This window comes from Eubalaena glacialis, chromosome 4, assembly GCF_028564815.1.
Source record: "Eubalaena glacialis isolate mEubGla1 chromosome 4, mEubGla1.1.hap2.+ XY, whole genome shotgun sequence".
Taxonomy (NCBI): domain Eukaryota; kingdom Metazoa; phylum Chordata; class Mammalia; order Artiodactyla; family Balaenidae; genus Eubalaena; species Eubalaena glacialis.
The window spans coordinates 44,208,494-44,280,582 of NC_083719.1; the positions used below are offsets into that span (position 1 = coordinate 44,208,494).

The following is a 72,089-nucleotide window of genomic DNA, read 5'->3' on the forward strand; positions in this document are numbered from 1 at the left end:
TGTATCTGAAGGAAACCAAATCACTGTCTTGAAAAGATTATCTGCACCCTCACGTTCATTGCAGCATTATTTACAATAGCCAAGACATGGAAATAACCTAAGTGCCCATCAATAAATGAATGGATAAAGAAGATGCAGTGTATATATATATATATATATATATATATATATATATATATACACACACACACACACAATGAATACTACTCAGCCATAAAAAAACACGTTAGCTTGCTATTTGCAACAACATGGATGGTCCCTGAGGGCATTATTAAGTGAAATAAGACAGAGACAGACAAACAGCGTATAATCTCACTTATATGTGGAATCAAAACAAAAAACAAAAAAACAGGTTCATAGAAACAGAGAACAGACTGGTGGTTGCCAGGAGTTGGGGGGTGGAGGAAATGCATGACGGGGTCAAAAGGTACAAACTTCCTTTCATAAAATAGTAAGTCATGGGGATGTAATGTACAGCATGGTAACTATAGTTAACAAAATTGTATTGTACATTTGAAAGTCACTGAGAGTACATCTTAGAAGTTCTCATGACAAGAAGAAAATTTTCTATATATGGTGACAGATGTTAACTAGATTATTGTGATCATTTTGCAATATATACAAATATCGCATCATTATGTTGCACACTTGAAACTAGTATTATGTTATATGTCAATTATACCTCAAAAAAGTAAAGAAATAAGTAAATAAGTAAGGTCTGGGCAAAACGGTCCTTTGTACCAGAGGTACATTGTAGATGATTAAACTATATGGTAAAAATTTTAAAAGCACTGGAAATATATACAAAAACTACTTTTTTGTTTTTAAAGATAAGTATATTACTATAGGTAAGAAGTCAACTAGTTCCTTTTAGTTCCTTTTAAGTTTGGAGACCTTAAAGTTACTCTTTGAACGCCGTTTGTTACACATCCTGGAACTGAATTGCCCCCATTTAGCAAATCAGGTAAATCTGGAGGATGTCAATTTACCAAACACAACACCTGACAGCACAGCCTCTAGAGTTTGCCAACTATCCTATATAGTAGAGTGAAATAGAAACTTTGACAGATATTTTTTTCTTTCTTTTTATTCCTTTTTGGAATAGAACAAATTAGTCCTAAGGCTACTTGAATTTGCCTGAATTTTCACTAGATCTGACTAGTTCAATTTAGACTTTTAGGTTAGGATTTACCCTCACTCTCAGGCAAAGAACAGGAAAGCAGACTTTCCAGACTGAGGAAACGGCATCAACACATTTATTTTTTAATAAACACCTGCTGATTTGAAGATGGTTGAGTTATTCTAGTAGTTTACCCCTCCTGCAACTAAGCGTGGTCTAATTAATCCTCTCCTAAACGTGCGCGGGTGTGTGTGAAAATACACGAGCGAATGGAGAAAGGAAAAGGGAATAAGGAGCCCTCCTACAGCTCTACGCACCTCTGTTTCAGCGAGCTGGGGTCAATAAAGCAGAGGCACGGAGACACGGCGGCAGGAGGCCAGGGGGTAGCAGGACCGCCGAGCGCGGCACTGAGTGCTGAGACCTCGAAGGGGAGGGACGGCGCGGCCTCTGCTCCTCCTCGGGTCGGGGCGGGCCCGAGAAAACCCGCCTCCCCCGTGCCGTCCTCGTCACGGCGCCACAGGACAGCCATGCCGGGCCGCCTGCTGCGGGGCCTCTGGCAGCGATGGCGCCGTTACAAGTACCGCTTCGTACCCTGGATCGCGCTGAACCTAAGCCACAACCCGAGGTGAGAGGGCGGGGCGGCTCGACCAGGGCCGTTTTCCTCTAACCCAGCGACGCCATCTAGGCCGCTGGAACTTAGGCTAGAGGGCCGAGGTGGGCGGAGCTTCCGGTGGGCGGAGCCTCGAGCAGGCGGAGCCTAAGACGACACGGGGACCTGAGTGGGCGGGGCCTGAGGTGGGCAGGGCCCGAGGAGGCCGAGGCGGAGGCTGATGGAGTCCCAGTTGGGCTGGGGGTCTGAAGAGGGCGCGGGGCTATTAGGTGGGCGGGGCCTAAGGCCTATTTCCCGTCGTCCCCGGCGCGGCGGGGTCCGCCAGGACCCGATCGTCCGCGGGCTTTGGTTCGAGTTCTCGGTTTTGCTTCTGCAGGGGCTGGGGTGCCTGGGTTTGGGGAAAAAATAGGAACTTTTGAAAAAGAAAAGAACTTGTACAGCGTGAGGGTGCGTGGCCTTCTCTCCGCCAAGGCAGTTAGGAGCTTGAAGTTCCTTAGAAAAGCCAAACCGTGGTTTATTTTCACAGCTCCGTAGTTTTGGTATGGAGAAAACAGCGCAGCTCGGCTGTGAGGATAACAGCTTGGAGTAGCTGATGTATAAAAACGAGCAAAAAGTCACTAAAAGCATGTCGGAATATTGGATTTAGAATACGGATTCAGCGCTTGAAGAAGGGGATCTAGCTGAGTGGGTGGCCGTAGGATCATTGTTATTGCCGGCTTTAGTAAGTGGCCTGCTTGTGGTCTGGAAGAAGTCAACGTAATGCTCGCTTAAATAGGCAAACGAGCTCCGTTGAAGGCTGGTTAATAACCAAAGAGCTTTCCCAGAGTTTCATACTACGGAAACGTGAATTCAGCTGCATCATTAGTATCGAATTGTGAGGCGGAAATTGGTTCCTTTAAGTAAACCAAGAAGTAAAAGTAATACTTAAAAATTATTTACGGAAATAAAAAGTGATCATTAAAGAAGTAATTACTGTGGTGGTGTGATGAATTGGGAGATTGGGATTGACATATATACACTAATATGTATAAAATAGATAACTAATAAGAACCTGCTGGATAAAAAAATACATAAAATTAAATTAAAAACAAAAAAGAAGTAATTACTCCTGGGAGAGAATGTGACAAAATATATAATGTTAACTTAAATTTGTCTTTGAAACTACACGCGTGTGAAAAGAGCCATTGCAATATGAGGATTCTCATTATGTAATAACATTCACATAATGGCTTTGGGTGTAGTGGGGAACTAGCCCTGTTTCCGTTTCTGGCTCTCCCATTTACCCGCTTTCGGACCATGGGCAAGTTCCCTAACATCTCCAAGCTTGAGTTTCCTTGTCTGCAAAAATGGGGTAATGAATGTAAGGACCCAACAGAATTTGGTATGTAATGGGCCTTTCATAAGCATTAGCTGTTGTTGACTTGTGTAGGTATTGTTGGGAGTCAGGTAACTAGAACTAAACCTAAAAAACTCTTTTCTGAACTTCTTAGTTTTATGCCCTTCAAACACATGAGAATAATCTTCATACAGGCCAGTAACCCAGAAGACATCAAGACAGTCTGGCTTTTATCAGTTGAGGGTAGTGAATAGAAACTTTTCCCATTTTCAGGACCCTCCGATATGTTCCAGAGGAATCCAAAGACAAAGTTATCTCAGATGAAGAGGTCCTAGGAACATTACTGAAAGTTTTCCAGGCTTTATTCGTAAATGATTTCAATAAACAATCAGATATCTTGACTGTGCTTCCAGAACCTGTTAAATCAAAATATCAAGACCTACTGTCAGTTCAGCATCCAGGGGTGAAACAGCTTGAATACAGACATCAACAGCAAAATACCTTTACACCAGAAGAAATTCTTTATAAGACATTGGGTTTCAGTGTCACCCGAGCACCTAGCACATTGATTTCGGCTGGAAAAGGTGTCTTCGTTAACAAAGGATTGGTACCAAAAGGCGCGGTTGTATCTATGTATCCTGGTAATGACATAATTAGTACTTGGCCAAGAGTTTCTTATAAAAAAATATAAGTTCAACAAAATGCCTATCCCTGTAATCCTTAGAGTAAGGGGTTGTATTGGAAACTCTGATTTCCACAGATTTTTCTTTTTTCCACAGATTTTTAAACCCTGATTTGGAAATTAACTGTTTGTAAATTATCTCATGTATTAGAAAGTATCCTGGAGTATTTGTTGGGATAAATGCATTTTTCTTTTAAGGAAATTTTTCTAATCAATGTTTAAATTTAGGAGATTATAGTATGGCCTACTTTGTTAAGACTGATTACTTAGAAATCACTAGAGAATAAGTCAGTTTGGCTTAGCTAATTAATTAAAGGTAAAAAATGATATGGGTTAAAACATGAAAGATAAAATTTAAACCTATAAATCACTGAATAAAGATCTTCCTGCCATTTCTAAACTTGAAAAGTAAAGAAGCTTCTTTTCAGAAGATCATTGACTAGAATGCTAAGTAGAATGTTACTTGTTAAACATATTATTTGGTGTAGTGGAAAGTATACGTGAATGTTTGTCAGATAGACCTATGTTTTTAAAAAGTCATTCTACTATTTTTTAATTCTGTGTCCCTAAGCAAGTGAGTCAGTTTCCTCCTACACAACTATCCTAACTCCGTAAAGACTAAATAGGACAAGCCAGCAACAAACAAATTAATAGTAAAGTAAATAGATTAACATGCCTGGAACATAGGAAGCGCCCTGTAAATATTAATTTTCTCCTTTCCTTCATTGCCAATGAAAGGAAAAACAACCTGAATGTCAGACTCATCTATTCCCGTATATATCTACATCATTTAATTGATTATTAATAAAATACTTTTCTTAAAAGGCTCTTGAATAGATGACAAATCACACTCTACTTTAAAAAATAAAAATACAAACAAAAACACAACTTTGTAAAACTGAACCTAAATTGTGGTGTTGACATTTTTTTAACCAAAATAGTCATATTTTATTTGGCTGTGTGGGCAAGTTGGTTCTGTGCTCTTTCTGCTATTGGTCACTCTTTAATGAGGGAAAGTAGCCAAAGAGAATCTGATGGTCCAGACTGGAGGTGAAACTTTAGAAAAAGGCAGAGAAATTAAAACAAATTCTTCCACGTTATGTTTATGTTCCAGAGAAAGGTCCTTATCATGATGTTTATGATTTTTATAGGTTGCTATAATAATGTCTTTGTCTTGTATACTAGGTACAGTATATCAAAAGTACGAGCCAATCTTTTTCCAGTCCATTGGAAATCCATTTATTTTTAGATGCCTGGATGGGATACTCATTGATGGAAATGACAAAGGAATATCAAAAGTCGTGTATGGGTAAGTTGGTGCTGCCATGTTCAAATTTAATTATAGGAGGTAGAACCACACCACAATGACTCTGACCACTAGCGTTTGTACTTTAAAGAAAAATCATTTAGGCAGCTGCCCTATTGATTAGACAAAAGTTTTTTAAGAAAAATTTCACTGTTCAATTCTAGGGTTAACTTTCAATTTTAAGATACAGAGGAGCAATCTCTTAGCTAATGCTTTCACCTGTTTCAGATCTTGCAATGGGAGGGATCAGCTTGGCCCTTTAAAAATGAGTGATAGTACATGGCTAACGTCAGAAATTCATAATCCACTGGCTGTAGGACAGTACGTCAACAATTGTTCAAATGGTAAGTTGGCACCTTGGGGCTGTGAGATATAAATACAGCAGGGGTAATGCTCCTCCTTTGCCATATGACTGAGTGCCAGAGGTAGTTGAGTTAACATTTCAGCTATTCTAAGCCCTTGAGTAAACTCTAACTTTATAATAGCTGATATCAAAGAGAGAATTCGGGGAGATAATGATATACATTAACTGGAATTCTTTAACTTACTATTTTTATTCTGATTTTTCAGTAAATATAGCCAATTGATAACTGCCCTTTTGATCATTATTGTTTTAATATTTTTTAATAGTTAACTTAGAGATTATTTTGTCAGTGCCTCAACATAGCGTTATAGATTAATCACTAGACACTAGACTGGTATCCCCTTTCTGTTGCTAAGTTTGTGAGTTACCTACCTTCGCTAGGACTTAACTTTCCTACAAGTTTGATCATCTGACTACATTTAACATAGACTTTGGTATTAGGGAGACATGAATTTGAAGCCTGATTCTTCTACTTAACCTTTACCCTTTCTGAACCTGTTTCCTGATCTTCAAAAAGTAAATAAAACATCCAAACATATGTATATAGATATATAATCTAGCAGTGCCTGGAACATAATAGTGATTATTAATTTGAACATTTTCTGATAATTTAGAAAACCATATATCAAGTGCCACAATTCAGTACTGTTTTCCATGACCTTATAAAATGTCTCTGTTTCTAAAAATTTTGTACTTGTTCCTAGACAGAGCAGCTAATGTCTGTTATCAGGAATTTGATGTGCCTGCAGTTTTCCCTATAGAACTGAAGCAATATCTTCCAAACATTGCGTACAGCTATGACAAACAAAGGTTAGTCTTCTGGAAGAGCTTTTCCTATCTTCTGTCTTATGCTGTACCCAAAAAAAATATATTTTCTATGAAAAAACTATATAGAGATCGGGGTAAGTTTTGTTTAGTGAAAAATTATAACTTAGATTTTTATGTGCATCACACTTTAATGTGTTAATGTAGGTTATTTGAAATTTAAAATTTTCCATTAACTTAGCTCATTCTGCTTATTATTACCCACTTTTATTCTGTGTGCTATTTTATAAGTTATCAACCTTAAAGTTTGTTTCAGGTGACTCTGTTGTTTTTCCTACCTACAAAATCTTCAAATAAATTTTACTTTATTTTAAGGATCCTGTTCTCCATTTTACGTGGAAGCACCCAGTTGAAGAAAGGGACCAAATTAGACTATTACTTCTTTTGCCTACTTCACTATTAGGTTCAGAAACTTAGTCAAAAAAAGGGAAATATTCAGAAGATATGTATTTTTTTATTTGCTTTTGTTTTTACCATAATTTATTTTTTATACAATTGTTAAAGGTTACTTTCCATTTACAGTTATTACAAAATATTGGCTATATTCCCCATGTTGTACAGTACACCCTTGTGGCCTTACACCCAGAAGTTTGTACCTCTCATTCCCCCACCCCTATATTGCCCCTAGTAACCACTAGTTTGTTCTCTGTATCTCTAAGTCTGCTTCTTTTTTGTTATATTCACTGGTTTGTTGTATTTTTTAGATTCCACATATAAGTGATAAGAATATATGTGTTTTTTAAAATAATGTTATTTATTTTTGGCTGCGTTGGGTCTTCGTTGCTGCGCACGGGCTTTCTCTAGTTGTGGCGAGCGGGGGCTACTCTTCGTTGCGGTGTGCGGGCTTCTCATTGCGGTGGCTTCTCGTTGCAGAGCATGGGCTCTAGGCGCGCGGGCTTCAGTAGTTGCAGCACGTGGGCTCAGTAGTTGTGGCATGCGGGCCCTAGAGCACACAGGCTTCAGTAGTTGTGGCACGCAGGCTCAGCAGTTGTGGCTCGCGGGCTCTAGAGCACAGGCTCAGTAGTTGTGGTGCACGGGCTTAGTTGCTCCGTAGCATGTGGGATCTTCCCGGACCAGGGATTGAACCCATGTCCCCTGCATTAGCAGGAAGATTCTTAACCACTGTGCCACCAGGGAAGTCCCTGTATTTTTACTGTAACATTTCTTCTGTGATCAATCATTAAGTGGAAAGTCTACCGAGAATACTCAAGTAACAATTTTTAAATATAAGTAATTCTGTAGAGCTAAGAGTTCTTTATTAACAATGCTATAGGAAGATATTGTCTTTATATCATTTCACTGAGCTGCCAATTGCTGGCAAACTTTATTTTGTACAGGTCCTATTAAATTGTCTTTTGAAGATGAATGATATTTAAAACTTAGACTATTCCCTGTACTTAAACCTTGATAACTTTCATGTCTATGTGTGTGTGTATTTAACAATGAGGTTTTTTTAGCCTTATACTCTGGGGCATAATATTATTACTGTTCAACAAGTACAGGAAAAGTTAAATGAGTAGGAACATTGAAGGTGTGCATTATGTCTTGTTGTGTCCATAAAAAGTATTTTTTAAAATTCCCATAAATTATAATGTTTCCAGCTTTGCAGAATACAAAGATACAAATTAATTTTTTTTAAGTGTTGAATTATAATAAATGTCATTTTAAAATGCTTTTTGTGATACCAGTTTTGAGGGCTTGAACATAGAAACAACATTTTCAAAAGAAGTAGTCAGTTGTATAAACTTAATTGATTTGTGGTCTTTTTAAATAATACAAAATAAACATAGTCTAAAATGCCTTCATCTGTGATAAGAACTATTTCCTCATGGAAATCAAATACATGAAGTAAGATGATAGTAAGGAATCTGAATAAAATTCTCTCTCTAAAATCCATATTGGTTGTATTAAAACATGAGCTTGTATCTGTTAATACTCCTAATTTTGTCTATGTTTCTTTTTGTTTTCAGTCCACTTCGATGTGTCATTCTTGTCGCACTCAGGGACATCAAACAAGGAGAAGAGCTTTTTTCAAACTACTATACAATTGTCAGCTAACTGTATGAAATTAGGTTTTCTATTCAGCTATTGAGTTAATTCTAAATGTTTTTGTTGTTTCTCTGAGTTCCACCTGCAGAGCAAATATTTTGAAACCTAATTGGAGTGGGAACTTTTTTGTTTTTATTGATATTTGTGTTTCAATTCCATCGTAAAAGCTATTTGCTTCATTACAATTTCAAATTTGTAATGCAATTCCAGTGTTAATTGGTTTTCACCTAAGTACACAGTAGTTTACTAAATTAAAACCCACTGTCTGAACTTACAGTTTCAACTTTTCTTTTGCATATTTTGATTATCTCTGTGGTGGTTTATCAAATTTTAGCCAAGTCATCAGCAATTCTTGTACTATTGATGTGTACTAACTTCCATAAAGACTTAATTTTTCCAGACTATTCTAAAACCAAAAATATTTGTTGTGTTGTCATGAGTTAATTGGGGTGTGTTTGTGTGTGTGTGATTTAAAGATTGTTTTAGGGACTTCTCTGGTGGCACAGTGGTTAAGAATCTGCCTGCCAGTGCAGGGGACATGGGTTCGAGCCCTGGTCCGGGAAGATCCCACATGCCGTGGAGCAACTAAGCCCGTGAGCCACAACTACTGAGCCTGTGCTCTAGAACCCGCGAGCCACAACTACTGAGCCTGCATGCCACAACTACTGAAGCCCACGCACCTAGAGCCTATGCTCCACAACAAGAGAAGCCACCACAATGAGACGCCCATGCACCGCAACAAAGAGTAGCCCCAGCTCGCTGCAACTAGAGAAAGCCCATGCGCAGCAACAAAGACCCAACGCAGCCAAAAATAAATAAATTTATTTTTTAAAAAAATTTAACAGAAACAAAAAATAAGATTGTTTTAGCTGGTTAAGGGAAAAATGGGGGGTCCTCATACTATTTACTTTATGTGAACATTTACACACACACACACAGTTTGTGTAAGAGAGATTGTTTTGGCATGGAATTAATTATAGTTAAAAGATGGTGGTGGGAGGAACACCTATCCCCTATTCCACATTTCTCATATTTGGACGGCTTCCATTAGTAATTCTCCTGCCTCTTTCTCCACCCACTGGAGAAAGAGTGATTTTCTGAGATTATCTTTAGAGAAGAACTAGGCACCCATGGCCCAAACCCCTCTAGTTCCTTCTCTGTGGACTCTCCCAGCTGAGTCTGTGCTGGGCTGCTCTCTGCCCTGTGCAGGGAGCAACCTGTAATCAGCCCAGCCGGTGAAGGAGTGAGTCTAGTTCAGAGGTGGAGTATTAGTGAGGTGACCTAGCCTCAGCTCTGAAGCCACATTCTCCAGTTTTATTAGTAAGAGTTACTTTGATCTCCATTGACCTGACTCCTGCATCCAACCCTCAGTTCCAAACTTGGATAGGAAGGAGGGTGTTATTTATTGGGCCCCTCAAATCCTAACACGGCACCTATACAACCAGATTCTGACCATCTTCACTGCTGCACCAACAGCTTTTCTCAGTTTATTGCTATTTCAGTGGCCTCCTAATTGCCTTCCGTTTCCATTCCTGCCGCCTTTACAGAATAGACCACCGAGAGGGATTCTTTCAAACACAAATCAGATCCTAACCCGCCTCTGCTCATAACTCTTTGACTACTCCTGCTTTGGAGTAAATGCCGGTCTTTCATTACCTCTGATCTCACGTCTTGCTCACTCCACCCAGCCACACCTGCCTCCTTGCCACTCCTTGAGCTTGCCAGGCACACTCCCACCTCAGGGCTTTTGCACTAGTTCTCTCTGCCTCCAAAAACCTCCCCCAGATAGCCATACAGCTCATTCCCTGTCACCTTGCCTAACCAACCTATGGAAATGTACAATCCCCAACCGCCAACCCCTAAAATCCCCATTCCATTTCTTCTCTGTAGCATTTATCATGTATGTCCATGTAAATCCATGGAAGCATCTCTTTTTCTCAGGCTCATTTGTTTTTTATTTGTGCCGCCAAGATTCTGAGAGGCCAGGGGGACTCATATTGTTAAATAAGCCAAGCCACTTGATCAAGAAGATCCTATTACTCAGAACTTTATGTAAAATACAGAAACTTACCTCCTGTGGCCATATTAGGTATTTAGGAGTGAAGTATTGCAATGTCAAAGACTTTCAAAAAATAAGTCAGAAAAAAATGCATATTATATAGAAAGAGAACAAATACGGTAAAAAGTTAATTGTTCAATCTGGATTGTTCTTTATACTGTTATTTTAACTTTTGTCTTAAAAGTTTTATTAAGTTGGGAGAAAAGTCACCATCAGCTTAAGAGTCATCGAACATTTAGTGAATGCCTACTATGTGAAGGGTCCTGGAAGATTCAAAGAATAAAACATAGTTCCTGCTGATAAAATGCTTACAATGGGACTATAAAGCTTGCCCAGTACCATGACTTGGTCTGGACTGGAGAGGTGAAGTTATTTTAAAAAAAATAAAACATTGATTTTTTTTTTTTAAAGAACCACTTTTTCCTTACTAGAATTTTTTAAGGTTTATAAATGGCATATCATTTCTGACATGCTTATGAAATGCTTTTATTAATTCTACACCAGGAAACAACTTTGTGGCAGTATTGGCTCTACCTGTGTAAAAACAATCTCATCAAAATCGAGGTACACTATAGAGCATGTGTCTCTCTAAAGTGAATATGCCAGCTATAGTATATTAAACCTTGAAAAATGTGAGCATTTCTGGTCTAGGACTATGACTTCAGTGCCCTGTGCACTGTTTTGTCAGAGAACCCAGATAGCCACAGAAAAGAGAATAAAGATCAGAGATCACTTACCTGGGTAGGAAATTGTAAACAGTGCTATATCCCAGGGACTAATTTAAATTAAAAATGAAAGTGTGTATAATGAAATACCCAATTTACAGATGACATGAAATCTTTGAGAAGTCAGAGAAGCAGCTGGCTCAAAAAGCATACCATTGATGGAAATTATGGCCAAAATGGGTAAGGTCTACAAGAGACTATTCTGCTCCCACAAGGCTCTCCTCCCTCCCCTAAAAGACTAAAGCGCTATGCTCTTATATGGCGTTTGGCTGCCCTCTTGGCTGTATTCAAAACACTGGTCCTTGTACCTCTTTTGAAGGCACTTCTGTGTATGTGTCCACCAGATAGCCCTGCACATTAAGGAAGAAATGTGGTTTTAGATAAGCAACTGAAGCAGAGACGTCAAGGTTTTTATCCTCCTCTTGTCCTTGTACAAAATCTGGACATTATGTGCAATCTGATCACTGCATATTAAGAATGGAACTAGAGGGCTTCCCTGGTGGCGCAGTGGTTGAGAATCTGCCTGCCAATGCAGGGGACACGGGTTCGAGCCCTGGTCTGGGAAGATCCCATATGCCGCGGAGCAACTGGGCCCATGAGCCACAACTACTGAGCCTGCGCGTCTGGAGCCTGTGCTCCACAACAAGAGAGGCCCGCGCACTGTGATGAAGAGTGGCCCCCGCTCGCCACAACTAGAGAAAGCCCTCGCACAGAAACGAAGACCCAACACAGCCAAAAATAAATACATAAATAAATAAATTTATAAAAAAAAAAAAAAAGAATGGAACTAGAGAGAGAAAGCTCTGGTCAGAGCAAGTGAAACATGGGGACAAACTTGTGAAATTAGGCTGAGGTGAGATATTTAGCTTGAAAAGATGAAGACTTAGGGAAGATATTTCTAGAGTCTACTAAACTATGAATATCATAATAAGACTAGTTTACTACAAATATATTGTCAAATAATAACATCTGATCAAATTTCAGATTTCACGTCTTCCTAAACGACAAGTTACTGAGAACGTTGTTTGAAACATAACAGACATTCAATAAATACTTACTGAATGAAACTAAAAGTACGTACAATCCTCACTTTGGGATAGCTAGAATTTTATTATAGATGGAAATTTATTTTAGAGGAGTTAAAGAAAACTTATTTTATCTACCAATTTTATTACTTACCTATCAAATATCTTATTTACTACATCTAAAACCAACTTAACAGTGGTTAAATATCTACCCATGTGTTATAGCTTAAGAATTATTAAATAAAAATCTATTTGTGGCAAATACTCACACGAACCAAGAAAAAAAAAGATTTCCAGATTTTTATTTCTGGAACTGTACACCAGGTATTAAAGTACAACAAATACAAAATAATGCTCAAAAAAATCAGTGTTTATGTACAAATATTAAAATCAATGCAATAGCAACTTCCTCTTGAACATCTGATACTAAAACTTGTTCTGATTGTCACTAATCAATCTCATACTCACAGCGTACTTATTTCAAACTGGGACAATTGGAATCACTGGTCATCTAAGAGGAGTTTTCATATCTACCATATTTAACAATAAAACTAATAGTTTCCTCCTTTTAGTGAAAAAATTAAGAACTTTTTAAAAAACATAGTAATGTCAATATTTTTATAAATTATTTCAATTTCCATTTGTAGACAATGTGCTTTGAAACTCTGGGCGAACAATCTCCTTGGTGGTCAGGTTTATTTGTTGGTTTACATTCAAAGTTGAAGTATTCACTAGAGACTTTGGTTAAATTAAATAGTATCACTATGCTCTATTAGATCTGACGTTCTCAAATATTATGACCCTCAATTGTAAAAATTAAAAAGGAAACAATTGCACAATTCTTTGACCTAATTGTACACACTTTAGTATTGTTTAAACAGTATTCTACATCCTTCAAGTAAATTCAGCAGTTGACCATGACAAGAGGAAAACTAAACACTGAAAAAGCTAGCATGAAAAAGTGGAGTACAACTAACAAAAGTAAAGTATTGCTATAATCACAGCACCAGTTTCACTTCTAAATGAATCCGCTGTCCTCTTCAAACCCCCTGTACATAAAAGACACATCAGCCAACACTGCAACTGCTCACCATGGATTTTTGGTTTGTTCATACAAAAATAATATGGCAAAGGAAAAAGAAAAAAGAATTTATCACAGTTTGTTATAAGAATTGTGCTTAACACTTGATAATAAAGGCATTATTGTTTCTTCGTATGACTGCAAGTCAGTTATTTTCATGCTCTCAAACGCAATTCTTCTAATAAACAGTAACAAATTCTCTGTTAAGATGCTTAAACGGAGAGGAAAAAACCCAGTAAATCCAGATTTAAAAGGAAATTCAATAAATAGCTATTTTACATGAATAAAGTCATAGTGGTACAATTTACGAATGTCACATCAAGCATGCACAAAAATGGTATTATACATGGAGGAAGCAGTCAGAAAATATTGAATTAGATCTAAAAAGAGATGAAGACTTTACATATATATACAAAAATCTTGCAAATTATTGCCTCATTTTAACAAGGAATTAAAAGTAAACGTTACCAGCTAGTTAGCACTCTCTAAGAGGCTAAAATCAGATTGGCGTTTAAAAATCTATTAAACTAGCTGGAAATTATTTTTCTCTCATATCATTTCTGGATTTTGGTCAAAAATCTTTATTTAAATAACTAAAGTGTCCATTCAACTTGCTGATAATCAAAACTTTAGATAAGAAACACTGTTTCCATCTTATATCAAGATCCCAGCAATGCATAGATAAACTGAATATATTACTGCATCAGCTACTGAGAATGGGCATGTTCATTTAAGTGCAACTGGTATTAGCATTCAGTCATCTTTGTGTAAATTATTTTATACAGACCAGCCACTGTAAACCCAGAGTAAAAATTAAAGTTATAACAATGGAAGATTATGGCCAGTATCTTGCTAAATTATAGGTGTATTCATTTTTAACAAAAGAAATTAGGTTCAAAGTTTAGCACAACACCACAGCAATAAGAAGCTGACAACTTGGAAAAAAATATCTGAAAGCAACATAGAACCCAGGCTACCCATTATTTACTGTGTGCATACAGGAATGCTAGACTTTAGATGTATAAATTAGAGACTGACTTTAAGTTATTAATTTAACTACTTTTCGTCCACTGTGCTAAACTAACTTTTATAGTAAATGTGCTAATGCGTAAACACTTCAAAGCAATCTTCATTAAAATGCTGCAAAGAAAAGAATACACATCATCCAAAACTAAGGATGTCATTGCAGTTCACAGTTTGTAGAATAAATACCCTCCCTTTCCATCACTACTAAGGTAACTACATTCTATCTATTCATCAGCACAACCTTGAAGCGACTTATACTTACAAATATCAGCAATGTAGCCAAACATTTAAGTTTCTGCAAAGCAAGACAACTAGTAGAAATTGAAACATTTAATTAAGACAGTGCAAAAAAAAAAAAAAAAGTAAAATTCTGTTTTAACTGAACTATAAAAGCAAAGCTTATCACATCCTAATACTGCATTACATATTGTTTGAATTCACCTTATAACTTAAAGATGCATGTCTATACAGCAAAAATGGCCTAAGTTTATGACAATGGCTTCTCATTCACAATGTTTGGAATAAAAATAAAACTGAGTTTGAGATGCAACTGAACGTCAATCACTTTTTAAAACTTAAAGTGGTAACGTACCATTCTATTTCAGATAGGAACTCACATTTTTCTTGCCAGTAACTGTTCAAGCTAAACAGAAAAGTTTAAATATACTTCAAGGTTCTACTGCATTTTATGTCTAAAATCTAGAAATCCCTCCTAAATATTAACACTTTGAACTGCACCGCTATAAAACAACTTAAGAGGTGTCCCAAAATGTAAACCAATGAGTGGCAACATCCTAGGCTTTGTAGACTGTGCCCCGCAAGTCAACTGCCTCAGGATAAACTAAATTATCAATGACTGGTATGATTTTTATGATTACAATCTTGATAATGGTGGACAAAACCCCATCTAAATACCACACCTTCAAATGCCAAATTTTTAGCCAATAAATGAAGTTACACAGAAATCTTCCGGCAGTAAAATGACCAATTCTGTGTAAGGTAGCCCTGGTCTAGAATTCTGAAACAGGATCCAAGCAAGCGTCTTCATAATTTGCACGCAGTTCCTCGTGCTGGCTTCCATAAAGATGGACTTGCTGTTTTGTAAACTGAAGTGCTCTAGTTGAACAACATGAGAGAAGTTTCCATTTTTAAAAAAATCCTTGCATGTTTGTGCAGTTTAAAGAAACCTACCCCTGCTTTTATTTAATTAAGAAAATAAAACCAAAAAATGCTACATTGAGCAGGGATCGGGATCGGTACCTGTAAACATTGTTATTCCACTGCATCCATTACGGCAAAAGGAATTTACATGAATAGAAGCCACTCCATTCAGTTCAGAACATCTGTGCTGGTTTTGAGCTGGTGGCCTCTGTCTACAGGTTTTAAAATTGGGAGTGAGGGCAGTGGGGAACAGAAAAGAATAGAAAAAGAAGGGAGTGGGGAAGAGGTATCGGGGATGAGGAAGAGATAAGCAGAGCTTAAAGCTGCACCACAGAGTTCAATCTTAGTTCCCAACTCTGCTGATCATAGTTCATTTCCACATTTATGGATTGAAAATGAAAATACTCTTGATAAATCAAGATATAGTTCTATACATACTGACATCACTGATGTCATAGTGAAAAAAGTTCAAACTTCCAGTGAAAGACTAAGCAAACCTGATACTTTCCTGGTACTGGTACTGCACACCCACTGTTTCTGGGCCCCTCACTCATGTCACTCAGAATGAAGGGCAGCGTGCTGATGCAGAGCGTGGGCACTGATGAAACCATTGGTCTCGTTGGCAGACAGACTGCCAAAGTCAGCCACAGACACGGCCATTTTGGCACTGGTGATATGATGTGTGTGATTTTCAAAGTCCACACCCAAATTATTTGCAGAAACCTCATTCATAAAGGATTCAGGAACAGCAATGCCCATTTTCAATCTCTTTGCTGGTCTTTCTGACTCTTCACTGCACATGTTCATGGGGTTTAGCTCTGAGTGATAAAATCCAGTCTCAAATAAGTTAAAACAATCACTTTCCCCGTTGCTGGGCAGGGTGAGTAACTCCTCCGTTCCAACAGGCACATGATTGACTTGTCCACGGGGCGTGCTGCCCAGTGGAGGAAAGCTATCATCCAAACAAGTCACATCCGCTGGATCGCAGACGGTCGCTACACTGCTGGTCAAAGCTAAAAAAGAGATGGAAAATGGTTTAAGTAAGCGGTCTGACATCACGCCACAAAGATGATATAAGGTTGCCCCAAGCTATGGTAAAAAATGCAAAAAGATGTTCATATTACCTGTCAAGTCACTGGCAGTGAAAGAGCTGAGAATGTTCAGCTGTTGATCAGGAACAGGCTCAGGTCGGTTAGATGTTAAGGCTGAAGAATTTATTGTCCCACCTAGAGCTTCTGTTTCATCCACCAAACGATCCATATAGTCCCTAAAAAACACACCCCAATAATTTTATGACTGCATATCACAGTTAAAAACAAAAATCCCGGAAGTCAATCCCACAGTACTTACGTAACTCCAGGGTGATGGTTATATCGTTTCTTTCCAAATCTTGTCTGTTGAGCAAAGTAATCATAACGTTCAGATTTCTTCCACATATAGTAGAATGCTACACATTCAGCAACTGTTCTAGTTCTCACCTAACAAAAAAAGTTGCATTTTTAAAAATCAACATATTCTATGCATTTTTTAATAACTATTTTTTTTACAACCCATAGGTCTTATTTTCTATCTTCCCAATTATGAAATTCTGAACATTTTATTAGTGAACTGTCTTTACATTTACACTATTTAATAATGAGGCTGCCTTCAAAAGCCCAAGGCTTTTTATTTAAATCAGAATGTAATAATAATAATAAATGCGTATCCAGAAATTATCTTACACCTTTACTGAAAATCTTAAAACACTGACAATCCTTTACTTTTCTTCACTGAACTTTCACTGTGATTCTGACTGTAGCAGGGGTCCTTCTTAACCCTGAGGGATCCATGAATGAGCTTCATTGGGATCTATTAATTCCCAAAATTTCATGCAGGTACACTTTTCTGGGGAGAAGGGTGCAGCTTCATCAGATTCTCAAAGGGTTCCATGGCCCAAAAGAGATTAAGAACCGTTTGCAAAGGGATCAGTACTCTACCGCATCTGGAATTTAAGATGATTGCCAGATAAAGGCAGAATTTTTTCCTTTAACACGCATTTGGCTCTTAGCGCCAACAGAGTTTGGTAAGAACAACAACAACAATAAAATTTGAGCCTCATTCAACTTGGTTCCACATGCAGACTAGGGCTCTTCTAACTATACATAGCTAAAGGTATGAGTTCAGATGTACGCAAAATTCTGTATCTTTACCCAATAAATACTTTCTCCCCTGCTTAATCAGTACCCAATAAGGAAGTTTCAGAATCTCTATCCTGATTAGTGAGCATGTTGTGATATAAGATCATAATACAGGAACAAGCTTTTTAAACCAAGAAATAAGGTATACCTTTCAATAAACACATTAGCCATAAGTCTTCAAAAAGAATACAGGCTTCTTGGGAACAGAGACCTTTCCTGTCTTATTCACTGATGTATCTCTAGAGCTTAAAATAATATCTGGTAAATGATAGAGCTTATTTGTGAAATAAATGGATATATTTCATAAGTCATTGCAAAACTGAGGTTTTATTTTGACTTAAAAGGGCAACTGTTTTACCTTTCAATAAATTAAACACTTAATCTCATCTCTGAGAAAACAATAGGTTTTCATACACACAAAAAAAGCACTTAAGTATTCAACATCATACTGGAAGATCTAGCTAAATGCAATAAGAAAAGAAATAAAAGGTATACAGATTGAGAAGGAAGAAAGAAAACTGTCTGTTCGCAGATGACATGATTGTCTATATAGAAAATCCTAAAGAAGCAATTAAAAAACCCTCCTGGAACTAATAAATGACTATAGCAAGGTTGCAGGACACAAGGTTAATATGCAAAAGTCAATTGCTTTCCTATATACCAGCAATGAGCAATTGATATTTGAAATTAAAAACACAATACCATCTACATTAGCGCCCCCAAAATGAAATACTTAGGTATATACCTAATAAAATACATGCAAGATCTATATGAGAAAATCTACAAAATTCTGATTAAAGTAATCAAAGAAGATTTAAATAAATTGAGAGATAGTCCATGTTCACAGATAGGAAGACTGATTATTGTTAAGGTGTCAGTTCTTCCCAACTTGATTTATAGATTCAGTGCAATCCCAATTAAAATTCCAGCAAGTTAATTTGTAAATACTGACAAATTAATTCTAAAGTTTATATGCAAAGGCAAAAGACCCAGAATAGCCAACACAATATTGAAGGAGAAGAACAAAGTCGGAGGATAGATACTACCCAACTTCAAGACTTACTATTAAGCTATTGTAATCAAGATAGTGTGGTACTGGTGAAAAAATAAACAAATACGTTAATGGAACACAATAGAGAGCCCAGAAACAGACTCACAGAAATATAGTCAACTACTCTTTGACAAAGGAGCAAAGGCAATTCAATGAAGGAAGGATCATCTTTTCAACAAACAGTGCTAGAACAAGTGGACATCTATATCCACCTTTCACAAAAACTCAAAACGGATTATAAGACCTAAAAGTACACTACAAAACTATAAAAGCTCCTAGAAGATAACACAGGAGAAAACCTAGATGACACTGGGGATAGTGATGACTTTTTAGGAACAACAATACAAGCACAATCTATGAAAGAAAAATTGATAAATTGGACTAATTAAAATTAAAAACTTCTACTCTGCAAAAGACACTGTTAAGAGAATGAAAAGACAAGCCGAAGACTGGGAGAAAATATTCAAAAATCACACGTATTTTTTTGGACTGTTATCCAAAATATATAAAGAACTCTTGCAATTCAACAATAAGAAAACAAACCACCCAATTAAAAAATGTGCTAAAGACCCTAACAGACACCTCACCAAAGAAGATATATAGATGGCGAATAAGCATATGAAAAAATGACCCACATATGTCATCAGGGAAATGCAAATTAAAACAAGATACCACTACACATTTTAGAATAGCCAAAATCCAAAACAATGACACCACCAGATACTGGCAAGGATGTGCAGCAACAGGAACTCTCTCATTCATTGCTGGTAGGAATGCAAAGTGGCACAGCCACTTTGGAAGACAGTTTGGCGGTTTCTTACAAAACTATCCATACTTGCTTAAAGGAAAAAAAAAAAAAAAAAACCATTGTAAAGCAATTATACGCCAATAAAGATGTTAAGAAAAAACCAAAAAAACATATCATCCAACAATCACACTTACTGGTATTTACCCAAAGGAGTTGAAAACTTATGTCCAAAAAAACCCCTGCACACTGATGCTTACAGCTGCTTTACTCGTCACTGCCAAAACTTGAAAGCAACCAAGATGTCCTCCAAATGGTGAATGGATAAACAAATTGGTAAATCCATACAATGGAATATTATTCAGTGATAAAAAGAAATGAGCCACACTAAGACTCCATGCTCCCAATGCAGGGGGCCCAGGTTCGGTCCCTGGTCAGGGAACTAGATCCCACCTGCTGCAACTAGAAGTTCACATGCAGCAACTAAAGATATCGCGTGCCGCAACTAAGACCAATATAGCCAAATAAATAAATAAATTTTTAAAAAAAAAAAAAGAGAGAGAGAGAAATGAGCCACAAAAAAACACGGAGGAACCTTAAATGCATATTACTAAGTCAAGAAGCCAATCTCCAAAGGCTACATACTGTATGATTCCAATTATATGACAAGGGATTTTTTGATCAGTGAAACTATTCTGTATGATACTACAATGGTGGATAGGTGTCGTTACAACAACACAAAGAGTGAACCTACTGTAAACTATGAACACTGGGGAATAAAAACATGGCAAAGTAGATTTACCAGTTGTAACAAATGCACCACTCTGGTGGAGGGGCTGGTGGGGGGAAGCCGTGTGTGGGTGGGAGCAGGAAGTACATGGGAACTCTCCATACTTTCTCCTCAATTCTGCTGTGAACCTAAAACTGCTCTAAAAATAAAGTCTATTTTTAAGAAGTGTGTGTATATTCTAACAGTTTGGGATAATTAAATCTCATTAAAATATGCTTTGCTTATTCTTTTTGTCCTAAGGAACATAGGATTCTAAAATATTTAGGTGGATAGGTCAATATTCTATGCCTATTGCTTTTTTTTTATTTTAAATTTATTTATTATATTTATTTGTTTTTGGCTGCATTGGGTCTTCGTTGCTGCACGCAGGCTTTCTCTAGTTGCGGTGAGCGGGGGCTACTCTTCCTTGCGGTGCGCAGACTTCTCATTGCGGTGGCTTCTCTTGTTGTGGAGCATGGGCTCTAGGTGCGCAAGCTTCAGCAGTTGTGGCACATGGGCTCAGCAGTTGTGGTGCGCGGGCTCTAGAGCGCAGGCTTAGTAGTTGTGGCACACAGGCTTAGTTGCTCCGCGGCATGTGGGATCTTCCCGGACCAGGGCTCGAACCCGTGTCCCCTGCATTGGCAGGCGGATTCTTAACCACTGCACCACCAGGGAACCCCCACCTAGTGCTTTTTAAACTAGATTTTATATTTCAGAGCAGTTTTGGGTTTACAGAAAAATTGATCAGAAAGTAACAGAAATGTTAATAGCAGGGGAGCATTAACAAGTTATAGCTTTTTTTCCCCTACCCAAGAGGCTCATACATTAGTTGCTTATATTCATTGTATTTACTAAGCAATTTCTCTATACTAATTTGCCTAACTTACCTTATTCTTCTGTATAAGATGAAAATCTTTTCCAAAAAGCATGAGTGCATGTTCAAAGCTCCGGCATTCTTCTTCTGTCCATGCAGTCATTCCTTCTAAAGAAATTTTAAAACAAAATAAATTGGCCTCAAAACTCTTATATATATAAATGACTGATTTACTTTCAGTATGTTTTCCTAATAGAAAGGCTATAAACTTCTACACACACACACACACACACACACACACACACACACACACACACAGACAAGTTCTTTATGTGGAGGTTTTAGTTAGTAATCTTAACTAAAAAAATCTAGAATACCAAAATATAAACAACTGGTTTTTTTCCTCTGCATGATGAGACGAGAATTTTATATTTTTTACTATAATTCATGCACATTGTTTTTCTGATTTTTTTAAACAATGAGCATTTTTTTTTAATTAGGGGAAAAAAAGGTTATTTTCTTTATAGAAAAAAAAGCCTTACTTTGGTCTTATGTCAAAACCATAAGCTCTTTAGAGACCATAAATAATCAACACATATTTATTTAGAGTCAGTTTGCAGAGTGCTATACTGTAGGAATATAAAGGGAATAAAAAACAGCCCATGATCTCAAAAGACTAAATCCCATTCAACATCCTGGCAGATGTCAATGTTGATGAATCAAATCTACTTGGGGCAGAGGAGACTTGAAGTGCCTCACTCACAATGGGGATCAGGTCCCCAAAGCCATTAAGAGTAGCCCACCACAAACGTGAAAACTTTGTTCAGAGTTTTGAGAGCATAAAGTAATTTTTTCAAAGAAGCAGCTTTTACAAGGAAACATTTCAACAGACTATCTCACCTACAAGTTTAAATGTATTGTTTCCAGCTTTTATATTTTTCTAAGTCATTTATATAATATTAGTAAGCATTATTTCACTCTACATATACTTAATGAAAGCTATGGTGCATGCAACTGATTTATATAATGACAAAAATACTGAAATTAAAGTTAACCATTTTCCTTGACACACACAAACCAAAACCTAGGCACTGCAAAAATGTTATCACATGATTATTAAACATACACTTCTTGCAATAAATTGAATGGAATATATTACACATGTTTCTTTTTTTTAATCTTTAATCTCCTTTTCATTTCCTGTCTGGTTTAAGAAAAAGAAAAAACAACTTTTTTCCCCCAATGAAATCATAAAATCATTCTTATTAATTACTTTGGATATATTGTCATCTCTGGGGTCTGCTTTGTTCTGGAGGTGACAGGGGGGTAACTAATTTGTATTTGAACAATCTCTGGTACGTCTAAAAATAGAGGGCAAGAAAAGGAAAAAATTATTTGCTATGAAGATGAAAATAGATCTTATACAAAAGTGTTATAGGATTGCTCCGTCCTTTATACTTTGCTTATTCTGATCCCCAAATGACCATCCCCTATCATTTCCCTCTCTTGATCCCAAGTGTTTCTTACCTTGAGAGGCCTTTCCGTTGCAGCAGTACCTTTCAATTGCTTCCTTTATATTATGGTTACACTTGAGAAGTTCATATAATGCCTAAGGGCAAGGGAAAAAAAACTATTCAATAAAACATACCAAAAGTTCATACTTAAAAAAAAACAAACAAACCCCAAAACAAACAAACAAACAAAAACAGGTGTATTGTAAGAGTCCTGACAAATACTAGCTGAAGTGCTCTCTAATTTCAGGACATTTGAAGCGTATGTTTGCCCAGGCATTTAATCTACATAACTATCCTGTAGATTGACTCTGGTACCCAAAGAGTTTGTTCATTCTGATTCTACCTCTCAGAAGTCATCTACCAGTATCATCCCTCACTTTTTTTTTTATTGCCAGGCCTTCTGAGCTGGGAGAATATCCCTATTTTAGATGATTATTTCTAGTCGGGAAAAGTCAGAATTATGGTCTTCTCTCTTGATAGCACCTTCTGCCTGCCTTTTAGAGTTTTAATAAAAGAGAATAGCAGCAGGCCTGGAATAGAAGGATGGATATTTTAGTGACTGGAGTTTATAGTTATTTCCATCTACTATGGAAGATATCATTTTTTAAAAATCAGAATTTCTTCCCATTAAATCTGTTTGGAATTATGAATATACTAAATAGCAGCAGACAGAACTCAATTGAAAGTTAAATAATAATCCACCTTCCCAAGTAAGTTTCAAGAAAGGCAAGGATATTAGTAAATCTATTAATACATCAATAGGTTAATAATCAATACATTAATAATCAATCATTAAAAACAATCTCAACAGCTGCTAAAAAAGCTTCAGATAAATCAGTACCCATTTCTATTTTTAAAAAGACAAAACCTGTAACGGTTTTAAGTAGATGGATACTACCTTACTATAAGAAAGACAGCCTGTATCAAACCAAGGCTGGTATTATTCTTTTTTTAAAATTTTTGGCCACACCCCGTGGCATGTGGGATCTTAGTTCCCTCACCAGGATTGAACCCGTGCCCCCTGCATTGGCAGGCAGAGTCTTAACCGCTGGACTGCCAGGGAAGTCCCAAGGCTGGTATTATTCTTAATGTAAAAACCTTACATGTATTATCTTCCATCAAAAGCACGCCTCAAACCACTGTAACTACTAAAAGTCTCTGAGAGTTATAGCTAATGCGGTAAGACATATTACAGGAATAAGAGATATAACAACGGTAAGGAAGGAACAAACGTATAATTCACTTTAAAACTAGAAAACCTAAGAGAAACAACTGAAAAATCATTATACTAAATTAAATAGTTTCAGTAGCTTGAGAAAAAAATTTTTTAATTTATATTTCTCTAAATCAACAATATACAATACAATAGCGATCCCATTTACAATAGTGCTAAATACTGTATTTAAAAATAATGAGGAATTAATTAGATGCATGTGATTTAAACAAGCAAAAACATTTGAGTGATTAAAAAAAAAGTCAAATACATAGAGAATCAGAACATGTTCTTGAAGTAGAAGGTTTTATGTTTTAAAGGTACTAATTCTTCCAAAATTAATTTATAGTTTTAATGGAATATCAGTAGAAAAAGCCAATGAGATTTCTTTTTGGCAGCTGACAAAACTCCTTTGAAGTTCAGCTAGTTTGACTTCTCTACGTTATTCGGAAATTCAAGTTTGAGTCCACCTATCTCTGGGCGCTCATTAGTTAGGATTAGCTAGGCTGGAGATAGAGTGAAAAGGTATATGAGGGGGCAAACAACGTCAGAGAGAAAAAACCCTAATAGGCAATACTTCCACCCTTATCCCACACACCATCAGGAGTGTACTCCATCTACAAGCACACAGTATTTAACAAATGCTCCTGAAGCAAATTTATACACTCTTAATAGACATAAACTTTAATCACATCCTGAATAAAGTTCAAGAATAATCCAAAAAATAACTTTAACATAAAATCTAAAAGTCCGACCACAGAGAATGTTTAAATATACAATGGAACATACAGACATCAAGAATGAAGTATTAAAGAAATCTCAATGGCAAAGAAAATAAGACTAAGTGATTAAAAGGATATAAAATGGTAGGTAAAGTAAAATATATGTGTGTGTATACAGAAAAAAAAGCCCAGAAGAAGACATGAAACAATAGAACTGTTATAATTAGGTCTTGGGATTTTTTTTAAACCAGTATTTTCCAAGTTTTAAAAATCAGAAAGAGATAGCCAGTTCATATGTAAGAAATATTTGAATCAAATATAAGAAAATCAAGAAGATACTATATTAGTTAGCTGTTGTTTCAACAAAAGTGATGTATACCTGTTCATTGTCCCTTGTGTGTGTTCCTGCAGAAATCCTATCCATTATTTTTTCGTTTCCAGTTCTTAATGAGGTCTCAACAAGGTACTCCTTAACTTTGCTCTCCAAAACCACACCAGGACGCCAAAGTAATTGGTCTTCATTTTCATACACTGACAAAGAAAATCCCATCAACACATTAAAAGTAGTGAACACACTTAAAGATGTATACAAAACTGTTTTTCCTCTTCCTATACAAGTAACTAACTTTGAGGACACCAGTAATCTGATTGTCTGGCAAGCTGAGTCTTTCATTAGTAAAGGTTTAAAACAATTTTTTTTTTTTTTTAACTTTATTAAGGTCCAAGTATTCCAGTCACTAGAGCAAGTAGCTTTTTTGGTGATTGGATTTACTAACAAGTTAGAAGGCTTTCTATGCCTAGTAGTCTAATATAAAACCTTGTAGTGGTGTCTTAAATTCTTCTAATGAGGGGGTAAAAATAACCTGTGTAAATTCTTTAATAACCTTATTGCAATTTTCTCTTAAACTCCCTAAATGGCTCTATGAAAATGTCTAGAGGTTAAAAATTGCAAACAAATTAAAACAAACAAAAATAAATAACAATCAAAATATCTGCCAATACTGAAATACCTAGGAAAGATATATTTTTCCTTTACTGATTTGTTCCCAAAAGGTAAATTTTTATTTTAAAAAGGAAGCAAAAAAACTAAAATAAAATAAAAAGGAAGCAGACTAATTAAAAATGGAAAAAAATGATAAACAGTAAGATAAGTAAACTTTCCACCTCTTAGAGAAGCTGATATTTAATAAGCGAAATGACACTAAAACAAACTATATTTTATTAACGCAAACACTGTTGCCATACTGAAGGTTTCTACTTCACACAATAAAGTCATACAGATAGCCCAAGTATTTAACCCATTGCTTCAACTACAATCCATCCTTCAATTGTAAAATAACTACTAAATATAGCGAATAAAAGTAATTTACTGAGAGCTCACTATGCAGCAGAGACCGTGGTAAGTGCTTTATATTCGCAACTGTATAAGGCAGGCATTTCTATTCCCAATGAGCAGGAAAGTTAAAAATAAAGTGTGCCTGTGAAGCAATAAGACTGACTTTTGAGGTAAGTTTCTGGAACCAGTTTCATAAAGAAACTTTGGTCAAAACTGAAATAGGTAATATAGTGTGAGTTTATTCCCTCAAAAAATAGAGAAGGTATACGTTCCTTTCTGAAGGTGTAGAACTGAGAGAATACTACCTCCGCTATGTTTCATCTAAGGGCCAGCAGCTGCTGAGCATGTACTTTGCCCATGGCCAAATCGACGTGTTTCCCAAATTCAGCTAGGAAGGTGTACCTGGATTTTTACTTCCCACCACCTCACCCCTCCATATTTTCAGAACCAGCTATAGTTGGAATCTACCAAAAATGTGAGGAAAACTGATTACACTTAAGTAGGGGTATATAACAAAAGCAACAGAATCTTTACATTCTACCACCTTATCTTTCAGGGCTGGGGCAAGAGAATTTCTTCTAGCTTCTTTTTTCCTTAAGCGTTTCTTCCCAAGAGAATTATATTTCTAACGTTCTCATTATCTCAGGTGATAGGATGCTACCAACTTCCACTGGAGTGGGATGTAGGCCAAAGAGTTGCACTTGAAGAGCAGCTCCACCATTTTAACAAGTGCTTAGCGTACTGAGTAAGAAGCACCGTAAGGGGCCAGGGCTGGGGGGAGGGGGAGGCAGTTCTCTGAGTCTCATGATACATTACTCCTAAGTCAGGCCTAATTCTTCCCTGACTCCAAATCTATCTTTATACTCACAGGATGAGCATACAATCAGATATTTAAATAAACATATTGAGCGGTAATTTGGCTTACCAAATATTACCAAAATTAAAAGCCTTCCTTACCTTTCTCATTACCAGCATACTCTCCAAGATAAGGTGGAATCTCTGCTTGATATTGTAAACCAATCATTATTTCCTACAGGAAAATTTAGAAGTAAAAACAACTTATTACAAAAATAAATACTGAAAAAAAATGTTCCAATTCATTAATCAGTTACTACAAATCTAAAGTTATCTCGCAAAATTATCATAAACTGTTTCAGAAGTGTTTTTAAAAGCTACTTTAATCCAAATGGTCTACTAAATTATGATGGTAACTTAACATACCTTCCTCAAGTCTTCAGGTGAGTTACCACTGTCTGTTTCAACATCTTCAACCTCTGATTCTTTATCTCCATCACACGTAGTATTTGCTTAAAAGAAGAAAGTTAAATTTTAAAAAAGGGTTTTGTTGCCTATTTTTGCAGCACTTGAAAGAGTGCTTGATATTTTATATTTTACTTATGATAAAAATTTGTTGAATAAATGAGATCAGCACAAATATACTAAACCTCTTGTACTATTCTCACATTTTGAAACTAGTCAAAACAAGACACTGAAAACACGAAGAAAGTGCATAGTATCCTTATAATTATCTGGTGTACAGTCATATAGTTTGGAGAGGCAAGAGGAAAACCACTATGGTCCCCTTAAAAAAAGAAGGTAAAGCACTGGATTACACTGATTACATTAATCCAGAGTGAGACACACAAAGAGCTGCACATTGAGTCCATAAAAATTATCTTTTTGCACACATATGGGTATGTGTATTGGAACTTGTTATCTGAACAGTTCTTCTACCATAAAAACACCTGAGAAATAAGCAAGATTGCATATAAGAAATTATTTCAGTTCAAAGACCTTTTAAATATTACTGATATACATTAAGGGATAACACCAAGAACTAAAAGAAAAAGATTAAATAAATCACCAAAAATAAAAAATACTTTTGGAGCAACTGATGGTAGTTTTCAAACTGACTGGTAGTTTACCAGGAGAGTAAGAGCCTTTTAACAGAAATCCAAAAAATGTCTATAAAATTTCATGGCTGAACTAAGATTGGCTGCCATAGCAACAGATGAGTCTTGGGAAAGAAAACAGCCCTGCAAAACCAAGCAAATGCTTTCGTTTTTAAAGAGCATATTAGTTTACATCTCCCCCAATAAAAAAAGGTTATGATCTTATTCAGATTATAATAGTATTTTACTTCAATTAAGTAAAACACTCAGATATTCTGACATAAACTACTGAATGTAACAAAATGTACTCAAGCTACAGTATCAGTGCTACTACTAATCAGTAATGATTGGATTTCTTACATCGTAAAGGTCTAGGGAAGAAATCGGAAGTTTCATGGGAAGTCACAGATGGTGTCAGATCATCTGCAGAAGACTGAGTTTCCTCATCATCACCTGACAATAGGTCTTTTGCTATTTCCTCCTATAAGAATAGGAATGCAACGCTAGGGTTAGAAATGATTACATCCCATCAATTTGGAAAAAAAAGGTCTTTATAACATTATTCATAAACATTATGGTATTATAATACAATTAAGAACTAACTGAAGTCTCAGTTTTGAGAAAAGTAAATTTGAAATTCTATAATTTACTTCACGTACATCATTAGTTAATAACATTTACTAGTTAATTATATATAATATTTAATGCTATACTATTATACATTTATGATACAACAAACAATTTGCTTAATTTGTGGGTATGTAGAGAACTTATCTGAAGCAGTAGACTTTTAGTGAATTTACAACAAAAATAATCTTACTTCTAAGTGGTTAAAAATTAAACTCACTTTCTGCCAACTTAAATAACTAAAAGAAAACAAAAAAGTCTCCAAACTCCACTCTTCCGATAATTTTTTAAAAGTCCAACTAATGTACCACCCCGACTAGTGATATAATTTTAAAAGAAACAGTTCAGAATTAATTTTTATGTAAGTATATAGTCATCCTTGTGCCTGGTACATAGTAGGCACTCAATATTTGCTGAATGACTATGGTCATTAAGGTTTTTGGTACATTAATATCACATTTAATTGAAAAGTGGAAACAACATAACTCATAGGAAGATGTGGAGTCCTCTCCTTGCCTGAGACCTGAAAGATGGGGAAAGTTTCCCAGGGATCTGTTAGCAGAGACCATGACTGAATTCTCCTTGGCAGGGACTAGGCCTCCCCTACAACCAGCCTATGTTAAAGACGTATCACTGAGGCCTTGGCTGCTATGGCCTCTGTCACTCCCAGAGCCCAAGAAAACAGAACTTCTCTCCAACCACTCCATGCCTAAGCCAGATTGGTTTGAAAACTTCTGGGGGATTCATTAATCAATGCATTCAAGTGTCCACAGGATCAAAAGAAGTTAGGGCAAAATCTAAGTTTAGATACAATATGTCTACACAGGAAAGATAAAAAGTTATGGAAGAATACTCAAATGTGCAAAGTATTATGAAGCTATTACTACTTTTAAAGTAGTGAGATCAAAGCCAAACAATATTCAAATCAGTCACCAAAATGATAAGAGCAATGCATCCATAAGAAATTTACAATACAGAATTATGAAATGCTTTAAATTAAATAAACTAATAAAAACAGTCAATGGTAACAGATCTGGAATTTTTTTTTCTACATGCTTGTACTTACTTTGTCTAGTGTCATATCTGGTAGTTCATCTGCAAGTTCACTTGGGGAGCTATTTGCACTGGAATTTGCAACTGCTGGAATTGTAGGTTCATAGCCATAGAATGCCAATAAATCTTCTAGAGGCATGTTTCCTTCCTATTCAAGCCAGAACACAAACATGAACTCAGCAGATGCCACAATGCTGAACCTCAGATAAACCCTGATGCCATTAATGTTCATAAAGCACATTATCAAAACAGCAGTACCAAATCAAAACCAAGTTTTAGTTTTGCTTTTTGCAACTGTATCCAGAAAACAGGATCAAACACCTAGAGCTATAATTAATATATGAACAAAAGTCTAACAATTAACATCTTAGTTTTCATTTTCCAGCATCATTTTACTTTTTAAAAACTTCCTCAAATATTTGCCTTAGTGCAGACTTTTTTTTCGCTTTTACATTACTATAAAGATTCGCCTTGAAAACATTTCCAATTTATCAATCAATAACTTCACATAATTTTTAGCTTGTTTCCTTGTAATTAACAGTTGACCACTTGGTTTATTCTTCATGTTATTTAGAAGATACCTAATGAGAAACCTTTGCTGAACATTTACTAACACTATTATGTTTATATATTAATGTTCAAGACACAGTTATCCTTTGATATTCCTACTACTGTATCTATATTCTCTACCAGTTGTTTTTTTCCCACAACTGTCTGATAAAGTTTGCATTACCACCATCTTACAGATGAGAAAATTGAGGCTTAGTTCTGGGTTCGAATCCCAGGCCCCCAAGTTCTCTTACTGGCAGTGCTGCTTTGATAAAATTACAGACTCTGGCTGCAGGGCTACCTGTGTTATGAATACTTATGCCATGCCACATAGTGGCACCCAGTCATTGTTTTTTCCCTCCACTAATCTGAAAATAAGTGCTATATTTCCTTTTTTAAAGTATTTTAATTCAACCACTAAAATGCATAGAACTATTTATAATTATCATTTAAATAACTTCAAAACCATATATTCATGAACTAGTTAATTTCTTAAATATTTTAAAGACGTTTACGTCCATCTATTAAGAGATTCACTTTTAAAACTAGCTTACGGTTTAATTTTCCCTTTAAAAAAAATATCTAAGTCATGAAGCACACAGCATGAAAACATGAAAGCAGAGTATGCAAAACATGCCTACAGTTGATCACAAAGTGAGCTGAGGAGAGCCAGTGATGTCTCCCAGAGAGCCAGCTGGCTGCCCACCAGGGCCCACAGGGGACACAGGTTCTGGGGGTCCCTAAGAATTGGCCTTCACCTTTGCAGTATAGAACTTACATTTTTCGCTATGCCTGAATGAAACAGATTCATGTTATGAGCTTAGAATAAGGTATATGACAGAATGCTGATTTGTGAATTTGCAGTAGCAGACATGCACCTTTCCAATGACCACGCCACTCATGAAATCTTTTCAGCTTGGAACTGCAATCAGTAAAAAGCTGCTTTGGGAGCATGGACAAATTCAGCACAAATTAAGTTGGATGGTCAGGATGGACAGAAATTCACCCATGCCACGGGAAAACCTCATGAAGTGTTCTCCTCCCAAATGAAAGAACCCCTCGAAGGTGCCAGAGCCACATTGAGAGTTTCTCCAGTCCTGCTCCTTGCAGAGTCCATGCAGCCCATTCCCTTTGGTTCACACTAGTTGTAAGAGGAGACTGGTTACAGCCTTTGCCAACCACCTGTTAGCAATATTTCTCCAAAACTTTACAGTTTCAGATTCCCTCCATGAACTGGGAGATGGCAACTTTCACTCATCAGGCACTGACAGTCCACCTTCCCATCAATACAGCATTTACTGAGCTCTAGGTACCACGTGGAGGACTACTAGCTATGGGTAAAGAAATAAAATTTCCCCCCAAAAAAAAGAAATCCCTGCTCTCAAGGAATTCAGTCTTGGTGGAAGGAACTGATAAGTTAACAACTGTAAAACACTGTGATAGCTGCTTTAATTAGTTCTGGAATTGGTGCTAAGAAATGGTAGGTACAGAGAAGGGAAGACCTACGCTCCAGGAATAATAGTATATGGTAGGGAAGTATCACACAGAGGACAAAGACTGAGCTAAGTCTTGAAAGATGAAGAGGCTTTTAACAGATGAGGGTTGTGTGCTAGGGACTTGTGGTTCATCGTCAGACACACTGACTGAGCAGTGACTGTGCCAGGAGCCCACTGTGCCAGGTGCTGGTATGAAACACAGGTCTTGCCCTTCTACAACTTACAGACTAGGGGGATACCAACAATACTCAAATATGGAACTGCCAATTAAGATGAGTGCAAAAGAAATCAATAGGGTCCTGAGATACAGAATTATGTGGAGGGCCTACTGTCATAGGGTTACAGAGGAAGACAGTGAATGACTTCAGCTGAGGCCCGAAGTCTGAGAAGTGACCAATCCTGTGAGGGGCATTCCAGGCAAAGGAAACAACACACTTGAGGCCTGAATATGGTTTTCCACTAAGCCAATGGCCAGAGCACAGAGAGTAGAATGAAGAATGGCTCAAGAGGAGACTAGAAAGACAAGCAGAGGCAGATCACAAAAGGCCTCATGGGAAAGAAACTTGGACTTTATACTCCCAGGGCAATGGAAAGCCATTGGAGAATTATAAAACTGGAGTGACATGACTTTCTTTCTTCTTAAATCCTGGACAGCTGTATGAAGAAAAGTTTGGGGAGGTGAAGAGAGAAGAGAAAAGCAGGGAGACCACTTAGGAATTGCATGCTGGGTTAGGGTAGTGATACAGACACGGAGAGAAGTGAACAGATGAGATGTATTCTGAGGTGGAATCAAATGGGCTACCGGAGTAAAAGGGAGAAAGAAGGACAACTCCCCAGATTTCTATCTGAGCAACTGCCTATCGTGGTAACTTTTACTGAGATAGAAAAGACTAAAGGAAGGAAAGGTTTATGAAGGAAAAAAATTAAGAGCTCTGCAGAGAGGGCTTCCCTGGTGGCGCAGTGGTTAAGAATCCGCCTGCCAATGCAGGGGACACGGGTTCGAGCCCTGGTCCGGGAAGTTCCCACAGGCCGCAGAGCAACTAAGCCCGTGCGCCACAACTACTGAGCCTGCGCTCTAGAGCCCGCGAGCCACAACTACTGAAGCCCGCGTGCCTAGAGCCCGTGCTCCACAACAAAAGAAGCCACTGCAATGAGAAGCCCACACACAGCAACGAAGAGTAGCCCCTGCTTGCCACAACTAGAGAAAGCCCGTGTGCAGCAACAAAGATCCAACTCAGCCAAAAATAAATAAATAAATTTATTAAAAAAAGAAAACCAAAACCCAAAATGTTTGAGTTAAGTTTGAGAGGACTATGAAACATCCAAGTGGAAAAGTCAAGTTGGCTAAGAGCCTGGAGCTCAGAGGATCAGGCTGGGCTAAAGATATAAATCTGGCATTCATTAGCATCTAGATGATATTTAAAGCCACAGGAGTAGATGAGCTCACTCAGGGAGAGAGTAAAGAGAAGGGGATCTATGCTTTATTAGAAGAATTTTCAGATATATTACCCTATAGGCAATGGGACACGTCTGGAAAATTTTAGATATGATTTGCATTTTGAAAAAAACATCCTAGGGGGAGTAGAAGAATAAGAGCCTGAACTAAGAAGGGAATTAAAGAATCTGTTTCTTGACTTACGTGATAGAGGGAAGTAGGTAACACAGGAGTCTAAGTGGATTGCCCATTTCTGGCCTGAGAAGGTTAAATAGCTACAGCATCATTATAAGACCAAAACAAAAGACAAATAAACTTAAGGGTGGAGGGTGGGACGGTAGATGATTTAAGGTGAAAGTTGAAGCACTGGGCTTGAATGAGTTATCCAGAAAAGGAATACAGAGTGAGAAGACAAAAGCTAGAACCCTGGGGAATACCATCAATTAAAATGAGGGTAAAGAAAGAAAAGTCCATAAATACTACAGAGGGAAACACCAGAGGGTAGAAGTAGAACTAGGAGAAAATGCAGGATTATGTAAGTTAAGAAAGAAGCAAGGGTGGAGTAACCACGGATGGTCACTTGGGTCAAATATCAAAGAAAGATCAAGCAAGATAAAGCAGACACGAATTCTTTGTATCTGTCAATCAAGAATTATTGGTGACCTTACAACCTGTTGGGAGAAGCAAAGCTGAGGACTGAATGGGAGGGAAGAAAGTACATACACTATAAAAAGAAAATGTTGAAGGGCAACACAGGGTCAAAAGAGAATTTCCAAATGTGGGAAATATATGAGTAGGAGGCCATACTGAAAAAAAAAAATAAGTAGAAGAATAAACTGAGGGCTAAAGGGGTGGAATCTAGGGACTAGCCTGGGATGTGGAAGATACTTTTGGGACCGGAGAGAAGGAAGGAAGAATGAGCATAACAGTTAAGTTTGCATGTGGGGGGCAAACAGGAGGTTCTGGGTAGTCATTCATGAAAATCCTACTTTATCTACAAACACACAAGCATGATCATCTGTTGAGGGAGAAGGTGACCATCTTAGTGGAAACCTCCTTAATATAGTCAAAGGATGACACTGTAATGACCCCTAGAAGGCGCTGGTGCTAAAACACAGAAATTATCTGTACTAAAACTTTAAAGCAAAACTGGAAAAGATTAATCCAGTCTCTGAAGCACTTTACAAATGAGCTTTCTGTTAGAGCCTATTAATAAAGCACTTAGTCCTTTGAAGCATAGAAGAAATGTTTTCAAAATTGAATTAGCAAATCTCAAAGTCTCTGAGGATCTGTGGTGGCTAGATCAGCTTAGAAGTTTGATCTAGCACCTTATCCCAGGGATGAGGATTTTTCTCTTCTACAATATTTCTCAGGCATTTTGTTGAACCTATTTAAATTTCAAGGGACACATCTGAGTCCAGTCACACTTATAAATGAACTGTTTTTTAAGTCAAAGGATTTGTAACAGGAAGAGCACAAGATTTAGAGGCAGAGGACTCACTAATTGCTAACTACTACTGTGGGCAAATCACCTAACCCCTCTCACCTCTACTTCCTCATCTGTAAATAGAAAAACACATTATTTCATTAATCCTATCATACATAATCTCACATATCAGAAATCAGGATGCATCTCATTACCACTGTACAGATTTCTCATAGTAATGTCCCTCCCTGCTCCCATCTATGCTATTTCTAAATCTATGGTACATCTTACAATCAACAAGGCCTCTGAGCCAAGGAAATAATGCTAATACTTGTCTGACACACCTGATGGTGTTGCTGAATGGGTCAAATGACACTGTCTAAGTGAGGTACAAATTAATTTTCACATAACACCAGTCTGGTATCTTATAATACAGGATGCAAAACAGCATACATATAACTTTTTTAAATGCTTTAAAAATAAATCAATAAGGACCTAGACCAAAGTCTCATTTCACAATGCATATCAGAGGAGAAATCTATATATTAATAAAGGAAGAAATGTAAATTACTTTTTTAAAAGTTATAGGTCTAAATCTAGGATTATTGAATTAAAACCTCTCAGGAAACAGTAACATGAATAAATTAAAATATAGAACGATATAACATAAACCTTATTTTAGTATGGTTAATAACTAAAATCTTGTCACATAATCTATTCTCTATACTTACCAAAGTGCTACTGTAAGAAAACTGATTTTGTACCGCTCTTATTTTCCACAACATATAATGTACTAAAAATTTGTAAGCACCAAAATAAAGACCATATGTATAGACTACAAACTATCAAATTTATTTACTAGGAGCATAACAACTTGTAGTTTTTTAAAACATTAACACCAAGGCTCTAAGACTGTTACCATGTACCAACACCTAAATCACTGTGCCAATAATATAAGATTAATAGAATACATTATTTTAAATTGTATAGAAATAATTTCAAACTTCTTCTAAAAATAAAATGATCCTTACTCTTTATATTTGTGTCTCTATCTACTGTTTCTTTTCTTTGTTTTCATGTTTCATTAAACATCAGTAAAGAACAGAGACCACATCTACACAGTTATGCTTTGCTGCAGGTAAGAATCACAGTTGAGATGAAGCGAGCAGTCAGCCACTCTCAGAGACAGCTCCTCTTGTCCCTTTGCTCAGTGAGAGAAGGATTAGCCTTCTGAGCAAGGACACAGCTCTTAGGTCTTCACTAGAATTTGTTTAAAAATCACCTGGATTTTTCTGTCTCAATTTCCAAGAATGCGACAAAATGCCAAGAAGCAAAACTGCCTAAGTACAGAGAAGTTGAAACATTTAAAGGCCTGTAATTTTTCAGAATCTACAAATTCAGTGATAGGTATCATTACAAAGGTTTAATTACTGGAGTTTACTAAACAAAATGAAAATCATAGGAACAGAAACTAGGTATTTCTGTGAATAGCTAAGTGAGTAACTCTTTGCTGTTGATTATTTCTCTATATCTTCCCTAATTTTCTTTTAAAACTCACCACACAGATTAAAGCAGCTATTACTATAATCTCTGGAAGAATAAAACCTACAAATCTGAAAAACAAAATTTTACCAGCCCATAAAAATCTCTACCAGATTACCCATACTCAAGTAGTAACTACGTTAACACATTAAATGAAATTTTAAATTCTTACTAGTTTACTGACAAAACATCTATTTGTGTTGTTAAAGCACAGTCTAGCACATTTATATTATTTTCTTATGTCATGCTGTAAATAGACTGCTGTCTCCCTATCTTTAACAGCAAACACATAATTAAGGAAGGTGCATTATGAGACCACCTGGGACTTTTGACCAAGCCCACAGCAGTGTCCTGACATAAAAAACTACAGGAGAGAAGTATGTATTCTAAGAAGCCTTCCATGAACTTCCACATGAGGCTAAACACATTTTATTAGACAAATCCTTCCTCCCATAGCTCTCACTGCTTTCTGCTTTCACAGTTCTTAGCAGAGGACATCAAAAAAATCTTTGTTCTCATTCGTCACCCCACACTAGACCGTAAGCTCCTAGAGATCAGAAACATTGTCAAATTGCTCATTTTTGCAATCCCAGGACCCACCACAGTCCTTGGCTTAGTGATAATGCTAGCTGGATTATAATTCTCAATTATTCTAGGCTACCTACTCATAAGAGGTAGAAACGAATTCCCTGAATAAAGTCAAGGCAGAGCTTGAGACTCTTGGGTATCTTTTCTCATCAACAGGCAACAACTTACCATCACCCCTGAAAGAAGTGACAGGTAAGACTTTTCTTCTTGATTATTTCCTAACAATTTTATCTCTATATTCCCAAATCTGTTTGGCTTTTACAGGAGATATATGTATTTTTTTTTTAATGATTAAATCTAACCACAACCATGTTGGATTAATCTGCCAAAGGAATAAACGTGTTTAGAAGATTTCAGGTCTACAGGAGCAAGCCTGGGGTCTAGGCCCTGAAGACTCTGCTTCCGTTTCCCTGTGTGTTAAGATGAAAGAAGAAATGCAATAATAGCACAGCCCTGCCTCACAAAGATAGCAGAAGAGATTACATAAGAATGTGCTTTGTCTTCTTTAAGAAAAAGAAGTATGAAAACTCAGTATTATTCCTGAAAACTTCTGTTACTCTGGGCTGATTAGAAATTTACAAATAAGGTTAATTTACAGATAAGTATAATCTTTTCAAGGAACCCCTCTCTCTGTAGTTCCTGGTATAAATATATGTTTAAAATCTAGTTCATGTGAATTTATACTGATTTGGGGTTTTAAAAGTTATAAACTACATTTACCTTCCCAACTTTATAAAAGATGACTGGGTGGGGAGGAAACAGGATATTACTAATTCACATTTAAAAACAGAGTAAAACCTTTTCTCTCTCAATTTTCTTATAGTAATCTATCAGAGTTTAAGTTTCTGGAAGGAAAGACTTCTCCCTGTATCTACTGCAGTGCTTAGTTAAACTCAAGTTTGCCCTTCAGTAAAATAGTGTGATATAATGCAAACAGGCTGGGCTAGGATTCAGAACTAAGTTTCCTACAGTTCTCTATATCTCAATATTCTCATCTGTAAATGTACCTAGTTCATTGTCCTGGTATAAACTTAAAAACAGGTTAACAAAAATAAAATAATTTTTAAAAATTATACGAAAATGTACTTATTAGGCTAGCCTTCAAAATAATAAGAAAATCAGTAACTTTCTGTACAAGTTAGGTCAAAAGGAAATACGCTGATACTATTTTTTTAATTGAAGTACAGTTGATTTACAATGTGTGAGTTTCAGGTGTACAGCCAAGTGATTCGGCTATTTATATATGTGTGTGTGTGTATACATATTCTTACAAATATGTGTATATATATATATTCTTTTTCAGATTCTTTTCCATTATACACTATTACAAGATACAGTTTCCTGTGCTATAGAGTAGGTCCTTCTGATACTATTTTTATTTCAGGTAGGTTATAAATAATTTATAATAGAATGTCAAAATCTTTACTATAAGTTTGTATCAAAATACTAAAGTAAAATCCTTTACCTTTTCTAAGTCTTCAATTTCAGAACTGAAGTTTTTACCCTCATCCATCATTTCCTCTTCTTCAAGAGTTCTTTCATCATCATAGTCATGGACCAACATCTCAGCAGTGGGGTCAAAATCATGATCCTCAGAAGACAAAGACCCAACTGGAAGAAAACAAACTGAATCACTTTACAGGTTCACAAGGCTATTTACAAAAGAAAATAATTTGTGTTCTACTGCCAGTTCCTTAATACACTTGTCTAAAAGCAGTAGAAAAATGTGAGAAGGATTATGAAAGGAAGACTTCACAACAGTCTTATACAGTGAGGCTAAAAACTTCAGTAGAAGGGAATATTAACTTTACTCAAATTCTAACCCTCAAATAAAGGTTCAAATCACAACAGAAATGTGGTTTTTAGAACAAATACAAGTTTCTGTGAAGCAGCTATACAGCAATTCAGTCTTCAAAAGCACTACCTCACTTTTCACGTCTATAACAGTATTTCAAGCTCCCCAGCATTAAACCATAAGAGCATGCTTTTCTTTGGACTACTAATAAAGTTCTTAAGGTTATGTGAAGGGAATACAGAAAATCATATCTAAGAGTTTTGGAAGATGTATCCCATTGCAAGTTGTTTTGGTAAGTTCCAACTTGTTTATAAGATGGTAATGCTTGGGAATTCCCTGGTGGTCCAGTGGTTAGGACTCTGCACTTCCACTAAGGGAGGATGGGTTCGATCCCTGGTTGGTAACTAAGATCCTGCAAGCCAGGTGGTGTGGCCAAAAAAAAAAAAAAAAACAAAGATGGTAATGCTTTTTAATGGCAAATCTGAAGTCAACAGGATACCCTGAAAACCAAGTGGAGAAATGAATACTATTCATAATCCCGAGAAAATGAAGTCAAATTTATGAAAAACAGGATTTTCTCCATTTGTTTTACTCTACTATGTAATTTAATTAGATCACTCTCAGAGCAGGCAAGGAAAGAAGTATTAGAATCTTGGAGTGGAGAAAGGGAGAAATGGAAGGAAGCATATTCAACACAAAAAGTTTGATGTGTTTTTAGTCAAGCTATTTAATATTTTAAAATTTCAAACATTTAAGGACATTAAGATCATTACCAAAACACTGAACTAGACCAAAGATTTTTCACTATGGAGAAAACCACAGACAATTCAATGTTTTTGATTCTGAGTTCAGAGAACTCTAATCATTAGCCCTAAAAATAATAAAATTCCTATGGGACTCTATTCTTTAGGAGGTTTACATTATAATGTTATTTTTTGAATGCTGAAAGATATTAACCTGCTCATTTTAAAAGCCTGTTGAAGTATAGGTAGTTTAAGTTAATTTTAGAGAAAGATGAATATTTGTTAAATAGCTGAAAAGCAGAACATCAACCATTACAAATTTTCTTTTTTTGAGAAATTCCTGGATACTTCTGGGGTATGCCAAAGAAGTAGATGGTAACTTTTCTAGCTCCTTGAAGGCAGAGCGCTACCCTCTTTCTAATCCACATATCACCTGGCACACTTTAAGGCTTCCCCTGAAAAGGAAAGTGTTCATTCAATAACGGCCAGAAATGGAAGGGCTTGAGGGTCTACTCTTGGCTTTGTCCCTGGCTTTCTGGGATCTGAGGCAAGTCATTTAAACCGTCGGGGCCTGGGTCCAGTTTTTCATTTATAAAATTCATAGGGTTGGCTTAATGACCTCTAGTCTCTTCTGGTTCTAAAATGCTCTTAAAAATTGGCTAATTGATTATAAACAAGTTATAAGTTTGTTTAAACACCAAAATCACACTTTTTGCTTTTTATTTAGATTGCAACTTCTTAAAAGCAGACAGTGATGCAAAATGGAAAAATTCCATTATCATCCAGATGTTTGGCATCATGTACATAAATATTCTTTCCCTGAAATCAGCTATAACAAAGAAATGTTTGTCTCAAAATTAGAGAAACTTTAAACAATTTTTAAATGTAAAGACATAGCTATTTTCAAAATAGCCACAAATTTCTTCTACTTGGTGTTAATTATTTTATAATACCTTAAACGATAATCAAGTGAGACATTAAAGGTTGACTAAAGACACGAAGTAATACGCAAGGAAATGGACTCTAAGGCAACATATGGTAACAGAAGACTTGGGAGCCCATCCAGACTCTGCTATTAACTAGGTAACTCTTGGTAGAGTTATTTAGAAGTCTCCTCAAGTGTAAAATAAGGGAGTTGAACTAGTTCAGAGGCACTTTTCCTGGAGACTATGAGAGGGAAAAGAGGCAGCCAAAAGGGGGCTGGAAAGAGAATAAGAAACTGAAACAAAGCTGTCCTTAACATTTTAGCACATGAGGAAAGGTTTCTGCCATAGATGGGTTTCAGGGGTTCCACAAACCCCAAGTTATATGCAATTATCCATTATGTGCAGAGTTCTGGAGACAGAGTCCCTTGCTTTCATCAGATCCTGACAGGGGTTTCTAACGCCAAAATGGTTAAGAAACACTGCCCTAGATGATCTAATGTTGTCTCACCTCAAAAACTCTGTATTACCACTTTTCTGTGCCAAACTCAGAAAGTATGTGTTTCTTTTGATTAGGACAGCTTTACGTAACTCTCAATTTTGAATATAATACAATCCACAGACACTTCTCAATTATGAAAAATGTATGAGACAAAATAAGGGGAGATGGAGAGTCAGGATTAATGATCAATATAAGCACCCCCAAAGTTCTGACAAATTAAAGAGACGATTTCTCAAAAAAATTAAAATCTAAACTAAACTGCTAAAGTTAGTGGAAAGTTTGGGAAAGATTTGGGATTAACCGTTTCAGGCTTGGAGAATAAAACATGATATGTGAGAATTAAAGATCTATTACTTAAAAAGAACGTTTGTCAATTAGCAGCTCTGTAACAAAAGTATTTTTTCAACATGCCAGATAAAAGAGAGAAAAGAGTATAACTGTTCCTTCCTCCAACAGCTTAATTACCAAAATGAACACTGAAACCTCTTAAAAACAAATGATGAAAAACTCGCAAGACAAATTTTTGTTGGAAAAATTGAGCAATAGATCTTTGGGTCCCCATCACCCTTTGGGACCCACTGAAAAGTAAGAAAACAGGACAAACCTGGGCTCGAACTTCCAAAAGAAGCCTAGGAGAGAGAAGAAAACGTGCGGTTAGATCGCGCAGCCAGGGAAAGAGGCAACGCCGGCAACAGGGCGCAGAGGAGGCGGAGCCCAGCGCTCCTCCGCAGCTGCCAAAAGTGCAAGACGTAGCTTCACTCCAATCGCTCCCAGCCCCTTTCGGGCCCCTCTTGGCTGCCTCGCCTTCCTCCCCGAGTCCGTAGTGTACAAACTCGCACACCGGGGACGAAGCCCGGTGTCTAACTGGCAACTCCAAGACTCCGCTTGGAGCTCAGCAAGTTACAAAGTAGAGAAGCAGAACCCAGAGCAGTCGGCTCACAGCATCGGTCCCCCATACCCCGGCATCTCAGGAGTCCCCAAAATCCCACCCGGCTCTCCACGGCCCCAAACAACAACTCGCAACCTAACACCCTTTCCTGGAAGGGACTCGCCCTGCGCATCTAGTCCACCTCCTGGGGCCCGGTAGCCCCAATTCCTGGGCTTTCCTCTGCCCCCGAGCGTAGCCAGCTCTCAACCGGACACTCGCCCCCAAACCAAAGCTCAAGCCCCCCATACTCTCTCCGGCGTCCGGAGACGCGGATCCGCAGTCCCAGAGATGCTGGTTCCTTCCAGGGTGTTCAGTCGCTCCCCGGGCCCGCCAGCGAGCCCCTCGCCCTAGCGGGCTCCTGCCGATGGGCTTCTGCTGCGCCACCCCCTCCCCCCAGCTCACTAGTCCCGGGGGACACGGCCAGGGCAGCTCCGCTCGCCCTGCCTCCCCCTTTAAGCCCGGAGGAAAGTGGGGCTACCGAGAGTCCGTGGAGAGAGCGTCGAGGGTCTTGGTTCTCCCCGTTTACCCACAGGAGCTCCCGCACCTCCCGGGCTGCGGGGCGGGGAGTCCCGCTCGCCTCTCGCGAAGCCCAGCAGCCGCGCATCCCGCTCGCCTCCGCGCCCGGAGCAAAGTGGAGCGTGAGGCTCCTTCGCGGCGCAGCCTGGACCCAATGGGCCAGGGGCACAGAACACTCCTCCAGCAGGGCAGTGGCGCAGCCCGCTCCCCGCTTTGCAATCCGGCCGCGGAGGGGGGGATCGGCCGGTTTCCACCCACCCCGGCCCCAGGAGGCGGCGCGGAGGCTCCGGCGGCCCGCGTCAGCTGCCCGGGGGCACGGCACGGCGGCGTCCCCGGGCCGGGGCTCGCTGCCGCCGGCCGCCGCCTCCCGTCCGGCCCCGTCGCCCGGCCGGGTCGGGGCAGGAGCCGCCGCGGCCTAGTCCCGGAGGGAGACCGCTCCCGCGCCCGCTCCCGCCCCCCGGCCAGCCCCGCCGCCTCCCGTCGCCGCCCCGCGGCCCCGCGCCGCCACGCCGCCCCCCGTAGGGCCGCGGGAAGGGCCCCGGATCCCCCAAGCCGGCTCGGGGACCGCGGGAGGCCGCCGGGCACCCGCTCCAGCCCGGCCGCTCCTGCCCGGTTTCCCTGCTCACCTCCGCCATATTGGTACCTTTAGGGCGAACGAGCAGCGCCGAGCCCAGTCCCCGGATGGGGAGCCTGAGCCAATAGCAGCCGCCGCCGCCGCCGCCGCCGCCGCGGTCCGCCCGGCACCCGCCCGGCGGCGGAGGCGGCTCGGCCCCTTATAGGGCAGGGCGGCCCGCGACACCCCCGGCCCGCTCGCAAGCCCACCCCATCCGGCGCCCCTCGCCGCGCCCCGCGCCCGCTGCGGGCGCCTCGACCCGCACCCGCGCTCACCCGCCCATCCCCTCTCGGCTGGAGTAAAGTTCCTGCCGAATTGGAGGCAGACGGGGGACGGATGGAAACATCGGCGCAGGACAGACCCACGTCCAGCCAGTCGAGGCCCAAGAACCGGCCGGGGCGGCTGCGGACCGACCGACTGACGCTCCGGTCCGGGAGGGCGTTGGGGAGAGGGGCAAGAGACTTGGAGGGACAACTCGACAGACTTCCCTAAGAAGAAGAGAGGAGGTGGTGGATGGCCGAGAGGAAGCCCCGAGAAATGGAAGAAGTGGCTGATGGACGGCAGTGTCAGCCCAGAATGAGAGGACAGCGACCAGGCATTTTGCGGTTTCCCCTAAGAGGCCTGCAGGAATGGGGGATGCAGATCAGCGTACACTGGCCCATGGAGTGGACGGTGGAAGTGGTCATTTGCCAGACAGGCTCTGGAAGATAGTGACAGTACGGAAGAAAAGGCAAAAGATCAACAGGGCAAAGAAGTGATAGTGAATAGACTTGCACGATTCAAAGAAGATGCTTATAAAATACAAACTCTGCACGTTCGGGGAAAAAAATTAGAACAGTACTAGAGGTTGTTAATCGCCAGATAGGGTGATAATGGAATAGGGTTGATCCCAAATAGGGATGACCCAGAGGTACACACATGATAGACCTGTGGAAGGGCAGGAATACTCAAGGGCCTGAAACTGACCCACCTCCCACCTCCCTCCCAAAAGGTCAAACATTTGCTTAGGGTCAAATGGGAAACTAGACGTGTGGGCAAGTGGATGGGTTGAGGATGGAGGACAAGGTTTAAGAGGTGTACCTTCTCCTAGGCATGTCTTAATGGCCGTTTGGTCTTCACTGGGAAACCTAAGTCTAACTCCTGGCAGGTCCATTTTCACACTGAACAACTTGAGCAAAGTACACAAAAATATTCACCAACAACTCGTTGGTAGCCCACAGAGGTAAATCCTGCAAGAAGTTAGAGTCCGTATTCCTAGTTGCCTTGGCACACAGGTGTCTTGAGGCAGGAGGCCAGAAATAATATGTATGGAAAACAAAGTAAAAAAAAAAAAAAGTGGAAAAGAGAAGTCGACTGTAAGGTCCTGGATAAGTGAGATGCAAACACAATTAGAAAAGTATAGCAGGGCCCTATAGAAACTTGGAGAAGAGTGTAATCTCAGACACCAGAGCTCTTCTATCAACTATTGCTAAAACCCGTAATATTAAATAATAGAATTGAGGTTATTTGCCGTAATCTCACAAATTGAGAGACTTTTTAGAAGCTTAAACTTTCCATTCTTTTAGTCCAAACATGAAAGGTCTGGATTTTAATCTGGGGTTGCCTTCGATTCTCCCCTCCAATGGTGGAGACTGGATTATGGATAGGAGGGGAGAGGATTACTTTCAACCTTTTTTAAGCAAGGCATCTCAAAATTAAAGTTATTCCACTGGTGAAAGTTATTTATTTATGGAAATTTTAGGAGAAAAGTCACCTCAACCATTTCAAAACATCATAAAGACATGGAAAAATTACACTTTCCCTGCTGTGAAAGATATCTTTCGACATTTTGTCCAGTCAAATAACTCAAAAACAGCTGAGCTTTGAAACCAGAGGGCTTGGCACACATTGTATGTACTGTCCTCAATGAGGCGTTTAGAGTTTTCAAGGTAAAAAATGGCTTGAAATTAAGTGATTAGAAAAGTAATGAACACATCCCATGGACAGAGCCATTAAACAATGCCCTGAGCTGGACCACAGGCCAAACCACCACAGGATGGGGCTGGGATCGAGTCATGAAGAAAGTGTCTCCAGCAGCCTGTCTTGTCACACTTAACACTAAGGAGAAACGTTTCCTTCATAGCAAAACGTGGCTAATCCAAACTATAAATGTGGCCTTAGGTTCCATTTTGCCCTAAGAAATATACAGACTCCGGCACTTGCGTAAACTTAGTAGAGTGTCTGCAGATTCTCTTTTTATTAAACTATAAAGATTTTGCATAGGCACTTGTAATTTTGGCTGCTTATATTCTCTCCATCCTAGTACGTAATTCATGTAGTCTATGTCCAGGCTATTAAATAAGGATTCATAGAAAGATAAGTGAAGCTAAATTAATTTGCAGATTAAGGAAACAGAGCCACTTTCCACTCCTAATCCCCAGAGAAAAAGTATACCACTCAGTCTTACATAACACATTCCTTTTATGATAAAGTGTGTAAAGTCTACTGTTTGTACATGGATCTTTCATTCTTTTTGATGACAAGGCTTCTAGGAGTTGGTACAGATAAAAAGTCCCCTTGTTCTAGGGAGTTGAAATAAAAAATTACTTTTTACTGTTGTTATTATGATACACAACAGGTGGCATTATATAGAAAGTGAGTCCTATGCTGGACGCTGGGCACAATGGGATCACCGTATAAGTCCTTGTCAAAGCTTACTGTGTAACTGAGTAATTTTTATATGTGGTAGATGGGAATCAGAGCAAGGAAAACTCAAAACTGAAACCACAGTAACACCTAAGGAGAACCAAAATGTAATAACATCCTCCAGCCATCTTTAGAAACGAAATAAATCAAGAAAAGATTATAAATGTATGGTTTGAGATGTCTTACAATAAATATATACAATAAAATAAGAAAATGTACGTATAAAAAATGAGGGCCAGTGAAACTAATTAGCCTAGGAGATTAACACCAGAGAAGAAGTTAGAACAAGGATATGCAGGTAATGAGGTGTGATACGCAACATGAGAGTTAAACCATAAATTTGGCTTAGAGCTTTCTGGAGCTAAAGCAAAAAATAAAAAATAAATACAATCGTTGCTTGATTCTCACTGTCCTTGAGAAGAAATGTACAAATTCTTCCATGGAAACAAAGCTTTTCAGAACCTTTAAAGAAATGTCTTGCCTGAGCTACATAATAACGTAGTACTGTAGAGGGCAATATCCTCTACCAGATCCTCAAAGGGCACTGGCAGGGTTTACAACACTGTTTCTTTTAGTGACCATCCATGACAGTTGAGGGCACCCTATAAATGTATGACCTACTGAAAGCAGTTTTAACAGGGCCACGGTAATGCAATACAAATATTTAGCTTTCTACAGATTCCATCTAACCCAAATAGACTATCCAAAGTTAATGTCTCAATCTCAAGTGCCTGTGCTAGTCAGGCAGGCGCAACGAACAAGTGAAGCTGGCCATTGTGAGGACTAAAGTAGGCGCAATAGCAAACCAGTAGACAGTAACCCTGCCGGAATGGAGCAGCCACTAACTCAGTCTCAGCAGACTGGCTCTAGCCTTGTGAGAATGTGGGCCCAGTGCTTCCAGGCATTCTCAATTTCCAAGAACAGCTGGAAAGCCGGATTTTTATGTGACATCTCCTGGTTTTTAAAATTTATCAACTAATTTTAAAAAAATGTTCAACACAATGTAGATTAAATAAACCACGTTAAATAAATCACATGAACTGTAAGCTTCCAGTCTGCAGACTCTTAGAATCTCTTAACCTTACCTCTCAACATGGCTTCGGGTAAGACTGTAATACCAACATTTCAGCTCGCTATCACATCAAACTTCTTGCATTTTTCTAAACATATCCATTTATCCTGTGTGAAAAATATTTCTTGACGGAATGGATGACTACTCTCTGAGAAAGCTAATTCACCGTAGTAAGCTTTGCCTAAACAAAGATTGTTAACAGAAGGGAGATGGTCTATGTAGTTATTAAAAAAAAAAAAGAAAAGAGCTTTCACAGAGACAAAAAAGAGAGAATGAATCCTCAGTTCATTACAAAGAAAAAAGGAACCTGGTCCACTGACATGAGAATCTACTGGACCCATGAGTCAAGGATGTCTTTGAAACAAGATGGACGTTATCAGGCTAACATACCTTTGTAAGGCAACCCAATTGTACGATCTTATAACAGTAATGTCCCTTAATTTAAGGGCCATTCTCAAAAGAATTTTGAATAACTGTATCCCTTTCCACATATCCAAGTTGACATCTAATTTTTTTATTATAAATGTAAATAGGTGCAAAGGATATATTAATACTTTCCAACATATTATAATCGTGGTCATTTAAAAATAAAGCTAGGGACTTCCCTGGTGGTCCAGTGGTAAAGAATCCACCTTACAATGCAGGGGACGTGGGTTCGATCCCTGGTCAGGGAACTAAGATCCCACACGCCGCAGGGCAACTAAGCCAGCGCGCCACAACTACTGAGCTCGCTCCCCTCAACTAGAGAGACTGCGTGCCACAAAACTACAGAGCCCACGTGCCCTGGAGCCTGCGCACCACAACTAGAGAAGAGAAAACCCGCACGCCACAACTAGAGAGAAGCCCACGCACCAAAACAAAGAGCCTGCACACCACAACGAAAGATCCCGCAGGCTGCAACTAACACCCAATGCAGACAAAAATAAATAAAATAAAATAAATAAATAAAATAAAAATAAAGCTGTTATATAACACTACAAAATGTATGCAATAGAATCTAAATACCATAGCAATTTGATATATCCATCATTCTATAAAAAAGAACATAATTCTTCTTTAACAATAGGAAATTTTACATTTCTTTTTCTCCTTGAATTCATATTCTCATTCTATTTCCTGCAAAGAATTTTATCCCAGTGTAATATGCTTTATGCCTAGAAGTCGTTTGTTGATACCCCATTATCATTCTCTGCCACAAAAATATCTCTATAAATTGACACTCAAAATTAAATAATTTTCCTCTAGAATATCAATACAATTATTAATTCACAATTGATCAAAACAATATAAATGTATTAAAAATTTTGATTAAATCTTATTGAACAAAAATACAAATTACATTGGAAACCAATCTCTTAATAAGATGAATGGAACCTTAAAAAAAATTAGTTCATGTACCTATGGATGAATATTTCTTAATGCTAGAATAAGAGTAAGTTTAACATCAATTATATTCTTTTTATTTGTATAGAAGTAAGCTCTGAGAAACCATATTCATACGATAAGAAGATAGGAGTGGAAGGGTTTTATTATTAAGCCATCACTCAATGCTTTGAACTCTTTAGTAATATATCATGTTGTGATCTTCTATCAAACATTTTTAATGATCTTACACTGATATTTTGATTGTCTTCAGTTTTAATGAAAGCAAAGACTTAAAAGCTACCTGACTTGCAAAAGGACTTGTTACCCTGCTCTTATAGTCCTGCACTATAATCACTTTAATTCTGATGAAGAATACCAGAAAAGACTTTGCCAAGACTTATCAAATGACTCTTAATTGTAACAGGTATTTTTTTTTTCACGTGGAAGCACCTGTTTAACCCAACACATACAGAAAAGGGAGGGAAAATGGAAATATTCTTAATTTCAATACTTTGTTCCAAATACCATATTTTAAGTAAAATTTATTTATTTTTATTATGTCACGTGTTTTACATATATTTTTGTTAAAACCTTGGAGCTGTGAATTTAGCCCTTTCAGTTTGTGGAAAATGTCTGCCATAAACCCAACTAACAAAGACTGTCTTCTTTGTCAAACCAAAGTGCCAAGTCAGACTTGCTTTCTTTCAGAAAAAGCCCGACTTCCTTTTTCGGTCTTAATGAGCATGTTATATCTTATTTTGAGGCATGTTAAAAACCATTGAGGAATAAATTACAAACCATGTACCATAAGATATATTACTGAAAGCAGGCAATTCAAGATTAAAATGATGTAAGATCTAATAGAGTTATTCATTTTATAATAAGTTAAAAAAACAAGACTAATCAATATGCAGTTCCTCATTAGTTTATCATTCAATGTAATGTGTAGCTAAAATCCATAATTTATTTATATTATAAGGAATATGATAAAAGGCACAGTATTCCTTTGGTAAACATGTGTACATGTATGTATTGAACCTTAGTATTTGCTTTGGGAATAAAAAAGAATTATCAGTAAAAAATCAGAAATACTCCATTAATTTTATTTGCATTCAAACTTTTCTTATGTATTTGATAACAGAGAAAGGCATATGCTACTAAAAATAATCAGTCCAGGAGTTGGCCTTTCATTTCATTTTTAATAGGAAGTGGAAAAATATTATAAGATGAAATCATACAAGGATCTTTACCTGTAGCTTTTATCTAGTGTCCATAGAAATGAGGAAGGCTCTGAAAACATTTCAGTTTCCTCTCAAAAACATGGCCTACAGATGATTATTGAGACTAGTTGAAAATACTTGCTTAAATTTAAATAGTTTTTAGTATTTCCTACCAATTCTTTGCTCTTTCAAGAACCCTCCTTCAAGAGCAATGCATTCTTTGACAATGGTCAAGAGACAGAAGAAAGAAAGTCATTAAATAAAACTTATTTTCCCTCTTACTACCTACACTCCACAACATAATGTCTGATATCAGAAAATCCCAACAAGGAGTGAAATACTCCATTCCTCACACCATGCTTAACCTTTAACTAAAATTATATTATACAAGACAGGGAGATTTAACATGTATTAAAAATGGCCTAAAAGCTTATTATATTTCCTTTATTTCAAAAAATATATTGTGAAAATTTCTTCTTACATCTTATTAACTCTAGTTACATTAAGAAAAAAAAATTCTTATTTCTCTAAGATTGACCAAAACAGGTTGAACAAAACAACCTAAGTACTGACAATTGCTTTGTAGTTGTATGTTGTACTGTATTAGAATGGAAGCTAGAGAAAGTTCTGAAAAAGCTGAACTCAACAACGTCAGAATTTTAGCAAAAAGTAACTGGGGCAACCAGCTTGGAGAACTGGGTTTGAGATGGAACACACAGGGCAAGGATATAGGGACTTCTCTTGATGGAGGAACATTGCCACTTCCCAAGGCAAGTATTAGCAGAACTAATTTAACGGCTGCATAAATTATCTTGAAGAAAGAATGCACACCTCAAGGAGTGCCAGTGACTTTGCTCTCCATTCCCCTCAATCAATATACTCTGGGCTTACCTTGAATGGGAGACTCCAATCTTCTGTACTCTTGGTTGGCTTCTCACAGTGTGAGCACCTTGCTGCCCTGAGTATAATTCTGGTGTTTAAAGATACATTTTTTTTTTGGGGGGGGTACAGTATGACCTATAAATACAAGCCATAGTATTTAGGCTTAAAGTATAGACACTTTCCTAAGCCTTTTTTTTTTTTTCAGTTCAATTTCTTCTAAAATTATTATCATGAAATGTTTCAGGAATCTCAAAATATACGCTATTTAAATAGTTTTTCCTCCTTTTTCATTTAGTTGCACAACTAAATGTAAATATAGTGTGATTCCACATTACATGCATTTATTGAGTACCTATATTTTTCTTTTTTGGCCGCACCTTGCGGCATGTGGGATCCTAGCTCCCCGACCAGGGATCGAACTCGTGTGCCCTGCAGGGGAAGTGCAGAGTCTTAACCACTGGACTGCCAGGGAAGTCCCTTGAGTACCTATTAAGTACATATTTTTTCGTATAGTCTTCTTCATCATCACCTTGGAGGTAACTGTTATTTTCTCCACCTTATAGATAAGGAAACTAAGGCTCAGAGAAATTCAAACTTATCCAGCTTTTAAATGACAGAGCTGAATTTGGGCCCAAGTCTGCTTGAATTTAAAGCCTGAGCTCTTTTCTTCATATTAAGATGTTAATGAGTGAACCAAGAACCATTAGAAAACAAAAAGATAGCATTTAAGTGAAATCTTGATAATTTTATAAACGAGACTAAGCAATCTCTCTTGGGAAAAAACAAGTGCTAAACTAAGGGACCAACTTTTAGAATAACCTGTGAAACTGGATAAAAGAAAAATGTGTATCAGATCAACTTATTGTAACAATAATACAGTAAGGAAAATAATTTGAGTTATACAGTACTTAAAAGATGGTAAGCGGAGGGCGCAGAGACCATGTCCGTCTCAGTCCCTTTTTTGCAAACATCTGGCCTAGCACACTGCTTGGCACACAGTGCATGTACACTCAGTAAATATATTTGAATGAATGAATCAGGATCTAGTTCAATGGTAGCCACTTCCTTAGAGAGAAATGACCTAAGGTATACAATAATGATGATAATAGGCAATGAGTCCTAATGCATCATTAGGAACAGTATTACAGAGGCAACAGTCATTCACTTATTAATCCATTTACAAACCATTTCCATCCCTGGCCTTTGGTTAGATTGGGACTGCCCATGTGGTACACGTACCAGGAAGCCCAGCCACAGACACCAGCCCTCTGACTTCACTGTGCATTCAGGCAGCCCTACTGGCTCACTTGTTTTGACCTGTTGTGGTCCTTTCTCCTTCCTCCACCTCAGATACCCAACTCTCCTCGATGTCATACCACAGAGTAACGTCCCACAGGGCTCCCTTACTTGTGTGACTCACTGGGACATGCTTCTTTGGCTTTTACTCTCAGCATCTCCCTGAGACCTCCACTCACCCATAACTGAAAGTTTTTCCTGGCCCATACTGGCCACATCAACTCTACCTGGCCTTCCATCCGGGAGAAGAAGGGACATATGATCTCACTGTGCTGGGATCTATAAGGAGATTCATCATAAGTCTACACTGCAAAACAGCTCTCCTCATTCACTAACTTGTATTTCAACTTTTGAAATACTTATGCCCCGACATTTATACTTACACACAAATGAATCCACCCCACCACTGGGTGGATTTCTCTCCAAAATTACCATGTCAAAGTTGTACGAGAACAAGCCTATACTTTGGGAGAACTTCTCTCAATAGAAAGAAGGAATTTTAGGAACTGATTGTATCAGAAACATCTTATGTGCTGTGTTAGTTTGCTAGGGCCACCATAACATAGTACCCCAGGCTCGGTGGCTCAAACAACACAAATTTATTTTCTCACAGTTCTGGAGCTAGAAGTCAAAGACCAAGGTGTCGGCAGGTTTGGCTTCTCCTGAGGCCTCCCTCCTTGGTTTGCAGATGGCTGCCGTCGCATTGTATACTCACATGGCCTTTCCTCTGTGCACACGTATCCCTGGTGTCTCTTTGTGTGTCCAAATTTCCAATTATAAGGACATCACTCAGATTGGATTAGGCCCACCCTAATAGCCTCATTTTAACTTAGTCATGTTTTGAGAGGCCCTGTCTCCAAATGTAGTCATAGCCTGCAGTACTGGGAGATTAGGACTTCAACATATTAATTCGGGGGAGGGGGGAAATGATTCAATCCATAACACGCGCCCCCTCAGATTCTTTCCACCGAATCTGCCTCTCACACTTGCAGCCTCCACTGTGGATGACCAATTCCATGCACACAGCTCCTGCTGGTGTCTGGCTTCTTCTGCCATTTCTGCACTCAGACAATAAATAGCTGCAAAGCATGGAATCTGGCTTCCTGAGTGACTGTTAGGGGGATTGGATGGTGTAAGCCAAAAACGTGGAGGTTTTAATTCCATAGGAGGCAAGCTTAGATGAATGGGGATGTGGGAGACTGCAGGGCGCCAGCCAATTAAATTCCCTTTCCTCCCTCCCTTGGGTGGATGACTCTGGGGCACAGTTTCTCCACCCAGCCTGTCCTGAGATGTCCAGTGGCTGAGCAGATGTACTTGCTGAGTGACTTGCCGGGTCTCCTGTGGCTTTGTCAAGAAGCAATGACCAGCATGGTTATGTATCACCTTGCACTGCTTCCCATCCTTCCCTGTTTAACTTCCCTCTTTCTTCACTCTTGCTACCATGGCTTTGCACTTCCCCAAATCATCATCTCTTAATCCTTGTCTCAGGCTCTATTTAATAGGGAACCCAGGACAGAACACTGGCATACTTGCCAGCTGGAAAATGAGACTGAAAAAGCAAAAACAAAAACAAAAAAACAACCCTGTTAATTAGAGACAAACATTGACAAGGAATCTTGGGGCTGATTCTGAGCTGAATACCATGTAATCAATAACATGCTCCTGCATTATATACATCATGTTCAGAGGACTCATCACTCTTTATGAAATATGAGATTAGAAAGTATATCAGTTGGTTCCAACTGGAAACCATTCTAAGATTTAAAACAAAGGAAATTAATCCATGAATTGGTTACATAGGTCATAGGTTTGGCTGAGATGCCAAACAGAGGACTGTGAAGCAATCCATAGATTTGCAGAAGCAGAAAGTGCTACGCCTTCTAAGCTGGAAAGACAAAAGGAAGAATCAATGTTACCACAGCCCAGAGGCCAGTCACTGGCGGAAGCTGGCACTACTGTATGCTTGACTAGCTACAGCTGAAGATAAAGCTGTGCTGGAGATGCAACTAGGCATAGAGAGAAAAGGACAAATACCCTGGCTTTTCTCTTCCGCCTCCAATTTCCTGCCAGTGCTTCCCATTACCTGAACTGGGAAGAAGCCAGCTGACCCAGGAGCCTGGGAAACGCAGCCTGCAGGAATTGGCGCCTGTCATATGGAGCAGTTCAATGGAAGGATATAGAGTGAAATTAACAGCACAGGGTAAGGACTGGCCCAGAAAACAAGACAGGTTAACTTGGAGAAGTTGTTAGAAGGTCAATAACTTGGAGAAGCTGTTAGAAGGTCAATAACTTTACAGGTCAGGGTGCTGTACCTTAGGGGAGAAATATATATGTAACACAGCTATAGCATAGTGGACATTGGAATAAAACAGCCCTGAGTTCAAATGTTATTCGCACATGTGACCTTGGAGAAGTCATTTAATTTATCTGAACCTCAGTTTCCTCTTGTCAATCTGTGTTCTAACCCTCTTAGAAACAATGGGTAATGCTTTAGAATTGTCACACTGAGGGGTGAGGAAGTTGGAATTTTATCCACCAATTCCCATCCCCATGGAAGGTCACTCCTGGCATTCACTCCTGGGCACTTTTGGCCTGCCCTTCCTTCAGAAGGGCCAGGCCCACTGTCTCAGGCAGAGAACAACCTTAGGCAGAGAGATGCGGGAACCAGGTGTGTACAGGTACTGTCCAAAGACAACTCCAGGGTAGACTGAGGAATATGAATCAAACATTGGCAGTATCTGTTGCTGATATATAACTGAAAAAGATCTGGGACTCATAATGGACCACAATCCAGCCTTAAATCAGAACAGTTGTGCTTTCATGTTTCCCTAGACCAGTGCTTTTCAAACTTTTCTGACCAATATCCACAGTTAGAAATATAATTTTACATTGTGACCCAGTACACGTGTGTTTGTATAATTACACATATATAACTTAAACGAAAGTTTCATTAAACAATATTTATTCTAAGTAGCATGGACTCTGATATCTTTTTAGACTTTTTTAAAGAAAGGTTGCAAGTCACAAAACTGATTTCATGACCCTCTAAAACCCTCAGTGTATTTTCTTAGCTACTCTAAGTGTGGGCTGCTGCCATGACAAGTTAAGGAACTGGAGCCAGAATGTAAATAAACTTTGTCACTATGCACTAAAGTCATTAAGCACTAAATTCAGCTGACATTTTTTCATAGCAAGATATTCTCAATGAAGGAAGCAATATGTGTTGATTCATATTTTGGCTCAAGCTCCTTCTCTAGTCAGAGACCAACAGTTTATGGATCCACACTTTGAGTAGTACTGCCCTAGACCACACTTGAATGGGGTTTAAAAAATGGCTTGTTTTAACGGTAAAGAAAGAATTTTTCTAACATTTGCCCTTATCTGTTGTTAAAAGATCCGTAGTCCTCCAAAATCTTCCTCAGTTTTTTCTTGGGGTCTCTAAGGGTCATCTCTGATGATGTCATCAAACCACATTTACAGATGGTCCCCGCCCTCTCCTTAGTGCCAAAGGCTAGAAGCGAGGGTGAAGACCACTGCCCACACCCTCTGCTCACCCCTGCAAGAAGGACCACGTGGTCCATGCTCTTGGTTCCCTGTTCCTGCTGCCACCCAGCCTATGGGGAAATGAGATTCGAGTTCCACTTCTGTGGACCAGAAAAGGAGGAAAACGGGGTCCCACACTGCAACTGTGGGCCCCTTCTCCAGGCTGCAGGTGAGTTCTGTGAAGTTACTATCTTCCGGGACAGCAATCCTCAAACTGGAGGATGCTAGGGCAGTGGGCCTCAACCAGCAACAATTCTGCCGCGCCCCCCGCCACCCGGCCCCTGGAACATTTAACAATATCTGGAGATGTTTTTGGTAGTCAAGCTGGGGCAAGGGGGTTGCCACTGGCATTTTAGTAAGCAGAGGTCAAGGATGTCGGTAAATATCCTACAATCCACAGGATAGTCCCCACAACAAAGAATTAAATAACCCAAAACACCAGTAGTGCTGAGACTGAGAAACCCCACCCCCAGGGTACATGTAGGCTTCCCAGGGGTGAGCAGGCAGATTGTTCTAAGCTGATTGGTTACTTATCTCCAATTCCATTTGTAATCTTTCCTAAATTTGGTCTTCCACAGTCTGCCAATTCTCCTTTCCCACCTCCCTTTTACAATGACCCTTCCCCCAAATCCCAAATAAACATTCCCAGGTATAAAAACTTCCAAGACACCCCGTAAGGGACAATTTGAGTCTACAGCTCCCTCCTGTGAGAAGGAACTGTGAGGCAGTTCCCTGGGTGCAAAGCGAAAAAGCTTCATAAAAACACTAAAGCAGCAGCATCTTGTTTCATGCAGGTGACAAACTCCTGCAAGCCTCTGAACCTTATGCAGCCATCTATATGTCTTAGAATTATAATCCAAAAGTAAGATAAGTTGATCACAGGGAGACATATGAACACATTTATATTAATTGATAAATGAAGTCAGATTTTTTTCTGACTGAAAATTCAATCTGGTTAATGGGTCTGACAATGAGGACTGACTTCGCCATTTCAATTATACAGCAGACATTTCCATAAACTAAATTGGCTAAATCTGCAGGCCAAGGTACAATATACGCTGTGCCAGAAATGACATCTTTTTCAATTATTTAGATTTATAAGAGAAAAATTTACATGTTAACTTAAAAATGTGAAAGGAGGGTGACACTGTTGGTGTGAATGTAAGCTGGTGCAGCCACTGTGGAAAACAGTATGGAGGTTCCTCAAAAAACTAAAAACAGAATTACCATATGATCCAGCAATTCCATTCCTGGGCATATATCTGGACAAAACTATAATTCAAAAAGATACATGCACCCCTATGTTCATAGCAGCACTATTCACAATAGCCAAGACATGGAAACAACCTAAATGTCCATTGACAGATGCATGGATAAAGAAGATGTGGTACTAAGATCAGGAACAAGGCAAGGTTGCCCACTCTCACCACTATTATTCAACATAGTTTTGGAAGTTTTAGCCACAGCAATCAGAGAAGAAAAAGAAATAAAAGGAATCCAAATCGGAAAAGAAAAAGTAAAGCTGTCACTGTTTGCAGATTACATGATACTATACACAGAGAATCCTGAAGATGCTACCAGAAAACTACTACAGCTAATCAATGATTTTGGTGAAGTAGCAGGATACAAAATTACTGCACAGAAATCTCTTGCATTCCTATACACTAATGATGAAAAATCTGAAAGTGAAATTAAGAAAACACTCCCATTTACCACTGCAACAAAAAGAATAAAATATCTAGGAATAAACCTACCGAAGGAGACAAAAGACCTGTATGCAGAAAATTATAAGACACTGATGAAAGAAATTAAAGATGATACAAACAGATGGAGAGATATACCATGTTCTTGGATTGGAAGAATCAACATTGTGAAAATGACTATACTACCCAAAGCAATCTATAGATTCAATGCAATCCCTATCAAACTATCACTGGCATTTTTCACAGAACTAGAACAAAAAATCTCACAATTTGTATGGAAACACAAAAGACCCCGAATAGCCAAAGCAATCTTGAGAAAGAAAAATGGAGCTGGAGGAATCAGGCTCCCTGACTTCAGACTATACTACAAAGCTACTGTAATCAAGACAGTATGGTACTGGCACAAAAACAGAAATATAGATCAATGGAACAGGATAGAAAGCCCAGAGATAAACCCACGCACATATGGTCGCCTTACCTTTGATAAAGGAGGCAAGAATATACAGTGGAGAAAAGACAGCCTCTTCAATAAGTGGTGCTGGGAAAACTGGACAGCTACATGTAAAAGAATGAAATTAGAACACTCCCTAACACCATACACAAAAATAAACTCAAAATGGATTAAAGACCTAAATGTAAGGCCAGACACTATCAAACTCTTAGAGGAAAACATAAGCAGAACACTCTATGACATAAATCACAGCAAGATCCTTTTTGACCCACCTCCTAGAGAAATGGAAATAAAAACACAAATAAACAAATGGGACCTAATGAAACTTAAAAGCTTTTGCACAGCAAAGGAAACCATAAACAAGACCAAAAGACAACCCTCAGAATGGGAGAAAATATTTGCAAATGAAGCAACTGACAAAGGATTAATCTCCAAAATTTACAAGCAGCTCATGCAGCTCAATATCAAAATAACAAACAACCCAATCCAAAAATGGGCAGAAGACCTAAATAGACATTTCTCCAAAGAAGATCTATAGATTGCCAACAAACACATGAAAGAATGCTCAACATCATTAATCATCAGAGAAATGCAAATCAAAACTACAATGAGATATCATCTCACACCGGTCAGAATGGCTATCATCAAAAAACCTACAAACAATAAATGCTGGAGAGAGTGTGGAGAAAAGGGAACTCTCTTGCACTGTTGGTGGGAATGTAAATTGATACAGCCACTATGGAGAACAGTATGGAGGTTCCTTAAGAAACTAAAAATAGAACTACCATATGACCCAGCAATCCCACTACTGGGCATATACCCTGAGAAAACCAGAATTCAAAAAGAGTCATGTACCACAATGTTCATTGCAGCTCTATTTGCAATAGCCAGGACATGGAAGCAACCTAAGTGTCCATCGACAGATGAATGGATAAAGAAGATGTGGCACATATATACAATGGAATATTACTCAGCCATAAAAAGGAACGAAATTGAGTTATTTGTAGCGAGGTGGATGGACCTAGAGTCTGTCATACAGAGTGAAGTAAGTTAGAAAGAGAAAAATACCGTATGCTAACACATATATATGGAATCTAAAAAAAAAAAAAAAAAAAAAAACTGGTCATGAAGAACCTAGGGGTAAGACAGGAATAAAGATGCAGACCTACTAGAGAATGGACTTGAGGATACAGGGTGGGGGAAGGGTAAGCTGGGACGAAGTGAGAGAGTGGCATGGACATATATACACTACCAAATGTAAAATAGATAGCTAGTGGGAAGCAGCCGCATAGCGCAGGGAGATCAGCTCGGTGCTTTGTGACCAACTAGAGGGGTGGGATAGGGAGCTTGGGAGGGAGGGAGACACATGAGGGAAGAGATATGGGGATATATGTATATGTATAACTGATTCACTTTGTTATAAAGCAGAAACGAACACATCATTGTAAAGCAATTATACTCCAATAAAGATGTTAAAAAAGTAGAATAAAAATATATGGATTAAAAAAAAAAGATGTGGTACATATATACAATGGAATACTACTCAACCATAAAAAAAGAATGAAATAATGTTATTTGCAGTAACATGGATGGAACTAGAGATTATCATACTAAGTGAAGTCAGTCAGAAAGAGAAAAACAAATACCATACAATATCACTTATATGTGGAATCTAAAATATGACACAAATGAACCTATCTATGAAACAGAAACAGACTCTCAGACATAGACAACAGACTTGTGGTTGCCAAGGGGGAAGGAGGTGGGGGAGGGATGGATTGGGAGTCTGGGGTTAGTAGATGCAATCTATCATATATAGAATGGATAAACTACAAGGTCCTACTGTACAGCACAGGGAACTGTATTCAATATCCTAAGATAAACCATAATGGAAAAGAATACAAAAAGAATGTACATACATGTTGTAACTGAATCACTTTGCTGTACAACAGAAATTAACACAACATTGTATTATAAATCAACTATAATTCAACTTTAAAAAATGTGAGAGGAAGGGTGATAGGAGCCAGAATAGAGGTTACCTATGGGTAAGAGAGGGCAGGTATCAATAAGAAGGGAGCATGAGGGAGCCTGCTAAGGTGCTGGAAATGTTCTACGTCTTGATCTTGGTGGTGGTAACGTGAGTGTATAAATATGGAAAAATTCACTGAGCCTTACGCTTAAAATCTGTGTACTTTAGAAAAGTTATATTTTAATAAAAGCAAGAGAAAAGTAAAGTTTTTTTTTCAAAATTCTTTTGTGAGAGTATTCAAGCAAAAAATGTTGAAGACTACTGCTTTGGGAGAATGAGAGGACTAGATTTTCCTGGCTTTTTTCCTTGTTTTCCTATAGCCATGGTCTAAAACATGTCTCTTCTATCCTCAAGACTCCTTCTTCCTAACCTGTCTCATTTGCTTCCCAAGCCCTTCCACTAAGCCCCTGGAAGTTAAATTCTGTGATCAACACACCCCTACACCATGAATCACTTCCCAGGCATTTCCTTCCACCACCTGCCTTAACTGAAATCTACCTCCTCTCCTTGACTGCCCCCGCCCAGGACACCATCTTTTCAGACTGCACAGACCTCAGAGTCAGGAGGGGAGGTCTATGGCCTTGCTCTTCTGATAGGAAGCAGGGTGCTGCACTCTCTGAGAATCCTAGCACTCAGTCATACAACCTTCGTCCCCGTCACTGTCATTTACTGATTGCCTGGCCACTGCCCTTCACCCACCGAGGATTTGGTGTACACACAGCCTTCTCTGCCTCGATCCCTGCTATTCTCTTGGTTACATTTATACTTAACAGAAGATTTCAATTTCGATAAAGTCCAGTGTATCCATTTTTTTTAATGGTTGGTGCTTTTGTAGCCTATGTAATTTTTGCCTACTCCAGGTTTTCAGAGATTTTCTCCAATATCTTTTTTTCAAAATATGTTATAGTTTTAACTTTAACATGTAGGTCTATGATCTAGCTTGAGTTAATTTTTATGTATGGTGTGAGTTAAAGGTCAAGGTTAATTTTTTCTATATAGATATACAGTTGTCCCAGCACCATTTGTTGAAAAGCTTTCCCCATTGAAATAACTTGGCACTTTTGTCAAAAATCAACTGAGTACAGTGGTCCCTCAGTATCTGTTGGGGGTTGGTTCCAGGACACCCCCCCCCCACTCCCACCCCCGCTTAGATACCAAAATCCACAGATGCTCAAGTCCCTTATGTAAAATGGTATGGTATTTGCATATAACCTAAATCCTCCCATACACTTTAAATCATCTCTAGATTACTTACAGTACCTAATATTGATACTGTAAATGTTATGTTAATAGTTGCAAATACAATGTAAATGCTATGTAAATTGTTACTGAAGTGTGGCAAATTTAAGTTTTGCTTTTTGGAAATTTTTGGAATTTTTAAAAAATATTTTCGATCTGGGGCTTCCCCAGTGGTCCAGTGGCTAAGACTCCACACTCCCAATGCAGGGAGCCCGGGTTCAACCCCTGGTCAGGGAACTAGATCCCACATGCCGCAACTAAGAGTTCGCATGCCACAACTAAAAGATCCCGCATGCCACAACTAAAGATCCCACATGCCACTGCTAAAGATCCTGCGTGCCACAGTGAAGATCCCGCATGCTGCAACTAAGATGTGGCAGAGCCAAATAAATAAATAAATATTAAAAAAAATTTTTTTTGATCTGAGGTTGGTTGAATGTGTGGATGTGGAACCCACCAATACAGAGGGCAGACTGTACTATGCGGTTTTACATGAGGGACTTGAGCATATGTGGATTTTGGTATCTTTAGGCGGTCCTGGAACCATTCTCCCGGATACCCAGGGATGACTGTATATATAATATATATATTCAATTGAATCAACTGAGATATTTATATTACATTATATACATTTTATATATATACATATAATGCCTATTTCTGGGCTTCATATTTTGTTTCATTGTTCTATATGTCCATCCTTAAGATAATTCCACACTGTCTCAATGACTTATAGTAATAAGATGTATAATAAATCTTGAAATCAGGTAGTGTAAACCCTTCAACTTTGCTCTTTTTCAAAATTATTTTAGCTATTCAACATCCTTTGTTTATTCCATATGAATTTTAGAATCAGTTCATCAATTTCTACTAAATGCCTACCAATATTTTCACTGAGATTGCACTGAATCTACAGATCAATCTGGAAAGAAATGACATCTGAACAACAGTGAGTTTTGCAATCCACGAACATGACATATCTCTCCATTCATTTAGGTCTAACTTTCTTTCGGCAATGTTTTATAGTTTTCAGTGTACAGGTCTTGCACATCCTTTATTAAGCTTATCCCTAATTACTTTATGTGTTTTCAAGACTATTTTAAATGACATTTTAAAATTTTCATTTCACCATTGGTTGTTGCCAGTATATAAAAATTTAATTAAATGTTATATATTGACCTTGTATCCTACAACTTTGCTGAACTTATTTATGTTTTACTAGCTTTTTTGTAGCATCTGTAGAATATTCTATATTCACAAATTTGTCATCTATAGTTAAGACAGTTTTACTTCTGTCTTTCTAATCCAAATATCTTTCTCTTTTTCTTACTGTAGTACAATGGCTAGGTCCTCCAGGACAATGTTTTAAAAAAAAATGCATTAGGAGTACTTATCCTTCCTTGTTCCTGATATTCCTGCGGGAAGGCATCTTATTTTTTACTGTTGTGGTGGTTATGAAATATATTCATGATTTCTCTGACACTCCTCCCTTCAAAAAGTGGAGCCTTAATACCCCTCCCCTTGAATGTGGGCTGTAGTTAGTGACTTGTTTCTAATGAATAGACTCTGGTGGAAATGATGGTATGTGACTTCCAAAAGACCAGGTCATAAAAGACACTGTAGCTTCCTCCTTGCTTCCCCTTTCTCTTGGATCACTCACTCTGGGGGAAGCCACTTGCCAAGTCGTGAGAATTTTCAAGAAGCCTTGTGAAGAGATCCATATGGTAAGGACCTGAGGCTTTCTATAAACAGTGAGTAAGAACCTGAAGCTTTATCCCAACAGCTTCATGAACGAACCATGTTGGAAGCAGATCCTTCAGCCCTAGTCAAGTCTCCAGATGACTATAGCCCTAACTGATGTCTTGAATGCAACCTCATGAGAGAATCTCAAGCAGAACCACCTTGCTAAGCTGCTCCCAAACCCCTAACCCTCAAAAATTGTGAGATGATAAGTATTTATTGCTTAAGCTGTTTGTTTTGGGGGTAATATTTTATACAACAATAGATAAATAATACAGTCATTAAGTATCGTCATGTTTCCTGTATATGCCCTTTATCATCATTCCCTTCTATTACTAGTTGGCTAAGATTATTTATTGTAAATGAGTGTTGAGTTTTGTCAAGTACCTTTTCTCCATAAATTGAGATGATCATATGGTTTTTCACCTTTATTCTGGTAATATGGTGATTTTCAACGTCTAACCAACCTTTCATTCCTGGGATAAATGTTACTTTATCATTCCCACTCTACGATACATTCATCTTGTCGAGCAGTAAACAGGAATGAACTGATACATGCAACAACATGGATGACTCTCAAAAGAACTCTGGTTCCATTTATATTAAATTCACGAAATAGCAAAACTAATCTAGAGACAGAAAGTAAATCAGTGCCTACCTGGTGGCAGAAAGCGGGTGGGGATTGACAGCACAGGGCAGGAGGAAAGGGTGATGGAAATATTCTGTATCTTGATTACGGTAGTGCTTATACAAAGTTACATTTGTAGTGGTTATACAAATGTATACCTCATTAATCAATGCCCTTAAAATGGGTGCACTTAAATGTAAGTGAATTTCACCTCAAGAGAGTTGATGTTTAAAAGTTTATACTTGCATTCTGTGAAACTAAATAGGTTGAGAATGTATTTCCTTGTCATGCCCATTAAAATAAAAATGCTAAAACAGTAGGTCTAGGTTATCTTTAAGCATGGTTATCTGTGTTACAACTAAAGCTAGCAATTTGGTTAATGACCACAGTAAGAGAGAAAACACTGGCTTAGTTAATGGATTTAATCTATTTTCCAAGTCTAAATGGTTGTTAAGTAAAGGCTTCTGCTGTGTCTAGAATCATTACTGTAGGGAAGTGTACTCACTGGGCCTATTTTCCTAGGGTGAAATTCAAATATGTTTGAGAAATCCAAACCCAAGTCAGTTTTCCAAGGGAGAAACCTCTACTTAAGTGATCTCAGCCTCAGAATAAAGGGTTAAACAGAAACACAATCCATGACTTTTCTGATGGTTTTTCTCATTGTGCTGAAAGCATTTCTTCTTTAGCTGCGATAATCTTGAAATCTGTCTCACCCTGAACTAGGACTCTTCAGCCTGGAACACATAGAAATGGTACAAATGCCAGCACTTGTTTCTAAATAAACCAGCCATAAAAGAGAAGTTGTTGATAAGAGGAACAATCAACATTATCAGTTGTAAGTTACTGTCAGTAAAAACTGTGATTTTTTATAACCAAGACTAATGCTGACCCTCCTGTCTCTTATCTTTGCATTTGCAGAAAATGAAAAGACTGGAGGAAATGAGAGTCTACCTCTAAATTGGTAATTGCCCTGGCCATGCTCTCATCCTTGTCACTCTCAGGCTGGAATTCCAGAATAGCTGCTGCCCCCAAGTCAGCTCCTCCTGCACCCCTCAGCTTGTCATTCCAGCAACAAGAGCAAAAGAGAAAGAAAAGGGCTAAGATAACTGTCAGTCACATTCAACTTTCCTCTTTCTCTACTCTTTTATTTTGAGGGTGGAATCTGAGAACCTCACTATCTGCAACCCCTTTTCCTTAAGTTGGGGAAGCCAAGAGCTACTTATGCCTCTGTGATGGAAAATGTCTTTTGTAGGAAAACGTGAAGAGCCCTGATATCAAGGAAGTGCAAGACAACTGAGGTCAGGAAGCCCAGGGGAAGCCAGGAGTCAATAGCAAGAACTACGGGGACCATAATCCAAAGACAGATAACTCTGGATGAAGATGTGAAAAAATTAGAACCTTCATACACCACTGGTGGGAATGTAAAATGGTGCAGCTGCTTTGAAAGGCATTCTGGCAGTTCTCCACAGGTTAAACATAGTTACCACATAACCCAGCAATTCCACTCTTAGATGTACATCCAAGAGAAAGGAAAACATGTGTCCATACAATAATTTATATACAAATGTCAGAGCAGCATTATTCATAACCACCAAAAAGTGGAAACAACTCAAATATTCATCAACTGAAGAAAGGATAAACAATATGTTGTATATCCATACAATGGAATATTATCTGGCAATAAAAAAGAATGAAGCACTGATATAATATGGATAGATCTTGAAAACATTATTCTACATGAAAGAAGCTAGTCATAGAGGACCATATATTGTATAATTCCATTTAAATGAAACCCCCCAAATAGGCAAATCTATCGAGACAGAAAGTACAACAGATTAGTGATTGCCTAGAGTAGTGAGGGGGAACAGGCACATGGAAGGGTTGGGGGTTGTTGGCTAAGTAGTACAGTGTTTCTTTTTGGGGTGATGAAAGTATTCTAAAATTCGTTGTGGTGATGGTTGCACAACTCTAAATTTACTAAAAGTCATTGAATTGTACACTTCAAATGGGTGAATTGTAGGGCATGTGAATTATATTTCAATAAAGCTATTAGAAGAAAAACAAAAATACCCAAAACATACAGGGGACCAGGGCAGGAATGGAAAACCCGGAAATTAGCCAGAGGGAAGAGGAAGCAGGCAGGTGGCCTGAGGCAGTTCCTAGGCTGCACTACAGTGCCCTGCTGTCGGTCTGTATTTGCTACAACATGAGGCATGGATGGGATGAGCTGAATTTAAAGGGCCAGGGATGGGCTAGACACTACTGTACAGCAAGCTGCTGTTTTTATGGCAGAAGACTGCTTATATAGTTGCTATTAAAAAGTGCCAAGAGGCTGCTTCTGTGCTCAGGTCTCTTTAGGGGGCAGATGGTGAGCCCCATGTTCATTTGTTTATTTAGGTCCTCACAGTCAGGAAGTTGACTTACTCATTCTCTGTTCAAGACATTTTATCCTCTTTGATCCCATATAAAGCCTTTGGGGGGGGGGTATATTCCTTTATATTTATTCCTTTTTACTCCTATATTCTACCCAAGCAACCATTCTAGTGGGCATAATGAACATCTTTTGGTTAGTATGTGCATACTTGCATATTGAGTGTTACTGATTTGTATGCAAGTATTCTTAAATTTAGTAAATATTATTGCATTGGACAGCTAATTCTGGTTTTTCCCCCCCTTTTTTTTTTCACTCAGCACACTGTTTTTAAGGCCTAGCCATGCTGTTAGGTGTACATTTTTGCTTCTAACTGGTGTGCATCCGCTACATGTTACCAAACTTCTCTCCCCGTGATTGACATATAGGCTGCTTTCCTCTCTCTGCTACCCCCAGTAATGTGTGGCATCCGTGAGAAAGCTCCTCACAGACCTCCAGCCACAGGCAGGGTAACTGAGCAAAGGCCCCAGCTGCCGTACTCTGAAATCCAGCTCTGTGTTTCACCTGAGGTCATGTTTCCCACAGGCTGCTCCCAGCCAGTGACTAAGTGCAGCAGGGACACTAAGACAGGCCCATTCCTGGGAGACATGGGATTCCTCTCACAGCTGCTTTTGGCTTGAAGACTTCCTGCTGGACTCAAAGAACCTTCCTTAGTTTGTACAGCAGTCTAGGACACTTCCACCAACAGTCCTTCCCTCTCTCCTTCACTTGGGATCAGACTTGCAACATGGCATGACAGTCCTCCCAACCCTCCCCATTTTCTCTCACAGGCATATTCCCTAGTAAAATCTTTGTACATTTAATTGATTTAACCCACATCTTGGCATCTGTTTTTTGTAAGACTCAGGCTAATCCATAATGCTGTACCAAACATCCTCATACGTGTCCCCTATTAAGTTGTGTAAAGATTTCTTGGGGATGTACATCTAGGAGGGAAGTTGTTGAATCCTAAGGTGAGGCCAGATTGCTCCCTGGAGGGGCTGCTCCCATCTGCATTCTCAACAGCAATACATGGGATTCCTGTATCTTCTCATCTCTGACTCTCTGTGGCATTATCCACTCATTTCTGTCCATCTAACAAGTGCAGAGTAGTATCTCTTTGTTGTTTTAAATTTCTTTTCTCTGATTACTAAAATTACCAAGCATTTCTTCATATGCTTTTTAGTCTTTAGGAATTCCTCTTCTGTAAATTGCCTGTTACATTCTTTACCCGTTTTTATCTTGGGATTGCTTTCTTTTCCTTTTTGGTTTTAAGGAATTCCTTGTATATTCTGGATACTGAGCCCCTGTTGATTTTAGACTTTGCAAACATCTCACAATTTACCATCTAGTAACTTTGTTCATGATATCCTTGACTGTACAGAAATCATTCATTTTAATACAAGAACATCTTTGGGGAAGGGGAGAGCTGTTAACATATCACATCATGGTCAAAAATTTGAACCATGGCCAGAAACATCCAGACTTCATTCTAGGCTCGCCATCTCCTAGATGTGTACATCTAGGCAAGTTACCTCTCTTTCAACTTTTCATCTCTAAAACTGAGATAATATAAGAGAATCCCACCCATCTGAAGCAATTGGGATAAATAGATCAACTTAAAATGGAGAATCATAAAATGCCATACCTATGTTAAACATTTTCTTTTAACTTAAAACATACAAATATGTATTTATTTATACATCTTTACATAGAGCAAAGGCCTTTTCTTTGGCTATACTGCACATCTTTCTTCTTACCTAATCCAATCCACAATGCACTGGCAATAATTTCCAGTTTGGGATTCTTTAAGGTATATCAAGAATTTATATCTTCTATATTTTTACAAGTTTTTTCTACCTGTTACAATTGTTCTTACCCATATTTAATCGACAGAAAGTTTTTTTAAAATACCTTTCCAGAGCATTCCACTTAATTTTCTTAGGAACAACTCTTCACACTCATATCTAATGTTTATGTACTAACTAATCAAATTGCACAATTGTAACAAGTACAACAGGCACAAACAGGTTTGAGAACAAAGATAATTTCATAAGCATATGACTCAACATGGGGGAGCAGAAGTGCACAGGCAAACCAGAGTCCTTGGCTGTAAATATTCCATGTGTCCTTGGAATTCATCCTTGTGGGTCATGGAGGAAATGGAGAGCCCTGGAGAATCTGATGACTTGTTTTAGTGGATTCTGCTTAGGAGCTTCCATTGTTATCTGCCTTTTGCTTGGTTGTGCTGAACACTGCACCTGGCACCTAGTAAGTGTTCGGTAATTGTTAATCATTATTAATACTAAACTAGTGGTTCTTAACCCTGGGCAACCTGTCTCTTGCTCTTGCAGCTCCTTCCCCCAGCCCAGGAATATCTGACAATGTCTGGAGGCTTCTTTGGCTGTCTCAACTGGAGAGGTGGTCTAGTGTCTGGCGGAAAGATACTAAATAGGACAGTCCTCGCAACAAAATGTCAATAGTGCCCAGGTGGAGAACCCTGCACTAGACTACGCACTTCAGGAGAACAGTAACTGTAACAGTAACAGTAACATAGGTATTTATTCACAATTGTATCTCTAGTACTTAACATCTCATGGTCCATAGTAAATAATAAGTATGTGTTGGTGTATGCATGCAAACTGACTAAATGAGAGAGAAGCCTTTGAGAGAATTGAGGGCACATTCCCAGAGTCAGGGCCCAAGACTTCAAAGGGGCACAAACAGACCCCTTCCCAGAAAATTAATCTAGACTACTCTAGCATCGACATATATACACTACCGAATGTAAAATAGTTAGCTAGTGGGAAGCAGCAGCATAGCACAGGGAGATCAGCTCGGTGCTTTGTGATGACCTAGAGGGGTGGGATAGAGAGGATGGGAGGGAGGCTCAAGAAGGAGGGGATATGGGGACATATGTAGGCACATGGTTGATTCACTTTAGTGTACAACAGAAACTAACACAGTATTGTGAAGCAATTATACTCCAATAAAGATCTATTAAAAAAAAAAAATCTAGACTACTCTGTTCCTGATCCAACTTCTGCATATTACAGCTGGTCAGCTGTAGTTGGTTTGATCCTCATCTGCTTATACTGTTTTTGCCTGTCATACTTACCCACTGAGAATTTTATTATTATTCTTTTGGTAGTTGATCTCTGGCTAGATACCTGAACTTTGCTCTAACCCTGCAATTCAACGTTGGTCCACTTCTCTGGAGAGCCCAGCCCTGCCATCCACTAGTGTTCAGCATCTCACCCTCCTGCCTGGCACCTGAATGCTTGCTTCAGCTCTGCCCCTGGCTGTGAGGAGATTAGATAAAGGGAGAACACAGTTATTATAACTGGTTAAAGAAAGGCCCTGAATGAAGAGAATAAAAGAGGTCTGGCCCAGGGAAGCAGAAGAACTATGTTCTTACCCTGGTTCTACTGCTTATCAGCAATATCTTGGGTAAAATCTCATATTCACTTTTTCTTTACCTCAGTTTTTTCATCCATAAAATGGAAACAATGATGCTTTTCAACCTATTTTATAAAGTGGTTTGTAATAAATAAATATAATAATAAATAAATAAATAAAATGATAACATAAAGGTGATTTTCAGAAAGGTTTACAAATAACCTAAAAGTCTTTAGTAACTGTCAAAGAAACCAACTTTTTAAAAAATGGATATAAATATAAATGTAAATATATATATATATATATATATTTATAGACCACATCCCCACGCCCTGGCATTTTCCCAGGCAGGCAGAGAAATGCTATTCCCATTTCACAGATGGGAAAACTGAGTCCCTTACAGGTTAAAGTTTTGCATAGTTCAAACAGCTGGTATGTTCCAGAGAGACTGGGCCGGGACACAGACCAACGCTCTTTCAACTAAGATACTAGGCTACTAAGCAGGTCCTTTGAAGACATGTGAAAATGACTTTGATAAAGTAATACAAAATAATCACATTATAAAAGGGTTTGGCATGAAAGGAAGCTGCACAGCATACACCCTAAGGATACTTTTATAGTCATGTCCCAGATGTAAAATTGGGAAACAATAAAACTATGCAGCCAGTTGTGGTTTTTTTTTTTTTTTTTTTTTGGTTTGAAACATTTCACTCAGAGAGGATTTGCATGTGGCCCTGAAATTTCTCTGCTCATTCAAGTTTTGGCCATTCTTTTTGTGGCATGGATCTACAGAACAGCAAGTGCCATAACCTTTAATTCACGCATGACTGTCTCCTGTGTCACTCTGTGGGATTCAGCCAGGCCTGACAATACTCACGGATGGATAGAAGGAAAGGAGGCAGCAGGACTTGGACGCATCTCTGTCCCGCGGGTCAAACACAAGGGAGGGAGAGGGAACCAGCAGCTGCGTCTGCAGGGAATTCCAGTTTTGTGCACGTTGCCAGGGCGGGTGCGACTGGAGAAAGCTGAGCAGGCGGCCGAGAAGGAAGAGGGTCCCAGCAAGCATGTGAAGTACAGGAGTGGGGCATTCAAGGTGGAGCACCCTTAGAAGTCTGGGACACCCAGCCAGGAATCTGTCAGCACTGGGGATATTTGTGAATCTGATCCCTGGGATCTGGACTGGTGAGGCCAAGGGAGGCAGCTGTTCTACGAGGAGATGGGGACATCACCAGGTTATTGAGAACAGGCTCAAATACAGAAGCCCAGACTCAAGACATGGGGCCTGTGAAAGAAGATGGAGCATACAGGGACAAATTAGGTACTGCTTATGGACCTCTACGGGGGTTGCTCAGCTGGAGGAGAAAGACTGCTCTCTGGGGAGAGAAAAAGGAATAAACCAGGCTCCAGACTGGACGAAGCAGGAGGGGGCTGTCACCTGTCAGGAGGCAGTGGGACCCTTGATCACCTCTGTTGCCCCACTGTGAGCACAGTACCCCGCACGCTAGAGTCTCTGGGCTGCAGAACATTCCCTTCTCACCTGCTGCCCCCGGAGTAGCCCCACGGGTCATACCGCAGAGCTATTACTACAGAGATAAAGGAAAACTTGGGAAACGCTCTGGGTTGGGATTTTAAATATTTACAGTATTCTCTGCAATTGATTCTCAGTCGACTTCTTTGCTCCCTGGTGCCACCTTGCACCTGCCACTAGAGCTCCTTCTAGGCAGCCAGCCCCGACCTCCTAAACCTGTGAGCATTCTCTTTGAACAAAGCCCATCAGAGATAGCTAAATGGGAGAGAGAACTGGACGAAAGGAACGGGGGGAGGGAAAAGGACCAGCTCTAACTGAAGTCAAAGTTGGAAGGAAACTGAAAAGTAAGTGGTATAAAGAGAGACTGCAGGTTGCTCTCCAAAGCGTTCTGTGCTAGGATTGAGTCATCCTTGGGTATAAATCTTTTTGATGCTGATCTACAAAGGAACGAATAAATGAATGAATGGACAAATGAATAAATCAGTGAATGATTCAAAGAATCAATGGACTGATAAACAAATGACTGATGAGGATAGGAAAATGGCAGTGTGCAACCATCACTATACAGATATGTGTATGATTGTGTATATGCGTGTGTGTGTGTATGAATGAGGAAGAGTTCAAAGGGTTGATGGGTATAATAGGTACACAGAGGGCTACTCTGGCTCTTAGAGAGGGATTGGTGACAAAGTAAAGGGGAGTAACAAGACCTAAATTGCCTCAGAAACCCTCACCCCTCAAATGGCAACAGACATGTGTGGCAGCTGCATCCTGATAGCCGACGGTTGTCATGTTCAACTCTCTCCTTCCCCCATGGGATATGGAGCAAAGAGGGGCCCAAGTCAAAGGATGCTCCAGTAAACCAGTCCTTTCTCTGACAAGGCCCTTATGTTTACTCCCTGACACTACAAAAAGAAACAGAATCACTCACAGATTTTATAACTAATGCTTTCATGCAAATGAAATCCTGTGCCTCTGAAAGACCAGCTACCCAGCATGGGTTAAAAGAGTACTTGACGCACGCACTAGGCAGTGGAGTGGTGAAACTGTGGCTGTGCAGAGTGGGGTGACTTCCAGCTTGATTTTTCTAGCCAGTATATAGGGGAATAATGTATCCTAATGGCCTGTTGTGGATAACCTTTTCAGAAAGAACATCAAGTTCTCACCTGAGAGAGGGAGTGAGTACCAGGATCACCTGGGGAGCTTTGTCGAACTTCACATGCCCCAGGCATCCCAGCCCTGATTCTGGTATTTACTGCCTGACACATGAGCTACTAGAGCGCAAGGAATTAGATCTGAAGTTGTTTGCACCCAACAGAATGCCTACCATGCAGTGTGGGCTCAATACATATTTTTATAATCATAGAATTTGGAGGGATTTGGTCCCCTCTTTGCTTGAAGGGGCCTTAGAGCTCAACCAGTGATCTTATTCAATGGCAGAAATGAGGTCCGGAGTAGTGAAGTGACTTGTCCAATATCACATGTCTAACCAATGGCTCAGCATGGCAACTGAAATTGCAGGAGAATTCAGAGAGGTTAGTATAAAAATGTATATTAATCAGTGAACATAACTGTTTTCTGAAAAGGGCAAAGCACCAGTTTTAGGAAATTGGTCAGATGGTCTGATTGAGGGAAAGAAAAGACATGTTAGGCTCACCCGTCAAATGTGGGGTGTATGGGCCATGGGTCTGTCCTATCTTTAGGTTCCTGGCCTCTCCCTCCTACTGCCAACCAAGCCTTGTCACACAATCCTAAGCCTACAAAGTAGAGTAGATGGGCATGGTTTATTAGAAGCATCTCCTGCAGCAGGAGAAAAGGAACCAGTGTCAAATGCCAATTCAGTGCTTCAAAGAAGATTCTCAGAGAGAGGTTCATTAATCAGGAAAAATTTAGGTAAGCTTCCATTTCAAGATATGTAATCTCTATTATGAAAACTCTCACCACCATTAAAACATCTTTTCCTGAAGCAACAGCAAAATGAATATGGCTACCAATTTTAGGGGGAAGCCTACTTACTTCTATTGTCAAGAACCAAGAAATCATTCAGCACTGAAACAGTTATTTCTTTTTCATTGGGCAAAGGTCAACATAAAAACCACAGCCTCGGGACTGCCCTGGTGGCCCAGTGATTAAGAATTGCCTGCCAACGCAGGGGACACAGGTTCAATCCCTGGTCCGGGAAGATCCCACATGCCATGGAGGAACTAAGCCCGTGTGCCACAACTACTGAGCCTGTGCTCTGAAGCCCGCGAGCCACAACTACTGAAGCCCGCATGCCTAGAGCCCGTGCTCCGCAACAAGAGAAGCCACCGCAAGAAGCCGACACACTGCAACGAAGAGTAGCCCCCGCTCGCCACAACTAGAGAAAGGCTGCGCACAGCAACGAAGACCCAAAGCAGCCAAAAATAAAGTTAAATCTTTAAAAAAACAAAACAAAACAAAACACAGCCTCTGCTTTTAGGTTAAGTTCTTTTCAATACTTCACACTCAAAGGATTTGAAACATAAATCTGCTTGGCTTTGAGTTGCTGGAAAGCAGGTTGTTATTTAAACAAACAC

The 72,089-nt window shown here is 38.8% G+C and overlaps 2 protein-coding genes across 2 annotated transcripts; one reads left to right on the forward strand and one right to left on the reverse strand.

Annotated features, from left to right (window-relative positions):
- The first annotated feature begins 1,584 nt into the window (after positions 1–1,584).
- SETD9 (SET domain containing 9) lies at positions 1,585–8,429 on the forward strand. Its single transcript, XM_061189271.1, has 6 exons — positions 1,585–1,745; positions 3,340–3,707; positions 4,934–5,057; positions 5,283–5,398; positions 6,123–6,228; positions 8,214–8,429. Exons 1-6 carry the CDS (start codon positions 1,648–1,650, stop codon positions 8,299–8,301), a joined length of 900 nt encoding a protein of 299 aa, XP_061045254.1. The 5' UTR covers positions 1,585–1,647; the 3' UTR covers positions 8,302–8,429.
- Positions 8,430–14,811: 6,382 nt separating this feature from the next.
- On the reverse strand, positions 14,812–40,913 carry MIER3 (MIER family member 3). The gene is made up of 12 exons (XM_061187809.1): positions 40,886–40,913; positions 37,784–37,929; positions 29,296–29,430; positions 27,963–28,083; positions 26,932–27,017; positions 26,668–26,740; positions 24,754–24,905; positions 22,453–22,534; positions 20,999–21,093; positions 16,720–16,847; positions 16,494–16,636; positions 14,812–16,382 (listed from the first exon to the last, which is right to left on the reverse strand). Exons 2-12 carry the CDS (start codon positions 37,880–37,882, stop codon positions 15,925–15,927), a joined length of 1,572 nt encoding a protein of 523 aa, XP_061043792.1. The 5' UTR covers positions 37,883–37,929; positions 40,886–40,913; the 3' UTR covers positions 14,812–15,924.
- Positions 40,914–72,089: the final 31,176 nt, after the last annotated feature.

Bases quoted from the DNA above. Each gene is read 5' to 3' on its own strand.
- MIER3 (XM_061187809.1), bottom strand. From the start codon at position 37,882: ATGTTGGTCCATGACTATGATGATGAAAGAACTCTTGAAGAAGAGGAA. The intron at 22,535-24,753 runs GTATACATCACT...CCTTGCCCTTAG, and splicing joins ACACAAGGGACAATGAACAG to GCATTATATGAACTTCTCAA. The intron at 16,637-16,719 runs GTAAGTACTGTG...TGTGTTTTTTAG, and splicing joins AACCATCACCCTGGAGTTAC to GGACTATATGGATCGTTTGG.
- SETD9 (XM_061189271.1), top strand. From the start codon at position 1,648: ATGCCGGGCCGCCTGCTGCGGGGCCTCTGGCAGCGATGGCGCCGTTAC. The intron at 5,058-5,282 runs GTAAGTTGGTGC...CACCTGTTTCAG, and splicing joins ATATCAAAAGTCGTGTATGG to ATCTTGCAATGGGAGGGATC. The intron at 5,399-6,122 runs GTAAGTTGGCAC...ACTTGTTCCTAG, and splicing joins CGTCAACAATTGTTCAAATG to ACAGAGCAGCTAATGTCTGT.